Source organism: Scophthalmus maximus, chromosome 3 (assembly GCF_022379125.1).
Source record: "Scophthalmus maximus strain ysfricsl-2021 chromosome 3, ASM2237912v1, whole genome shotgun sequence".
Classification (NCBI taxonomy): domain Eukaryota; kingdom Metazoa; phylum Chordata; class Actinopteri; order Pleuronectiformes; family Scophthalmidae; genus Scophthalmus; species Scophthalmus maximus.
In genome coordinates, this window is record NC_061517.1 from 7093639 (window position 1) to 7163727 (window position 70089).

General features: G+C 42.4%; 6 protein-coding genes across 11 annotated transcripts in view; 5 read left to right on the forward strand and 1 right to left on the reverse strand.

The window, feature by feature from the left end:
- LOC118316226 (peptidase inhibitor 16-like) overlaps window positions 1–271 on the forward strand; it is a 14270-nt gene extending 13999 nt beyond the window's left edge. Inside the window, exon 6 of the mRNA XM_035643813.2 lies at window positions 1–271. This exon is cut by the window's left edge and continues 1302 nt beyond it. The gene's annotated coding sequence lies outside the window, so the exon portion shown is untranslated.
- A 3620-nt stretch (window positions 272–3891) lies between these two features.
- LOC118316223 lies at window positions 3892–16578 on the forward strand. Of its 2 annotated transcripts, none has more exons than XM_035643808.2 (6): window positions 3892–5111; window positions 10928–11177; window positions 11754–11940; window positions 12029–12124; window positions 12376–12877; window positions 13120–16578. In XM_035643808.2, the coding sequence occupies exons 2-6, from the start codon at window positions 11137–11139 to the stop codon at window positions 14067–14069; spliced, it is 1776 nt and encodes a 591-aa protein (XP_035499701.1). In that variant the 5' UTR covers window positions 3892–5111; window positions 10928–11136; the 3' UTR covers window positions 14070–16578. The 2 variants fall into 2 exon arrangements, with proteins under 2 accessions (XP_035499701.1, XP_035499700.1); XM_035643807.2 differs by having other exon boundaries at window positions 10945–11177.
- Window positions 16579–19128: 2550 nt separating this feature from the next.
- snx21 (sorting nexin family member 21) lies at window positions 19129–27676 on the reverse strand. The gene is made up of 6 exons (XM_035643809.2): window positions 27449–27676; window positions 24920–25261; window positions 24514–24710; window positions 23987–24128; window positions 23638–23803; window positions 19129–22324 (listed from the first exon to the last, which is right to left on the reverse strand). Exons 2-6 carry the CDS (start codon window positions 25224–25226, stop codon window positions 21841–21843), a joined length of 1296 nt encoding a protein of 431 aa, XP_035499702.1. The 5' UTR covers window positions 25227–25261; window positions 27449–27676; the 3' UTR covers window positions 19129–21840.
- A 1491-nt stretch (window positions 27677–29167) lies between these two features.
- On the forward strand, window positions 29168–42024 carry LOC118316228 (deoxyribonuclease gamma). 3 transcript variants are annotated; one of them, XM_035643816.2, is made up of 10 exons: window positions 29168–29324; window positions 34033–34204; window positions 34677–34765; window positions 35734–35745; window positions 38564–38650; window positions 39046–39146; window positions 39350–39462; window positions 39724–39881; window positions 40163–40259; window positions 40882–42024. In XM_035643816.2, exons 2-10 carry the CDS (start codon window positions 34040–34042, stop codon window positions 41002–41004), a joined length of 945 nt encoding a protein of 314 aa, XP_035499709.1. In that variant the 5' UTR covers window positions 29168–29324; window positions 34033–34039; the 3' UTR covers window positions 41005–42024. The 3 variants fall into 3 exon arrangements, with proteins under 3 accessions (XP_035499709.1, XP_035499711.1, XP_035499710.1); XM_035643817.2 differs by lacking the exon at window positions 29168–29324 and adding an exon at window positions 33298–33433; XM_035643818.2 differs by lacking the exon at window positions 35734–35745.
- A 1342-nt stretch (window positions 42025–43366) lies between these two features.
- On the forward strand, window positions 43367–54480 carry hm13 (histocompatibility (minor) 13). Of its 3 annotated transcripts, XM_035643814.2 has the most exons (12): window positions 43367–43753; window positions 44930–44965; window positions 47213–47311; window positions 47423–47505; window positions 47637–47725; window positions 48576–48661; window positions 48793–48918; window positions 49145–49202; window positions 49438–49558; window positions 49682–49784; window positions 49926–50011; window positions 51603–54480. In XM_035643814.2, exons 1-12 carry the CDS (start codon window positions 43526–43528, stop codon window positions 51673–51675), a joined length of 1188 nt encoding a protein of 395 aa, XP_035499707.1. In that variant the 5' UTR covers window positions 43367–43525; the 3' UTR covers window positions 51676–54480. The 3 variants fall into 3 exon arrangements, with proteins under 3 accessions (XP_035499707.1, XP_035499708.1, XP_047186629.1); XM_035643815.2 differs by lacking the exon at window positions 44930–44965; XM_047330673.1 differs by lacking the exons at window positions 44930–44965; window positions 51603–54480 and adding an exon at window positions 50893–51236.
- Window positions 54481–55410: 930 nt separating this feature from the next.
- Window positions 55411–60287, forward strand: LOC118317261 (MRG/MORF4L binding protein). Its single transcript, XM_035645813.2, has 5 exons — window positions 55411–55641; window positions 57819–57940; window positions 58152–58233; window positions 58563–58637; window positions 59108–60287. The coding sequence occupies exons 1-5, from the start codon at window positions 55500–55502 to the stop codon at window positions 59356–59358; spliced, it is 672 nt and encodes a 223-aa protein (XP_035501706.1). The 5' UTR covers window positions 55411–55499; the 3' UTR covers window positions 59359–60287.
- Window positions 60288–70089: the final 9802 nt, after the last annotated feature.

Here is a 70089-nt window from a genome sequence, read left to right on the forward strand (position 1 = left end):
AAATGCAGGAGAAATGATCGCTGAAAAGTCTCTGTGTTTTCAAACCGACGACCCTGCTTCTTCTTTGATATATAGATATATCTACTGTACAACGTATATTCTCTCAGACTAGAAGCACAACTGGACAGAGTCTTTTAATAATTGACATATCTGTGTTTCACTGTCTTAGTCAGCAGGAAATCCCCATAACTTCAGTTGCTAGATAAGAAGGCTGTAAATGTCTGTATATAAGATTAATGATAAAATAAAGCATAATTCTTCTTTTTGACAATTTATTGTACGTGTGACTTTTTTTTCTCACCTGTTTGTCTCAATTTTTTTTCTTTGTATCTGTGACTGTGGCTCATCTCTCTGAGGCAGCGGGGCGTCACTATATATATATATATATATATATATATATATGTGTGTGTTTTCTGCGTTAGTGTTAGTCATTTGTCTCTTATTCTAACCAACACACAAACCTGTTCTTCTTCTTTTGATAAAAGGGTAAATGTCTTTTCAAGAATAAACAAAAAGCTCAGTTTCTCAAGGCGAAACGTCGATTCACTTGTGTTAGTGCTTCTGGGATAAAAGACGTAATCACCTCAAAGCCACAATCATTTTCTTTCATACATCGTCATTCACAATCTCAAGTTAATTATCTCATAGCTTCATATGATCGCAGGTTAATTATCTTGTCATGAATAGATTCATCTTGTTTTAAATAACGGGATGAATATCACATTTTTCAAGTGGTATTTTATTCTTTATCTCATTATCTGACGAAAACAACTTATTCTTTCTCTCCAGATGTTCTTATTACAAGGAAACTAGTTTCTTATCTTCAGATGAAAGAATTGGAGAAATCGAACAGATGTACACGGCAGCCACGGCGATGAACTATTTTCTCAGATTATCTCTAGATTATGAGTTAATAATAACAGAATTGTTATTCATGATAACAGGTTATGTCAGATTTATTTTTATGAAAAAAAAACCCAAACATGACGTTAGGTTAAGTGTCTAAACCGGCAGAGATACACTTCTGTGAAGCTGCTCGTGAGGTTTTCTCTTCAAAAGAGGTGAATGTGAGTGACGTGATAAAATTATCTCAAAATACAAAATTTATTGATCTTGTTATTGGAAAAAAAACAACTAAATCCAGTTGACCCATTATTACTGTTGACCCTGTGATCTGTAATCAACTCATCATCTCTGAAAACAGGATGGAAATTATTATTGCAGGAACTTTTAGATTCCACATAGTCTCATCATACACACCAATGTCACTACATTTGTTATATATTAACGCTGTAGATGTTGGTGCTTTCACGTTCACTAAGGGAAGGTAGCTGAGGAGAAGGAGGGGAAAAAGAGAAGAGAAGATTTTAAGTTTAAAGAGGGATGAAAGTAAAAAAAGGAGAAAATGTCAAACTGGACGCGAGAGAGGAGGGGGAGACACACCGGAGGAGAGAGAGAGAGAGAGAGAGAGACACCGGAGGAGAGGGAGAGAGAACAGTTGAAATATTCATTGCTAACTGCTCTTAACGCTCTCGGGCTATTTCTGGTGCTACACTTGCAAGGACACTGCAAAACTGCATTATGGGAGAGAGAGAACGAGAGAGAGAACGAGAGAGAGAGAGAGAGACAGAGAGAGAGAGAGTGTGTATGTGTGCATGTGTGCGTGCGCGCGTGTCTCTTCCCTGCAGCTGAATTTCTCTTCTTGTATTAAAATGACCTTGTCTGGTTGTATTTCACTCTTGTTTCTCTATTTGTCTGAATTGTGTTGCCGTGTGTTTCTGATGAAAAAAAAAAAGACAGTTTCTTTTCCCTCCAGCTGTTTTCAAGAGTGGGAAAACTTGTTGCTATGAAGGTTGGGAGAGTTGGGACAATGGCGACAGATGAAAACATCCTCACGCGTGGACCAATGAGGAGACGACAACACCCCCTAAATTAAGGCCAAATTGTCGACAACGCCCCCCAGTGGCTGGCTGAAACATAGGTCAGTAACCCCACCTCCTCCTTATCAGCAGAGGGGACACGGACCAAACTAAAAGAAAGTACATGTTCATTTTTTTTTTCCAAAGATGGTTTCTGTCATTTTAGGTAGTTCTCATCACACTGATGTAAGTTCAAGTGTTCCTGTTTCCTATAACTTTGGTTTTAAAGTTAATTGTTGCTGTAAGAACTGTGATGAGATGTCATTGATTGACAGGTGAAACTGACTCACGACTGGTCGGGTGGGTGCACGGACGGGACCTCGATACAGCTGCTCCACCCCACGATGGCGGCGCGTCTTTCATTCAGAATATAATAAACTTATGCAGCTTCAAGTTTGAAATTGTGTGTAAATTTAGATGTATCATATTTACAGGCATGTCTGTCAATATATTAACGTGTGTTTGCCATATTTTAGCTTTTTCTAGGGTGTGTTTGTGTGTATTCAGGTCTCCATGGACTCATGGAGCTTCTTTAATCCGTATTAATTTGACTTATATAACTCAATCTTCCTCGCACTCTTCTGTAATCAATCTCATTCTTCTCTCAGGAGAACAACTCGCCACCCAGAACAATTATCACAACCGTTCTCCACTCTGACAATTGAATGCCGCCTGGAAAATCCCACATTGCTTCAGTGGGTTTTTGAATTTCATCTAAATTATATTGAATGTAACGTGGATGATTTTACTCCTTGAAATACATAAATGTATCTTTTGAATAACTATTATTTTTTCTTTTTAAACCAATTTTTTAATATTTGTTTTATCTTGTTTCTACTCTGTAGCACTTTGCTTTTAGCGATGAAAAGTAATCTATAAATTAACTTTATTATTATTATTATTATTATATTTTTCAAGCAGACATTCCACTTAAATCTGTCTCATCTTTTAAATTTGTATCTGTCTCTTGGACTACAGGTCCAAAACAAAAAAACAGTGATATCTGAATTATATTTATTGTTTCTAATTGTTTAAAGAGTTCAAACCTGCAGCCGTTTAAACCTCAAACAAACAACTTTGAAAAGAAGTGATGATGAAGACAAATAGTCTTTAGTTTCATATGAGAAAACTTTGTCCGTTATTATAATAGTCATTTACACCACAGGGCTGAAGTGCACCACTGCCCCAGTCTTAACAGAACTGTTCATGTTTTATTTCAGGTGATCGTTAATCTTTCATAATCTTTCAATCTTTAATGGCTCCTTGCACTCTAAACACAAGCTGCATATATTACGTGTTTCTGAGTTATGTAACATTACATCATTTTTTTTTTCTTTTGGCAAGAAATATATTTGAATCAGCGAAGGTGTCCTGCCAGAGAAAGGCATTAGGACGTCAGGTGGAGACGTATACGACTTTTATCAGGAGACTGGGGTTTGAATCCAACTTTACTTTTTGAATTTGTTAACGCATTATTTTCAGTTTTTTGATGTAGCAGAATATTTGACATTTATTACTTAAATCTTGTCCCGATGTCATTTCCCCAAATAATCTCCCACCAATAACACAATTAGATGTTATTCAGAATTTTATACTTTTTTTCTCTGCCAAGGAGCTGATGTTTTCACCCCTGTCCGTTTGTTTCTGTCTGCAGGATTCAGCAAAAACTACAAGATGGATTTCCAACTTGGTGGAAAGATCGGACATCGGTCAAAAACGAACCCATTGAATTTTGCCATTGATCTGAACAAAGAAATCACTTTCTTTCACTTTCCTTTTATTGTGTCATTTTCACAGATTTCGAGGAAATAATTCACGGATGACATATTTAGGGGACTGATCTATGAGTGTGTACAATTTGGTTCGACTTGATTGAATTATTAGGGGGCTGTTGGGCCTTGACGGAGTTATGTGCTCTACTGAGTGACATTCAGATATAATTGAATTGTGTGTGTGTGTGTGTGTGTGTTTTCTACTTTATAACTGCTTCACTGGGAGTAAAGGAAGTCAGTCCGCTTAATTGACTGTATAAAAATGTAAATACAGTCGTCACAGGAGCAACAGTAAAATGAGTGTGTGCTCAAAGTTACAGTACACACAAAATATACAATATACAATATATATGAATAACATAAAAAGCCAAATCACAAAGTAACACATAAAAAACTGAGAACACACACACACACATCAACACGCAGGCACACAGGCACGCACACACACAAGCACAGAATAACATCAGCATCAGTCATGGCTGGGGGCAAAGACACGGGTGAAGCGCAGGAGGAGGAAGGCATTTTGAAACAGATGGTGAGAGAAAAAGGCAGCACGGTAAAAAAGAAAAGAAAAAGAGATGGACCGAAGGCATAAGAAGGTTCAGGTCAAAAGAGAGGGAGAGGTGAAGGAGAGAAAAACCACTGAATGGATGGTTAATACTGACGGCTGATCTCAGCCAATCGGAGCAGCCGCCTCCCCTCCTCCTTGCATCCAGCCTCTGTGATTGGCTGGCGAGAGCAAAGATGCAGAGGGAGAGAGAAAGTGAGAGACTGACAGCAGGATGAAGACAGAGGAAGAAGAAGAAGAAGAAGAAACTGTCAGATGTGAACAGCTCTGTTCTTCACATCCCTCCCTCTCTATCTCTCTCTCTCAGTCTTTCAGTGGTGCCTCTGTCTCGCTCGCCCCTCTCAGAGCTGCCAGTGCTGCTCGTTCGCCCGTGCTGCTTTGTGATTCCGAGGAGAGAGAGGTTTAATGCAATGGATCTGCTGCCCACCGACTGCTGCTGTTTACACCGCTGCATCATGGGAGCCGTAGTTTCCCCGACAGCACAGGAGGACAGCTGATTGGCCGGGGACTGTGGGTTATCAGAGTTTGGAGATGTGAGCTGGCGGCCGGACGAGGCTCAACAAACTCTCTTTCTCTCTTTTCTCTCCTTCCTCCTAATCTCTTGCTCTTTTTAACCCTTATCCTCTCCTCTCTTCCTCCCACTTTCTTTTTCTTCTGTAGTTTCTTTCATCTAATCTCTACGTCTTTCTTCCTCTCCCTCATCCTTCTCTCTCTTTCAGTTCAGTTCACATCACTCTCAACATTACCCTCTTTTTACCCTTCATCCCTCTATTCCGCTCCCCCCCTCTCTCCTCCTGACTTCTATCCGTCCGAGGAAAAGTCAGAATGGGTTGTCGTTTCACTAGGATCAAGGTGAGTGACCTTCTGCAGGGCATGAGAGAGAGAGAGAGAGAGAGAGAGAGAGAGAGAGAGAGAGAGACTTGGGAGAGAGACAAAGGATGAGAGTTACAGAGACAGAGAGAAAAAGGGGAGAGGACGGGGCAGATAATGAGATGTGATGGATGCTGAGGTGACCTGCTCATTCACATGCCTCTCATAACACACACACACACACACACACACAGACACACACACAAACACACACACACACACACACACACACCTAACCTAGATGGTACCAGTGAACTCAGACAATGGCTGAGGGAGAAGATGACTGAAGGCTAAAGGCTATTTACTGTGTGTGTGTGTGTGTGTGTGAGTGTGTGTGTGTGTGTGTGTGTGTGGAGAATGAGGAAGCAGAAAGTGAAGAACCTAGAGAAAGTATAAGAGGAAAATTTGAGGTTCTCTAACTTCAAACTAATCACATTTATTCAGATCATTTTATAATATTATTTACTATATTCATATCTGTCCCCGAAAGGTTACAGAGCAGTGAAGAGAGCGAATCTACTGGTTCCTCGAGTATTTCCTCCACTGTTACGTTATTCATTTCCACGCGGATTTCGCGCCAAAAGTGTCGAATCATCTGGATTTCTATTTTGTCTGCGTCAGTGGCGAAGTTACTCAAACACTTCAATGCAGACGGATCAGTTTAAACTCGAGGCTTCAGAACAGCAGTTCACAAACCGATGGCTGACGTCACCTCTGGGTCTGCCACTTGTTGTTTGGCAAGCTAAGTTAGCTAAGGTCGCTAAGTCCCAGCTGGTGATCAGGGACATGCTTCGTCTAACGTAAGCCACGATTTTTTGTTTTAATAAAGTACGGTTTAATACATGACATTAACATTTTGATTCATCGACTGAAGGAGACAAGTGACTCTTCTTGTTCTGAGTCTGTTTCCTGTTCCAACATGTCTGCCTGAATTACTCCTGTTCAGGTAAAACAAGCAGATGTTTGAGTGGTCAACGAGAGAGGGGGTGGAGATGGAGGCGGGGTTTGAAAATCAAATGTACTAAAATGAATAATGGCGCGAGCCAGCACGTTCAACACCAAACCCCTGAACCCAGCTCACCTGAATGTAGCACCGCCAAACAGGGTTTCTTTTCATGACTTTTCATCAACTCTGCGTTTTCATTTGTCCATTACTTTGGTTTATGACCAAGTACCTGCAAAAACAAATGACAGTCCCATCAGCCTCATTTGTACTTGGTTGTTTCGTAAGTATTTTGCAGTAGTTTGCGTGCTGAAGTGATAAACTAAGACGCAGAACATGGTAAACAATCAACATTTTGCTTAAACTCCTGACCCATGGAGGAGATTACAATGTGTCTCATGACCGGTCTTCACTTCACAAAGGTGAACGAAGGTCAGCATCAATGTGAACGTCACCTGGGGTTTTCAAAACCATCCGACATAAAGATTCTTGCTCTGCTCCCAACTCCATTCATTTATCCACATTTTGCAGAAAATAGTTGAGCAGTTTTGGTAAAGTTTACTGTTCACCTGTAAAACTGCTGCTGCTTCAACACAGAAAGATTCGTAAGATGAGCTGAGGAAGAATGTTTTAAGGGAATCGTCATAACCTCATTTATTTCATTTCAGTTTTTTTGTGTTGTGTGTGAGAGTGTTATTCCTAAAAAACAATCATATGAGCCACCATTTTGTAAACCCTCAAACATGTGTGGTTCTAATAAACATGTTGGAGATGTCTCTGCAGAGCTGCAATTGATACCAATCTATTAATTTGATTTGACAATGGAACATTTTCAATCTTTGTAAAACTCAAACCATCTGAGTGTGACTTCCATCCGTGACTAATCTGGAGAAGGATAGCCGAGCTCTCGTTCCAGGCCAAGGACAAACTTGTTTTTTTGTGCTCTATTCCTTCGTCTGAATAAACAGCATGCGAACCCATTTACGGAGCGTGCTCTTGCTTTGCTTGCACAAATTAGTCTGTCTTGGAAAGTGTTTGTTTGTCTTTGCACTCTGGCTTATTTTCTCTCTGCTTGCTGTAGCATGAGGCCGCATCTCCGTAATTGCCGTCCGAGGATATCTGAGGTTTCCTCCCTTGCGACGATCGGTGACGTTGCTCGTAGCTTTGCCGCATTTTCATTAAGCGCCACGTCGTGGCTGCACAGTTCGCTGATCAAAAAGGCTCGGTCGGCTGCTGCGGGACGCGAACTTGAGACACTCGGAGCTGAACAATCTGCACTGGGACACCGCGGCTTCCCAGCTACACGTGTCAGCAGAGGTTCTGTCCTCGGTGCATTGATGCTACGGGCACCGTCGGATGACTGCGCGTACAGTACAGGACATCGGTGGACCTCTGACAAAAACCAACACGGACAGGCCGCGACAGAAAGAGGAGGGGGAATACTAATTTGATCTGATGGCCGCTGAGGCAGGACATGAAATACAGTGTTCACAAACAGCCACTGAACACATCAGTGTACATACAGTAAAACATAAGACACGGCAGAGACACAGAGGGGGAGTATAACACAACCGGATTGCACAATTTTGCCTAGATACTGACTGTTCCACTTTTTGACATCTGCCATGGAGGTTATGTTTTCACCCCTGTCCGTTATATTTGGTTTGTGTGTCAGCATGATTACACAAAAAGTACAGAACCGATTTCTATAGGACGGTGGAAGGATAAGAAGTGGGCCAAGGAAGAACCCATTGAATTTTGGTGTGGATCTGAACAAAGATCCAGGAACTTTGTTTCAATCACTTATATATGTATATATATATATATATATATATATATATATATATATATATATATATATACACGCACACACACGTACATATACACATACATATATTGCAAACCAGTGTTCAAACAGAATCTCTGTCAGACTCGGATGAAAATCTTCTGTCGTGCCTGCCGAAGCCGAACGAGAATATTTGATCTATCAGTTCTGACAGTACTGCCGGGGAAAAGGGAGATCGTAGAAGACCACACTTGATTTGTTTCTGATACGAGGATGACTGGATATAATGCTTACATGGAAAAAAAACCTGTGATGACTAAAATGGTGGCAACATTTCTGTGTTGTGGTGAATTATTCGGGGGTTTTGTTTGGATTATAGTGAATGGATGTATGATTTTTTTTTAAAAATCATTGCAACTTTGTTCAGTCTGCATTAACTTCTTATTATAAACCAGATCCTGGATGGGGAATTTTCCTTCTCTCTCAGGCTTTTGGACACAAAACAATACATAACAAACAAAGCATCCTGCAGCTTTTAATCATCACTGCACCAGAATATCTCAGGGTTTTGACTCTTGTGAGAAAAAGTGACTCACTTTCCACTTCACCCAAATCATACAGCTCATGCAATCGACAGCACTTTCCCACTGAATCTTTCTGAGTCCGTCAGCCTCAACAGCAAGAGGAGGAATAAACTGCTCAGCTGAGGATCTTTGTCTTATAGATAAGCAGAGCATGAATTATATGTTTGAGTCAGAGTCATGCTTTTGTTTAATAAGGGAATATGTCCTGATATTTTCCAACGTTTTTCTTCAATCTTTTTTTTATTTCTGTAGATATACAGCACGTCAACCCATCAAATCAGCCTCCTCAAAAAGCCATTTCAGTAAAGACTCCAGTCTCCTTCTCTGCCTCATTCTTGTGTCAATATCAGCAGGAGGTTTAGGTTTTGGTTGGAACACATTTGCCGTTATGCAAGTTTGTATGAGTTGCCTCCTAAAACACTTTGTTGGATCCGGTTCTCTGATACACTTTAATGCAGCTCGCTGAATCTGACACTCCTATTTCGTTCCTGCGCGCTGACCGTGATTTTGTGCTGAGAACGAGGACGAGTGTTGCATTTTACACAGTTTTGCACTTTGAGACTCAGTGAGTCAAAGCTTCGTAGGAAGAAAAAAAAAACTGTGAGAGAAAAAGAGAGAGAGGGATAGAGACAGATAGATGGAGAGAGAGAGAGAGAGAGATCAGTTTGTGTTACTGTCAAAGTGCAGTAGAGCGTAACACACTTCTCCAGGGTACAGCACATCACTCTCACTCTCTGACTTCTGCATGCGTGTGTCTGTGTTCCCATGTACTGTATGTATTTGTGTGTATGTTTCTGCACGTTTGACTTTGTATGAAGCAGGTTTTCCACATGTATGAACTTTGATTCATTTATGTATATGTGCACATCTTTGTGTGCGTGTGTGTGTGTGTGTGTGTGTGTGTGTGTGTGTGTGTGTGTGTGTGTGTGTGTGCGCGCGCCTCAGGCCTTGCACCGAGAGTGTAAAGACTGCAGTGCTGGCCCAGGGGTTACGGAAGGGCCGCCTATCCTGACCTACATCGTGTGCAGTTGAGACCGAGTCTCTTAAACTTTCCTTCGTCTCAACTTCCACGTGTGACGTTCTCACACAGACCGCAAACTGAACCACAGTTTTGTCATCACTAGGAGTCAGCGGACATAATGACAGAATGTCCTCCGGGGCCGGAGCTGTCCTTTTATGTCCCGAGCTAACAGAGCGCTGACACACTTACATTTGATATTTGAGGGCCCTCGGCTCATTCTTTGAGAGATAATCCACAATGAGCCGTGTAGTTGGCAAAAAAAACAGTAACCTAATAATAAGTTTAATTCTAAAAGGATAGATTCTGTTGTATCTGATGCATAATGTTGATTATATAATTTAAAGTTTTTTTAGTGGTCAAACGTATGGAACTAAAAATAATTCAAGGTACAAACTGTCACCTTTCCACATAATAAAAAAAATGTATATCAGCTGATATTTCAGTAATTGAAACCTTCCAAAACCAAATCAGTTGGGTTCTAGTTTTTGTCCAGTTTGAAATTTTAACAATACACTTTTTAGATCTTACTTTTATTTTAATTCAACTATTTTTACCAGATGAAGGATTTTGGACCTGAACTTATCTGAGAAACAAGCTAAGCAAACATTATTGGCAGCTATTAAAAAAAAGGAAAAATAAATATTAATAATTTTCTAAAAATCCAATCGAAGAAGAAATCAGCCAGTTATGTCTGTTTTTGTTTTGTAATTCTGTACTTTAAGATAACATTTTGGTTTTTTTTACCAGAAATATGACACAAACAGGATACGTCCAGGTTTGACAGCTTATGACAGCTGAGCCAAAAAGTCTAAAAAATGTTACAATAAGTTTCTTCTTCAGTTACTGTGTGTTATGCTACAACATCTTCATTTGGCTACTATTTGTCAGATCTAAATCGGTAAATAGCAGCGCTGTATTGAATGTGTGTGAATGGGTGGAGACTTGTCCTGAAAAGCGCCTCGAATGGTCAGTAAGACCAGAAAAGCGCTGTATAAATAGAGTCCATTCAGAATTTAACCATCTACAGCACAATAAGAGGAAATAATCAGATGCTTTTTTCGCCGGAACAGAAATCTGCAGACTCTTCTTTCCTGAAATTATACTAAATGGCTCAGTTTAAAAAATATATATTTTTATATGAAAACAGTGTGAATCATATACCATGTTATGCAACACAACTGTAGTCAGGCACGCCACAAAGTTAGATCAAAAAGTACTGACTGACCTTGTTTTAGAGGCCAAACTCCCACTTTGGCACTGTGCATTCATACCACCTCTATCCTTCATCAATGCTACAAATAACACTTGAATGTTACACAGTGGGAGCAGGATAGTACAGAGTCTCTCAGATCTTTTAAACCAACCTTTTCTCAAAAGCTTGAGTTGTTAAAAAAACATAAAAAAATATATCTTTAGTTTTTTCCCCATGTGCTGTGCGAGTGCAGTCTAAACTCTGATATTCAGTTTTTCTCTCTCATCAGGCCAAGCCTCGTGAACCTCCTCATCACAGACACAGAGAGGAGCTGCACTATGTGGACGAGTATGGCCAGCCAATCACTGTGCAGGTAGATGGGCGAAGGGGACGTGGTCACAGGAGGCGGCGATCCCAATGTGCAATTGAATGTGGCGCTCCGACAGAAAGACACTGGGAGGCCCTGAGAGCCCTGGGACTGATGGAGGGAGAGGACGGTCAGAGAGATGGCTACAGCGTAGGGTAGGTACTGTCTGGAGGCTGAGCGATGGGGGGGGGGGTTGGGGTCAGGAGTTTGCTGTAAGAGGTATCTAATTAGCTTCAGGCGAGGACAGAACGATGTGGCTGCAGCTGTCCTGGGTCAAAGAGGGAACTGAGTGCAAACTGCTGTAATGGGGATGTTGGACAAGGGCAGAGGGTAGAAGTTTAGAACATGGGTAAGCATTTTGGGACAGACGTAAAAGTCTGGGAATGGGCCAATGTGTATGGAAGTGAAAAGTACTTGGGGGACAAGTTTAGCTTTACAAGGTCAGATGATGATGTTGAGTCTTTTGGCGTGCTCATACATTTTCTTGAGTGGAAGGTTGTTCTGCTGAGACAGCTGTCAGTGCATACATGGGCATCATTATGCATGTAGCTGGAGATCATACATATTCATCAAGAAATTTACATAATACAGATCCTACCATTCCCGTTCAATCACATCTGAACCACAGACAGATCTACATGGTATGAAGACCGGTGTTCTCGGTGCAATCTCTGCCTTACAAATCACCGCCTCATAAAACATAACACAACCTGATTGCTTCCTCTACACAGACCCTACTATGGTCACATGACCATGTCACCTGACCTATACCCAGCCAATAGTCAAATGATGATGTCGCCTGATGTCTATCCTCCAAATGGCTACCTGGGCAGATCCTCAAACGACCAGCACCCGGGTAACAACTACCTGCCGAGCGTCTCTTACAGCTTAGATCACCTGGACAGACTCGACTACCAGGTGATTTGTTATGTGGTGTACCTTTTCTATTCTATATCCTTCTAAGATAATCGGTCACTTCAATTGTGACCTTTTGTTTCCATTCTAGGGACTGGAGATGTTGCCCTACCAGCCCAACTCAGAGAGCTGTCTGATTGGTTGCTACAACACTGAAGAGATGGAGCACAAGGATTTCCCCAGACAGGTCACTAATTTTAGTTTTGTACATCACAACTATTTCACTTCTCAGTAACTTCTCTGAGCTCCTCTTTCAGTTCCTCGGTCCTCCCGTAGCTGCACTTCTTTCTCGCTAACAATTACGCTTTTTACATATGTAGTGTTTCAACATTTTTGTGGTTGATTTAGCATTAATACTGATTTAGTGCATTCTAGTACTTGTCAAATTCTGTACTTTACCATGAAATGTATTCATATTCTCTCTTACTTTCTCTTCAGTCTGACTATCATCCTCATTGGCGGTCTGATCGTCCTCTAGGATATCTACCTCTAAGTGAGCTTGACAGTGGGCTGGGTTGTGGCCCCGACAGCCCGCTTCACCGAGTGGCGCTCTCAGAGGCCGAGACGGACGCCATGTCATCGCTGCCAGGCCACACCGCCTCCTCCCAAGGCTCCTCCTCTTCCTCCGAGTCCCTGATCTCCTCTGAACCAAGTGACTCGGGCTTCCACAGCGTCAGCACCGGTGATCACAGACGGCTGCACAAAATTCACGGAACTCATCGGCAATCTCAACATCTCCGCTCAGGCCACTCCCCTCGAGAGCAGAGAGGACGCTGGGATCTGGAGTCCATCCCTGAAACAACCCTTATGACTCACCCTGGACCCCCCCAGGCGTCCCGCTGCACTGTGGGTAACAGCACGACCACAACAGTTCACTTCCACAGAGCTGAGAGGAGTCCAACTTTACCTCGCCACCGATCGCCACCCTCCCCCTCCATCGGTGAGTAAAGCTCCACAAATCATTTTCCCCAAACCAATCCATCTGATGCCACATTTCACAGACTCTGAAGACTCATCTGGAACTTCAAGTGCATCAGTAATGTTCCAATAAACAGGGTCAATTAAAATATCTCCAGGTCTTCTGGACTTGTTTACCCTGGCACCGAGGCCTGGCTACAGGCAGATTTATAGTTTTAAAGATGTGATGTTACACTGGCCCTGATTTGTTTTTTCTATCTGTAGGTTGTCGTACTGAGCCCTGCCAGCGAAGAGCGCTATGGCTGGAGCAGCAGCAGAGAGGAGGTGGCACGATAGAAGGTCCAGGACGGAGTCGAACGATACAAGATTTGAGTGAAGGACAGCGCCGCCGCAGGGCCAGTCACCCCAACATGGCAGATCCAAACACTATTGAAAACAAACTCCAGAACAGCCAGTCAGGTGCAGCCACCAACACTGTTGGACCGAGGAGCAGGGCCAGTTATCCCAGTAACTGTCACCCCACCAGTCACCTTAGCATAGACAGAACCAGTCTAACCAATCATCAGAACACGTTGAGGAACAGCCAGGGCTCCATTCGCAGCAGAGAGGAGGACACTCTCTCTAAGAGTCCTGGATCGGGCTCCAGTGGAGCCTCAGACTGGCGTGGCTTTCAGACTCTTGGGAATCGTACCGGCAACCTTAAAGGGCCTCCTGTTCCTTTTTACAGCACGCTGGGTGCCCCACAACGGAGCCCACACTCTCCACCCTCTCCCCGCTCAAGGCTGTCCAATCAGAAGTCGGTCAGGAATCAGCTGCTCAGAGCCCGAGCTTACCGTTTGGCCAGGGAGCGCAGCGAGGTTACAACGGACGAGGAGGTGCGAGGAGACAGGGAGAGAGACAGGGAGGAGGAAGGAGAGGATGGCCGATTGGCGGGGCGATACTGGAGCCGGACAGAGAGGAGACGCCACGCGGCGCTGTCTAGGCAACACAGAGAGAGGAGAGGAGGATTGGGGGAGGAGCAGTCCGGGGGAGTTCAGGGGTCACTGTCGTCTCAGACGGTGCTGGAGCTGAGCCACATGAAGCAGAACCGGCTGAGGAACAGCAAGATGCTCGACGATTGGACAACAGTGGAGGAGCTGCTGACTCATGGAACACGAGTGGAGAGCGACAGTCAGCTTTGCCCCAGCCCCCTGTTATCGGTTACTACAGTCTGATTGGAGAACCTCACGCACCCCAATCCGACCGGTTGCTGATTGATTGGGACCTCCGATCTATCAGGTCCAGATTCACAAAAGGTTTGTGTGGTTAACTTGTAAACTCATTGTCAAGAATCTTTCTATGTCAGGCCGTGGTAGCAGGTAATGCTGTGTTCATTTCATATCAATTAACCACTAATTGTGAGCAACCAATTGGGGAAAAAACAATTAATGTCAGTTTCTGGCTTGAATTTCCAAGTGGGAGATGTGGGGAATTAAATCACAAAACTATAATTCAATTGGACTCCCACTGCAATCTTAGTGAGTCTGGATCTGAGTTGTGTTATTTAGGAAGTTCTGACGTATTTGCTGATGTGCCGGAGGCTGGAAGCTTCTCCTCAAATGGGTGTAAAACAAGAGAACTGGAGGAACCGGCAGAGATAAGACCGGGGCTCAGGAGGAAAATGACCAACAGTCTATCCCCCAGAAAAGGCAAAAATGACAATCTTTGACCCAAACTGAAGTTTAAACCAACGGTACTATCTGACAAGTATCTCTTATCCAACGTTTACCATAGAAATATGTTACTGTATGTGTGTAAGACACAGGACTCTTAAGTAGCTGCATGGGCTTCAAACTCTGCAGTGCTACCCGACTCATTGGATGGATTGGTCGAATTTCTTCACAACCCAGACTGACCGGGACTGGTTTGAAATATCACACCACTGGTTATGTTGCCTTCGTTTCTGTCTCTGTGCCATGAATATGTAGGAATCCTCCATGTTGCCGTTCACCACACTTTCTTTTTTTCTTTTTTTTAAATGGCCACTTCCACCGGCTTCTCCTTTACCATATTGATCTCCTTGCACTCACTCAAACTTGGAGTGTAAATAAGTCTGACTCTATAGAGAGGGCTAACAAGTCTCAATGCAGCACTGTGTGCAACCAGGTTTCTATTTTAGATGACATCTGTTTGGATTTGTTCTGCATTCAATTAGTTTAGCTGTCAGATGATGATATGCAGTAATATCTATTCAGCAAATGTTGTGCCATATGCCATGAATCACAAATAGGGATATATTATATTCAAAAGAATAGTTTGACATTTCAGGAAATACACTTATTTACTGTCTTGCTGAGACTAGTCAGATGAGAAGATTTAGAGCTCAACCCTATGAAGCTTTAAACATGAAGCTTAGAGTTAGCTTAGCTTTGCATTAAAAGGCCCTTTTAATTAAAAAAGCTAACTAGCTTCATATTTAACAGACATATGTGAGAGTGGCATCGATGTTCTCATCTAACTCTCACAGGAGCAAACAATCATTTAATTTTGCCTATTGTCAAACAATTCCTTTAACATGTTTCAGCCTCTGACGTCAGTAAGCGTATGGCCATCTCACGAGTACGCAGAGCATGAACTATTCTTGGTACATATCACTGTGTTGAGTGTTAAATTACTAAATGAGCTGTCGGCTGCAAGCTGCATGTTGTACTTTTCATTTTCAAATGACTCAGACTTTTATCCAGCCTGTCAGGTTTTCAGTAATCACATTCAGGTTAGTTTTTTCTTTCGCCCAAGATATTAGATGAGATTTTAGATCTGCCTTGATTCTGTGTGGGAAGACTGGAGGATTACTGGTTCACAGCTGCAGGAGTACATTAATCCCATAACTGTAAATGGGATTAGACTCGTGGCAAAAAAAAAGATCGATATCCCTGTCATGTCCTCACACAGACTGCTACAGGCCAGTACTGTGTGATTTACAGGCACCTTTAAGAGGAAGTGGTGGAAGATGGATTTGAAAATGTTAATCAGGTTTAAATGTTCTTATGTAATAATGTGTCATACAATGAAAACTGTTCAATGCAATTTTGTTAAATATGAGAAAATGACGATTTATTTTCATATTCTGTCGGGTTTTGGAAGAAGTGAAATCCTAAAGACAGGATCAAAATTCTTTTTTGATCCTGTCTTCAGGATTATTTTTTTCTTTAATTTGTTTCTTTTTCTAAAGTGTGTGTGTATGAGTGCGCGCGTGAGTGTGTCTTGAATGGCATATCATTAGTTAACTTTGAGATTGATACTAACTTGTTAGTAGTGTTTAGCCAAAGACTGTATGACTTTGGTTTGTGTGAAGCTTAGAACAATTTACCACCGTATGATGTCAAAGGATATTTTATAATCACAGTAGTTTTATATATTCTCTGTTATTTTTGCCTTGAGTAGATTATTTTCTGCTTTTCATCAACATCTTGCTAAGCTAGTGTACGTAGATGTTAGTGTACAACCAACTGTTAGCATAAACAGATTAATACAGTATAAACCCAGCATGTTAACTCATGATTAACACAGATGACTGTAAATAAAGATGGACGTTATGACAGATCGCCAAAGTGAAGCAAAATTATCTGGATCGCCCCCTGGTGGCTGGCTGCAGTACATGTCCTAAACCCTGCTCCCTCCATGTTAGCAGATTGTACATGGACCAAACAAAAAAAAAGGACATGTTAAATAAATGTTTCCAAAGATGGTTTCTGTCACTTTAAGAAGTTTTCATCACACTGATGCATGTTCACGTGTTCATGTTTCTGATAAGTTTGGTTTTAATTAGTTATTTGATTTCTATAAACGTCATGATTGACAGCTGAAACTGATGTGTGGTGTGTGGGCCCCCAACGATCACTACTAATCACGCTCTGGCTCCCAGTGACATCGCCAGCACAAGAGATAGATCCAAGATATTTTGGTTCAACAGGATGATATATAGACGCGCCGTCCATCTTTATGTGCAGTCATCGATTTTCACAGAACAAGCATGTCCAGGTTTTTCCCAAAGAATTGTCAAAGTCAGCGTCTATGTATTTTTTCCACAGACTGGAATTTCAATCATTTGTTAGTGCTCAAGTTGAATATGCCAAATTAGAGTGAGTAATTTGATTTATAAGTTGTTGCTAACTATCGTTGCCTTTCAGAACCTCTGTGGTTGTTCTCTGTGCGGTCAAATTTCATATTCCTCAGAAAATCTTGCTATTTTGATCTGAGATTCTTTCTTCAGAATTCAATGATTTTTTTTTTTTAAAGGACAACTCTTGTGATGTTCAATATTTTTCTTCCTGTCAACAATTCCCATGTGCAGAACTGACCAGCAAGTGTAATGACAAGAGTCATTATGTGTGCATCAAAGCCGAGATACATTCCTCTGAGCCATAGAGCTTCACTGATTTCAAAATACTATTAAAATCACACCAGTGAACCGCAGTGTGTCACATGTTCCTTTATCACCATGAGCACACACTGTACTTTATTTAGACTCGGTCACGCCCACACACCCTCCTGCCGCCGCAAATACTCACTACAGCACTAAATGTGGATTTGCTGAAAATAGTAATAAGAAACCTTCAGTAGGAGCCAATGGGCTTAGGGTCAGAGAGACACAGACATTTACATTCTATACTAGATAGTGCAGCTGCGGAAGAGTATAGCTGCCAGCCATGAGGATAAAAACATGAAGAGGAAGATTTTTTTTTTTGCATTTTGCATTTTGCGAATGTCAAAATTTGAAGAATAAAGTCAACATGTTGAGAGTGAATTTTAAGGTTAAAGTCAGACTTTTAAGACCATGTCCAACGATTAACGTTAGCGCATATGACCCTCTACAAAATGCTTTGTGTAGATGAATGGGTGAAATTAGTTTTAGTAACAATGGAAGTTCTTTCTCTTTTAGCCATAAACAGTGTGATGATAATGATGAAGATGAAGAAAAGATAAGAAGTTTAGGGGCCAGTTTCCTTTTTTAAAATTTGTGTTAATAAATATACATTCAATAATGTCTTTTCTTGTGTTTCATGATAAAGTTGCCACGAATATTGACTGACATCACTCTTGATCAACACTTCCACCAACAGCCATGTTGGTGCTTCAGTCCTGCTCTGTGACCGTTGCTATAGCAACTGGTGTTTCTACGGCAGCTGATGTCTCGGTTCCTGGCCTTGTCACCATGGCGATGTTACGTGGAGGACAATGGGACCTATTTACAGCCAACACTCGTCAGCCGTGGAGCAGCAGCAGCACCAGCGACATTAAAACCCACCTGGACGGACTCTGAGCACACATCTGTCTCCCCGCTCCCTCATCACCTTCACCGTCCTGTGGGTCCAGAGCCAATCAGTCATCATCACATGACCACTACAGTCAGTCTAACCAGTAGAAAACAAAAGATGAGACTGATTCTAGAATCTATTATCATGCTGCGATTAAAACAGTGAACTGCTGAGTCTCGTCCTTCTACATCTCACCTGAGGAATCTGAAAACAAACTGCGTCATCACTCAGACATGGACTGAAGCAGGGCGGCCTCTGCTGGTGACCACGAGACCGTACCACTGCTGGACCCAAATACAGAAAATCTGCAACTGCAGAAGAAAAAATATTTTTAGCGAAAAGAGTGATTCTAAACCCACAGTGACCAAGTTCATTATAAGTGACGAGCAACATTTCTCAGTTGAAATGAGTCTCAGTTACAAAAATCATTTCACAATTAAATATTTTTTTTAAACAAGATTAAGGAAACAAACTACAGCTGTTAATCTTCCTCAGACATAAATGTGGCTTAACATTAATTTCACACTTTTCAGAATTAATCCTGCAGTTTCTCGTAGCTCCTGTTCACCCATGAAATTAACTGTGAATTTGTGTTCACCTAAATTTTGTTATATTCTCCATCAAACACATTTCAATGCCTGCAGGATATTATTCAAAGATTCTTCGACAGACGCATTATATATTGTAGTCAAGTCGCAAGCTCCCTGGCTTCTTCAAAATGATTTCTCATAACGTCTCTGAACGGTTGCACTCCCACAAGACTAAATTAAATCTGTTGCTCAAGATACTTTAAAAAGTTCTGTGAAGGAATTACATAAGTGTTTGTTTTTTCTTCAGCAATTCTTTTGGTAGAGCAGAAAGTGAATCCTGGCCTGCTCTGTGGAATTCTGGAATTCCTCTCTGCTCTTCACGAGATGTTTACCAGAAATTAAATAAAATGTGAAATTTTCTGACATGAAGAAACAAAGGACAGAGCTGCAATTTGTAACAAATTTATTCCATAAAATATACTCAAATATATACCTGCAGACATACAGTAGCTCTATGAAGCAGCAATGCTACAAATAAATCCACATTTAAAAACATATTTTACAGGAGGAAGAGAAATCTGATCTGAAATCGCAGGTGGACGTGGGGAAAGTGGAGTCGGGAGAACCTTGTGTTTGTGTTACTTACAGTTTCAAAAATAAATAATTAAATCTGTGAAGTGAACATATAAACCTTTAGTGAAGTGAAGAAGAAAAATGAAAAACAACTCAAAACAGACCTGGAGTCAACAAACGCAGCATTATGAAGAAATAACACCTGAAAACAAGTCAAATATCTCAAGTCTGTAAAAACTGTGATATTGGAAGTATGTAAAAAGCCTCCCCCCCCCGCATTTTATTTAATCATTCAACAGCTTTCTTTGTTTCGAAAGTAAACAGTTGAGACAGACTGAGAAAGAAAGAAACTCAATAAAAAAGGTCCCAGATGAAATCGAAATACCTCCACTTCTACATTTCATTAACTGTAAACTTTAATTCAATAAAACACCCAAATTGATAGAAATCTAAATCGGTCTGGACCAGATTGTCTCTGGGTTAAAGCCCAAGGCCAGGATCACAATGTGACTTCAGTCTGTCCGACTCGCTTTGGGCTATTATGATCATATACTTTGAATAAAGATGATCAATGACCTTCACTGCGACAAACAGTGGCGACCCTGGATGACATCACAGAGCTGGTTTACTCTGTGTTTACTTATTCAGGTACGAGCGTGTTCACGTGAAGGAGGCAGAGTTGATCGTTACGAGCCTCACCATCAGAACCAGAGTGAAGAACTTGGCCTTATATAAAAGATCATTGCACTACGACATAAAGTGATGTTCAACAAAAAGAAATGTATTAAATGTAAACAATATGATCACATGATTAGAACAGAACAAAAAGCCAAATATGCTAAATAAGTGCAGGAGCTTTTTTTGTGTCTTTATTGCTGTGTGACTTTTTGGGGGATTTTTTTTTCTAATCTGATGAACAAACTATCTGAAATGATGTGATGCAGATAAAACAGATGTCAGACCGTTTCCTCTGCCAAAGCACAGAAGGAGAAAGCAGATGAGGTCAGTCTGACTTCAACGTTAGTTGAGAATCATGAGAAATGTTTAACGGTCCGATTTTATACAATATGCAGCTACAATAATGTGACGTGTACATATGAAAATTGGCGAATATGGCGAGTCCCCTAAAATCACACCACTTGAAACCAAAATCTGTTCATACGTATGGTTCTTGCATGAGGCCCAATATTTCTATTACTCATGACTTTTGTTTGCAGCATCTCCAACAGTCTGTCGCTGAATGCAGCATGAACGAGCTGAAAAACTCAAGTTCCTGCTTCCTGAATGTTATTAAACCTGGAGAGATGATATGAGCAGCTTCCATTCATCCATCACCAGGATGTGTGTGTGTATATATATATATATATATATATATATATATATATATATTCAATGTACCGGTCAGGTTAATTTCCCCTGTGTGATAATGTCTCGTCCCTTTTTAATCACCTGTTTTACACCAACAGTGGAAAAAACCTCGCTCTCGACTCTTTGTGTGTTTGATCATTTCATCTAAAGAGAGAAAAATTATCATATTTTCCACATTTTTCGCTCAGTTAAAATCAGTTATTCACATCTATTTTTGTCCCTTTATCCAATCATCCACTCCAGGTCACCATAACCACCAAAACCACTGGTCTCCATAGTAACAGAATCCACGTAAAAAAAAAACACACGTTCCTCAGTGAGACAGCATGTGTGGGGTCAGCTGACTGAGGAGGAAGAGAAGCGATGCGAGCTGATGAAAGTTATTAAATGATTTAATGCCTCAGTGACTGTTGAACTTTACAAACTGGCAACAGGTTTCTTTTAAAAAAAAATTATCATAATTTATTTTTATTTTTAAGAAAAGTGCAATAAAATGATTTTGTTCCTAAAATCTAAATTAAAATCTTAATGACAAAGTGAGATTTCTAGTAAATAATCCTGACTGCTCGGTAGTGAACAGCAGCTCAGCCAGAAATGTTAAAGACCAGACGCCAAGATGATGAAATGTCTGTCTCATCGACGCCTCGGCCAAATGAAGTCTCCATGTCAAGGCTGTTTCCGTTACGATGTCTGTGCACATATGTAATGTATGATAAATGGTTTAAAGACATAACTCTAAGATCAAACATTCACATCATTTCTGAAATTGGTTGGGTTTCCTTCCTCTGCTTCCTACAATTGTCTGTTTGTCCTTAGATTAATGAGAAAGGTTCTTTTAAACCAAAAAGCAGCGTTTGAATGATTCCGTTTTAACGGCCAAGATGATTCGATGGCACCTTTTCCATTTTATTTTTGAAGAATATTTTTTCCCTTTATAGATTTATGTTGCTTCTCACAACCAAGACTCTTTACTGAACTGGATAAGGCTTAAACATTTGACTGATTGATACGATCAGATGTTTATTTTGTTTGGAAGAATAAATAATAATATTTCAGTCAAAATATTTTGATAATTTCCCCCCCACACTTTTTCTCCTCTATTTTATTTTCTCCTAGATAATATTTTCTTGTTAATGCTTGTTTGTTGTTGTTGTTGATGTGTCATGATACATTACTGTATCGTAGTGATTGTACTCTGCGGTGTGTAAGGCGTCGTTCTACCCCTCCCCCTCGCTCTCCTGCAGGTTGTGTTTTACCAGAAACTCTTTCAAGGTTGGCTGATTGTCTAGCCCCGCCCACTGCTCCTCCAGCTGCTGAAGAAGCTCCTCCCACTGCCGTTTGTCTCTTCCTGTCTGCCACGACAGCCGAACCACCGTCCGCAGCAACTGCAAAAGGAGGGGGTGGGGCCTGTCAATACGTGGGCAGGGTGCACCAGTCTGTGGGAGGGGCTTCTCCTCGGCGTCATTTTGAGTCTCAGCGGGGGTCAGAACGCGGAGGGCGAGGTCGCAGTGATCCCGGGCCTCCTCCAGCTGGTCCACTTCTTGGAAACAGCACGACAGCCCCACAAGAGTGAAGAACCAATGGGAGGAAGACGGGAGCGTGGCCTGAGCCTGGTTGTCGTAGTAAATAGCCCAGCCCAGTTTTTGTTGCAGTCTCTTGGCGTTGAGCAGCGGACCCAGGGCCTCCTGGTAACGTCCCACCCTCAACAAAACAAGACAAACTCAACTATGAAGCATCTGAGCTACAAGTCTGATAACATCAGTATTTATCAAAAACATTCAGAGGTGAAGAAAAGAACTGAAGAGCGCAAGGAAAAACAAACCCAAACAGCTGCCAGACAACTGTTTTAAGAAATTATCTTCCAGGAAATTTGCATCTGAAACTATAATATTTTAAATCTAAAATACTTTTTTTATAGTACTGCCTGTTGATGAATTTCTCTCCTCTCAGAGAGACTGTGAAGATGAGTGTTTGGTTCACTATGCAAGGTCATCTTTGGCATAACGGGACAGTCGGTGGTTAGCTGAAGGCCGTCTCCGGGCGTCATAGTCTAAGAATTTGGTTTATTGTTGAGAGACATCTTATGAGACGCACTGAGGAAAACATAGAACATACTCAGACGGAGACAGAGGGTTTCTATGGAGCCATTTCCAATTTCCATTGTCAAGATTCTGAGAGACTGCGGGCATAGGGCAAGTTTTCTGGACACGATGCACTGACCACTTGTTGGTCTGTGTAACAAACCAGAAATCTCCTCAATGTTGGGCTCTTTGTAAAAAACACTTCTGCTTAAGACAGCCACGGTCTCCGTCTTCCTGAGTCAGCGTCACCTTCTTACATTTTTTCCCATTACACTGCCTTTCCTTTTAATGTCAAATTAAAGTCAGTATTTCATTATAACCAGCTGTTTGCTCATTGGCTCAGGAGGCGTTCAGGCGCTTCTAACCAATCCAGGACCACGAGTTCCTCCTGTATGATTTCATCTTTACCTCAGCCTGGAACACATCTGTGGGATTTTACTGATATTACCCGTCTTTTCAAAGTGCTGCTTATTCATTCAGTGCATTACTGACATTGCCTGCCCTACTCCCTTCGATTCACAATGAAGCCACGGAAGCCACGGGTGGAGGGAGAAGGGCTGAGTTCATCTTAATCTCAAAAATCTTTTAACATTTAAATTGGTTTCATTTTCAGCAATGGAGATTATGATTTCATGATCTGCATTGTTTTGTTATCTTGGCTATACAGATTGATTGAATTTAAGGGCACTGTTGGGCCTTTGGGGTATAAACTCTACTGGGTGACATTCTAGTTTTAAATATTATATAATCATATTACCTCCTCTACTCATACGCCTTCCAAGAGAATAATTCAAGTAGCTTTACAGAAGTTCACATGTAAACATGTTGTTCATTTTCACATTTCAGAACATCAGTATTGATATTGGTCAGGCTCTACCTGTCCCGAGTTTAAGGTAACACGTTTAAGGTGACAGGTGTCAGTGTGTTCAATACCTGAGGAGCAGCTGTCCAGTCTGCAGGTCGGACAGGTAGAAGAACTGTCGGACACACAGCGCCCCCCGCAGGGTGCAGAGTGAACACAGGTGAGACAGGTATTGTTCAAAGGCTCGGCTGCGCCTGGCGATCGTCTCCGCTGTGAAGTTCCTCCGCAACTTCTTTCCTGCAGCCATTACAACAGGTAGTGAGGTTTCAGCGTTTTAGCAGTGATCCCCGAAGACTGCAGGAAACAGGAAACAGCCCCCACTTCAACCCCACCACATCACCGGTGTGCCTCTCTAAATATTCAGGGCTTTAACAGTAACAACATCAGTGGCATAGAAAGCGTAATGTAACCCCTACTTACGCGGGAAACAGACGCGCTCCATCTGGTCTCCATGGTTACGGCGCAGCGTGACATGAAGGCGCTGGAAATCAGAATATCGTCGGGTGATTATGGCCGGCGTCTTATCGCTGCCACCAGACTGGATCACATGGATGGTGTATAGCTGGAGAGACAGTAACAGGTTTGGGATCTTTTAAATGAAGTAGAATTTATTCAGGATGTCCACAACCTTTCATGTGATTATCACAAGTGGCTGCTCTCTAAGGAACCCTCATTTTGTGATTGTGAAGAACTGACACCAAACCTGACACACAAATGTTTAAAATCACTGAAATATTATCTGCCTTCAAACCCTCTAACAGCTGTTGGAGATATCTGTGAAGAGCATGTAACATGAAATAACAACAAACTTCTGAGCTAAAACTGAAAAGTAGAAAATAATCTTTTAACAAAGATGAAGTGCTTCTGTGAAAAGCACCATCAGCTACATGACCTGCTCCGCTCTGTGTCAAGTGACCTCCTGACCTCCGCTGTTTGTCTGAACTCACCACGTATTTTGAGGAGCCGTCCTGCACCACGCTGGCGTCGGTGACCTCAAACATCAAGCTGTCCGTCAGCCGCCTACCAGAGGGGATGGGACTTTCTCCTCTGAGTGCACGCAGGTTCCTCCAGCTCTCCTGAAGCTGTCGCGTCAGCAGGGAGGAGGGGGGGGGGCCCGCCGAGGACACGGCGACAGGACTGGCGTCTACAAGACAGGTGAACAGACGAGTCAGCAAATTAACCCTCATTCCATTTAGTGCTTTTTAAAATACATATACTTCAGAAGCATCTTTTCCTTAAAAGTCAGAGTAGGATTCAATAAGAGGAATCATAAAAAATCCAATTGTTAGAACTGAGCAGATTATTTTCAATTATAGACAGATGAAAATATTGCATGAGCAGAATCCCCCTCACCCGTGCTGCTGAACCCCTCCTCCATCGACTCTCCCAGGAAGTCAGAGTCACTGTCCAGCTCCGACCCCTCGCCCTCTCCGCCGCCGCCATCCTCCACTTCCCCTCCTCCTCCTCCTCCGCTGTCAAAGCATAGCGTCCCCCCGAGCCGATCGGTCACGCACTCCTCCTCCTCCGCCAGTTCCGCCTCCAACTGGTCCTCAACAAACTCCTCCACTTCCTGCGTGCCTCCTGCTTCCTGCTCGGGACCTGCCCCATGACCATCTTTGAACAGCGACCGTTTCAGGCGATCCAGCAGCCGGGATGCCATGACGCTCCCTGGCCAGAGCAGGGTGTCGGCAGCGGCTGGAAAAGCATCACGCAAAAAGAGACACATTGTTTATACAAACTTATTTTTTTGGTAAATCAATATTGATAAGGTTATTAATCATCTCGCAGTCGATTGGTTTAGTTTAAAACTGAAGATTCACAGCGGGATGTTGGCTCAATCACCTGACATGTCAACACAGACAGAACCACTAATCTTGAAGCCCAGCCCAGGTCGCCGGCCACATACAGAGACAGACAACCATTAACTCTCACATTCACACCTACGGTCAATTTAGAGTCTCCAATTAACCTAACCCCATTCTGCATGTCTTTGGACTGTGGGAGGAGGCCGGAGAACCCGGAGAGAACCCAAGCACACATGGGGAGAACATGCAAACTCCACACAGAAAGGCCCTGGTTGGTTTGAACCGGGATTCAAACCAAGAACCTTCTTTCTGTGTGGCGAAAGTGCTAACCACTACACCACCGTGCAGCACCGACCTAAAACTAACATGTTGAAATGATATCTTTCGGAAAGCTTCAGCGGGATGATTTCAACAAATAAATTAGAAACTGTTCTGGTAATTTCATTGATTTTCAAGCAACAATCCTAACATTGCTTCTCAAATATAAATATTTATAATACTTAATATCTTCATGTAGAAAACAAGCAGTTTCTCTATGTCAGTCTTTGTACTGGGAAATTGTAATGAGCACTTTTTTCCACTATGTTTTTTTATGGACTAAATTATTGAGAAAAAATCTACAATCTAACACAAAGCAACAGAATCCAGGCCAGTGGAAACCGAGTTGGTCACGTTTCAACTCCACACACTGTTCTACATCTGAAACAGTCTGAGGGCCGCAGGCTAAGCGGGCTCCGGTTACAGGGCCGATGTCCTAGCCTCCGAATGGAAATCGTGTTGCACAGACATCAATAATAGAGCAGCTTGCTAAAGTCAGCCTGCAGCCAGGAAAACCAAACGCACAGCGCAGACTTCGGCCTGCTCCGCCTCATCGAGATTGTACAGTCACAGACATCCAGTGGTTACGAAGATCAACATCTGAGACAAAACACAATCTGAACTAGTCGATGATGAACTTGTGACTTGTTCCAGCCAACTGACTGGAACAGTGGTTTTAAAAAAACTACAGAGCACTTCTTTATAAACTTCCTGAGTAACAGGTGTTTTTTATTTATTTTGAATTAGGTCAAGGTCGCACTTAACAAGGTGCCAGGACTCCTTGGACATCCTCATGTAAATATTGAGACTTTTAAATACTCTGCTCCACACAAGTGACACAATCTGCAGATACATGCCAAATTTCAATAAAATCCATGATGATGCTTTAAAAAAGAATGATGATTAGACATGGAACCACCCTCTGGTGTGTTCATGTGCTTTTGGAATGTGGAAAAAAAAAACACGGACGCTACAAAAAAGATCTATCCTGTGTCACTGATTGTATTTCACAGTGTTTAAAACCGTCATAGCTTTGATATATGAAACAGATGAACTCGCGCCATTGATCACAAGCTTCTAACATTCTCTCCTGTCCATTTTTCCATGAATAAGATCAACGACTCCAGAGTTGTGGAACCAACATTTCCAACTTTTAAGAGATGTGTTGACGTGAATTTTCCCCAGTCGGGAACTCGTTTTTCAGATTATTCCAACATCTGTTGAACGTAGCACCGGTTGCAAAAAAAATATATATATATAAAAAAGGCTCAAAAGCCGAGAATCGAACCGAGGATTAGAATAAGTGATACTTCAGATCCCGGTTCACTTCTGCATGGAGGTGATGTGGAGCGAACACGTGTTACAGGTGTAAAGTTAGACGACCAGCTGAGGTTTTCATCTTAAATCACGGAGTCGTTGACATTAAACGTCACCGACAACAACGTGTAACTTGGGGCAACTTGTGGGCAACTCTGCCCACGCTGGACGCGAACACTGTCGGCGCCCGTGAATTCTAAAGTGAAACTTCCCCACACACTCGCAGTTTATCACCGGGAGGCGGAGCGGGTCGCTGTTCCCGCGGACCCCTCGCGGAGAAGGGGCGAAGCGGCTGCTGCTAGTGGCTAGAACGCGCCACCGCTTTAGCTTTAGCGCACATCGCCGCAAAGTTAGCGAACAAGCTAACAACTTTGTCGACACTCGGCGGGTCGATGGTGTTCGGCGATTTCATTCAGCTTTGGGGCGGGGTTGAGTAACTCACCCGGGGGCTTGAAGCTGACAGAGTTGCCCCCCCCCCCCCCACCACCACCCCCTTCCAGCTCCTGTCAAGTCATCTTCCGCCGCGCGGGGGTTGGAAGAGTTATGAAGCTCCGGGGACCTGAGGGCTGCTGGACCGTCCTGCTGCCGGGAGTTCCTGGGGTCCACCGCCGCCACGCACAGCTGACGGACTGTATCCTCATTCCTGACTGTGTCCCTCCGCTGCAGCCTGCAGGAGGAGGAGGGGGAGGAGGCTCCGGGTCGGACCCACGCGCCATATACGGCGGTGCACCGCTGCACCTAGAACAGAAGAGGGCGACACGTGTCCGGACATGACCGAGCCGGGCACTGGCCCCGGGCTCCAGCACAAGCAGGTTAATTAAAGGGATAGTTCAGTGATTTTTGAAGTGGGCTTGTATGAGTTACGCATGCGTAGTTAATGTCACTTTATGGAGATGGTGATCAGCAACAGTGGGACTGAGGATTACGCTGCTTCCACTTCTCCGCCAAACTCCGCTAAATGACATCACTGATCACCATCTCCACAAGGTGACATATTAACTATGCATAAGTAACTCATACAACCCCACTTCAAAATCACTGAACTATCCCATTGATGTAAGTGTGCACCCAGGAGAGTGTTGTTTGTTTGCAATGGAAAAAAGTGCACACGACCCCTGCAGCAATCACACATATTTTTTTCTTCTTCTGTTAATTGCAATATAAAGTGATTTTTTTAAATGCAGAACTTTTAAAATTATCGTTTTGCTTAACTGTGATGATTAAAATAAGCATGGTGGCATTTTTGTGATTAAACTAAATACAACTCTTATGCACTATCATGAAAAAATTATGTCACCTGCTAATAGTGTGTGATTATGAAATCTTGTATTGTAGAACATGTTCAAACAGGAGTTTATTTGCGGTAAGAAATCATCCAGCAGAGACACCTTGTCCTGTTTTACAACTTCTACCAACAAACACAACAAAAACATGACATCACATGAAAACACACCTTACTCCCAGAATTTATTAAAAATGATTATTAATATTAGTATTAATAATAATAATAATAATAATAATAATAATAATAATAATCTAAAATGAGCGCTTGAAGCTTATTCTGCTTATTTGATAAAAGTGTATGCACGTACAAACTGTTATCCATCATGGATAACCCAGACCATCCTCTCCACCTCACACTGGGCAGACAGCGGAGCTGTCATAAGGACCCGCTACAGGAAATCTTTCCTGCCACAAGCCATAAGATTTTACAACACCTCACCTCTGTCTGACAGATAGACTCTGGACTCTGTTTAATCAAAATCAAAACATAAATCCCGGCACATTTTTCACCTTCATGTTACCATGTTCCTCTGCACACAACTGGTAAATGATTGTACTACTGCACTATTTCCACTATTAATATTCATGTAAATTCTTTATATTTATTATTCTTATTCTATAGTTTTGCAATTCGTATATTTTTTCATTTTTTGTGTATATATTGTATATATTTTGTGTGATGTGTGAAACGTGCTGCTGTCACACTGGAATTTCCCAGCTTAGGATAAATAAGATATAAGATAAATCTATCTACCTACCTACCTATCTATCTATCTATCTATCTATCTATCCATCCATCTATCCATCCATATATCTCTCCATCCGTCTATCTATCTACAACCGCAGGGGCTGCAGTGGGCGTGGCCAACCTGGGAGCACCATGAAGGTGAAGCGGAGTGGGCGGGGCGTAGATCGACGGGAGCGGGGCAGAAGTCCTCCACCCTGTGATCGCAGCGGCAGAAGCAGGAGACTAGACACTCAGCAGAGTTTGAAGATTGAGAGACAGTCGGTCAATCATCAGCTCATCTGGACAGGTAAGAAAACCAACAGGACCAGGACCAGGACCAGGAGCGGAACAGGTCCTGGTCCTGGTCACTTCATGTGGTCTGTGCTTCGAAATGTTTGAGGAAGTGGTTTGACGCCCGAGTGTGTCAGTCAGCGTGTGGCCCGGATTAAGGCGTGTATCCGTGTTTGTGTGTGTGTGACAGTGTTGGTTTGAAAACCTTCATTCCCTTTTAAACTCTCTGTCCCCCCAAGTCTCGTAACTCACTCGATCCCTCGGCGACAGTGTCACAAATTGACTCTATGGAAAGTCCTTTTTCCAAACCCTCGTTAAAACGACTGCATGTTTACCCCAGGTGAAATCTGCAATCTCAAAACGCATGTTTTCTTTTAATGAGTGGAAGTATTCAAGATGTTGTTCAAATCGGTCCGCAGTTCTTTCAATATTCACCCTTTGTATCTTTGGTAACGTCGAGAGTTTTAGAAACTTCCTTTTAAAGTGTAAATTCTCAGTTATTCCAAAGTTTCGCAGAAACTAATACTAAAATGTGTGAGGCTGAAAATAAACATCTAGAACCTGTCATGTCATGCCCCAGTGCAGCTTTAACCAATGTTTTAGATAATAGAATAAGTATAATAGAACTCCTGTGATTTGTGAAGTTTGAAGGTTAACGTCGTTGGTCAAAGATTAACTTGTTGCAATATGTGAATATGACACATTCAGGTCACCGGTGGACTTATGAAATAGTTTGAAGTGTAACACGAGCATCATTTGTCGAGCTCTTAACTTGCAGTGACCCTGCTCTTTGTGAGCATGCTGCTTCTCAATGTGATGTGTTTCCCACTAAAACAGGATGTTGTGATGGGACACGCGGTAAAAAAAAAGTGATGTTAACTTTGGGAGAAATCGCAAATTGTGAATTAGTGTGACCTTCGATATGCTCCGGGGCAGTTTGTAGCTGAGTGTGAAGCAGCTGGGATGAGGATGAGGATAAAGGGGCTGTAAAACGGGGGTAGACCCAGAACATTGTACATCTGGGAATCTGTGAACGCCTTGAGATTCCCCCAGAAGGAGCTGGACAATGTTGCTGCCGGGGAGATGTTGTTGAGTCTTACATTACAAAACTGTAGAAATCTATATGTGTTAATCAAGGTAACCGTGCGTTTCATTTGGTCGACGGTCAGTGGCATCCAGGCCTTTCACAATAACAACTGGATGTTGGACGATATATTGTCGCAGAAAATATTGCCATAAATGATATTATAAACTTAAGAAAAATATTTGGGTACTGGATCACGTGAGCTTGCAGTTCCTGTAGGCGGCTTACTGGTTGTTTTGCACGTGCGAGTCACTGCACATCCCTGCCTGGAACTCAGGGGAAGAGAAAATATATATATCACGATGCATCATGTTCTTTTATGACTCATTTTTGCTCTTAAAGTGAAATAAAAATTACAAATAAGTTAGTCAATAGTTAAGCACAATTTAATCATAAGGTGTAGAGAAACATCTTGCTCGTGGGGGATCGGAGGGGACACCCGACCTCCCACACGGAGCAGATGAGAGGACAGAAGCAGCGCGACTGGCTGGAATGTTGTTTACATTCATTCTCATGTCAACAAACCCGCGTGTAAACAAAATGGCTGTTACAGAGGTCAATGACAATGACCGAGTTCATGTATTGTACGATAATTTGATCATGTAATTATTGTGACGGGACAGAAGATTCAAAATTGACTTTTTAATCCAGTATGAAGTCACATTTTTTGCGACACACTATTTCTTTTAGATCTTGGTGGTTTTAACCCGGATGAAGGATTTAAGTCGTCAGGTATCTGGATCTGAATTCATCAGAGGAAAAAGCTCGTCCGCTACGCTCGTCTACTGCCAAACAGCTCGCTACTCCCTCACTGTGTGGGGTGGGCCCGCCGCCACCGCTCAACTAAATGCACTTATTGTAAGTCGCTTTGGACAAAAGCATCAGCTAAATGAATGTAATGCAATTAGAAGCTGACTGCGATTAAGACGACAACTCCCATTGTCCCACGCTGCTGCATCACATCACCAAACTGTCTTTTCTTATTGTTTTGTTTGAGACGCCCCGTCTAACAGAAAAAAAGGCTCCAGGGTTTAAACCATCAGCTCTTTGGTCACAACTAAAGGCTGCATCTAACTTTGATTTTGTTATTTACTAACCAACCAGTTATTTTCTGGATTAATCATTGTCATAAAGAACATGATAACATACTGAAAATGATAATGGAGAAAGTCTGTCATGTTTGTCATTTGTTTTTGAAAACGACTAAAACTATTCATCGATTATCAAACTGTTAAGCCACAATGGCTGTTTTTTCTTCTTTCTTTTCAATAACAGGACACTGTTTTAAAGGCTGTTTGAATAGTCAGGAATGTAATTCCTAGAAGTTAACTGAGGTGTAACGACAGGTGACAAGACCAGCTTGGTAAAATTATATCTCCTGTGTTACCACAACACCGATCTTCAAAAATCAAATGCGGCTCAAAGAAACACTGCCACAAGCTACGGCCTTGAAAACGAGTCGCATCAGTCCCTCTGAACAAACAGCCTCTAACAGATGTGATTTCAAGGTTCTGGCAAAGACTGGCCGTCATATTCTGTTGTGGTTTAGCTGTGTCGTGTGCAGAAGTCAGACTGTTGTGTGGAGGGAGTGTTGAAGATTTGAAGAGAGAGGTCGCCCAACCGGTCCCACGTCTGCCTCCGGGCCTGGGAGGGGCCGAAAGAGACCGACACACATACTGTATCTGAATCACTGCTGGACTGGCAACCACCTGTCTGTGCGGCAACTAACCACCTGACCACCACGTGAATCATTTACAGTCTATGTCGGTGTCAGCCCAGTAGAAGCTTCCTCTTTTGGCTCTTCACCTGTCGGCATGTTACTGCACATGACTGCAGTGTGCATGTCACACCGCCTGCACGGCTGCAGCGCTCTGGTCTGTTGTTTGTGGTTAGTTTAAAAAATGACCCCAAAAAAGCTCTAATTCTGAGAAAAGATGCACAGGGAGTCACAGCCCAGTGGGGGCTTTAACCCTCAGGTTTAAGATTTTTCTCCACTTTTACATTATTTCATTGATTCCCCTTTAGCGATACTTGAATATAACATGATGCCAAAGTGATTCATGTCAAAGTTTCCAGTACAATCTCAGCTTTATGTCTACTGAGGCTCCTTTTGTCCTAGAGCAAAGTGTTAAGAGATAAGTTGGCCTAAATGCTGAAAGGTTGAAGTCAGATTTTTTCTTTAATTCTTCAAATCTCCTGTAAAAACAAACCTTGTTTGCACGATTTTTTGGTGCTTGAAATGGATTCACCAAAGTCGTAGGCTGCTGAATAGTTGAATATATGAATTAGATGGTAGATGAATGTTGTGACCTTGTTTTGGGAGTTTCTGTCTCTACTTTCACCGTATGTTGGAGGAACTGAGTTAAAAATGGGACTCAAAAAAATGAAAACGCATCTTCACCAAACATTCTCCAACCAGCTTGACTTCATCAGGTTTGTGTCTGTGGTTGCTTGTGGTTTCGTAGTCCATCAGTCATGAGACCACCGGAACACACAAGTATAGAAAAACATGACCAGTATAAATGTCAAGGATGCAGACGCATTTTTTTAAACACCGCTCCGTGATTCCCTTAAACAGCTGTGGAGGAAATGGTGCATTTGTTGGGGACTATTTTCAGCAGCGGACCAATCCACCTTTGGTGCTCTAGTGAGTGCTTGTGGCAGCAGGACGGGGTGTGTGTGTGAGAGTCAAAATAAAATGGTGTGTGTTCAAAAAGAGGAATTAGACTCATCGGGCTGTGGTATTCACACACTGGTCTTGTTAGCAGGAGCCTTTCAGTCACATCGGACTTTTTTCGGCACTCTGCTGTGCTTGTGTGTCGTCCTCATGTGGACATGTTGAGGTTTCAGTCCATGTTAGCAGTTCTCAGACGGCGGACGTGGATTTGTGGGTCATAGTTAACAGGTTCTCAGTCTCTGCTGCTCACCGCTCTGCGAGCAGGTCTGAACACACTCACCCTCCGCCGTCAGACCTGTCCGACCACTCCACCTGTGGCACATCAGTCAGCTATCTCTCCTCCAAAATTGCAGGAATCGCTACTGTAAGTGATAGTTAATGTTCAGCAACAGTCACAGAACAAGACTAATAAAGTTAATATTTAAAATCGGGCAGCAGATTTCCTGCCGTGAGACTCGGTCACGTCTTTCCTTCCCTGCATGCTGTGTTTGACTTCCTTCCTCTGTCGGCTGGAGTCGTGTTGCTCCTGTGGCGTTTCTTGAAAGGATCTCTCTCTGTGTCTGAACCTGAAGAAGAGATTCAATCAGTCCGTTCTTTCCGGTTACTTCTCCACCTCGCTGCCTGTTCCCGTTTGTGTCGCTGAGCAACAACCCAAAGATTTGTCATGTGTTGGTTTTATTTCACAATGTGGTCCGTCCATCTGAGGGATAAAAAAAAGCAGGATTTTCATGACTGAGTGGAGATATAGTCCTAAAGCTTTCAGCCCTTGACCACCAAAATAAAGGTGCCAGAGTCTTGCGAATGTAATCCTATTGCACAAGCTTTTGTCAATTAGTTGCTATTTATTTATTTTTTAACCTTTGATTCAAACTCGGCGTGAAGCTTTTTTCGGCGTTTGGAATCAGAATCCCTACGTTATTTTGTTCTTTTAATGACACTGTGTGTCTTTTGTCCTCTCCACAGTTCAATAATGAGTTGGCACTCATCTCATCTCCCCATCCTCGTCCTCGTCTCTTTCCTCACCCTCTTGGTCGGGAGAGAAACGGTGTCAGGATTCAGGATCTGCTCCTACAACGTGCACAAGTTCGACTTCCAGAAAGCTTTAAAATACAGACTGGTACACACTTTGACACGGGTAGGACGCACACACACACACACACACACACACACACACACACACACACACACTCTCGCACACACACAGACACACTCGCACAGTCACACACACTCTCGCACAGTCACAGTAGTGTATTTTCTGTTTCTATGATGAAGTTGTACAGGAACTGTGAGGGATGATCTACATCAGCTGCAAATATCAGATCTCATGGAGCTGGATTTGGTAACGTGTTACAATACAGTCCACGATTAGCTTGGTAACTACATTCAATTTATTGGTTACTCTTAAAAATATGACCAGCTCCAACTGATACCTAGAACTTGGATAAAGTGTTACTCTGGTTTTCATCTAAAACAAACAAAAGCAATGGCTGCGTGGAAGGGAAATAAAATCAAATCTGAGGACAAACATTTTTGTTGTGAATGTGCTAAGAACCAGTGATCAAGTGCTCTAAGTCTGTCTTCCTTTCTTTCTGTCTGCGTGTGTACAGATTGTGTATCGCTGTGATATCTGCCTCCTGCAGAACGTGGTAGATCCTGACAGACGAGCCATCAACTCCCTGCTGTCGTCCCTCAACAGGTAAAGTGAGAACTTGTGAAGCTGGTCACTCACACTAACCTCTGCTCCTCGCAGCAGTTCAGTGGTGAGTCCGTGGGAAGGATATCGTTGTTAATAACTGTTTGTATAAAGTTTATATGAAGTCGCATTGAATTATTATGCATTAATGAAACAATTTTAAAGGGTCAATTATTCGACAATTATTTTATTTATTATTAAAAAACTTGTCATTTACAATTAATGTCAAAACTAAGGCCTTGGCAACAAGGGTTCATAGCTGATAGTTTATAAGTAATTTTTTTGAATTTTGTATTATTCTTCATCAATACCTAGTCAATAGTTCTGGTTATTAAAGAGAAAACAAAAACTCTCACACTGCTTTTACATATTTCTGCCCAAATTTGCATTTTTCTATCAGTATGTTTGCTGGATGTTATTGATTTATACAATTTTGATGAGCCCAAAAAATGGTGAATCATTTATATCACGCTTTTCTAGAAACAACCACTCAAAGAGGTTTACACTCAACCACATTAACCCATTCATTCACATTCATACAGTGGTCAGTGGTTTGTGTGTCCCATGGACTAAAAGCCAGATGTTAGTCCACCGACCTTCAAATTAGTGCACTTCCTGTTCTACTTTCTGAGCTAACGCTGCCTCTTTTTAAGTCTTGGATCTCTTTAAACCAATGATAAATCAGCGTTCATCGCAGGGCTCCATCATATCTTAAGTGAACATTTTTCATACCTGTCAGTATTTATCAGACTAACCAGTGTTTTTTAAGAGAATGGGTGAACGTACAAAATGTTTTTGTGGTGTCCCATGTTTTTTCTTCTTTCTTCACAATTTTGATGTTGACATAACTTCACCCTCGAAACAGAAGGATTTATAAATGAACAGACACAGTAACACTTAACACCGCTGTAACCAGATCTTGTGTACATTAATACGATATGGTGATCATTGTGTCTGTCTGCCTCCAACAGGGAATCTGCCAGGTACAGTGGATTCTATGTAGAACATTATCTAATCATTATTAATCATCCCAATCACTTTTATTTACCCGCTTTACTAATCCTGATACCTAACAGGTAACACTTTAATTTGGGTAGCTAGTCTTCTACTGACCAAAGCATCTCACACTGACATAAGCACCCAATGAGAGACGAAGGATCCGCGTTACAAATCAATAACAGAGATACTGAATATGACTAGCCTAGCTTAGCACAAAAAAAGGGAAACTGTTATTCCAGCTCTACATTGTATCTGATTTACATGAAAGTTTTTTTCTTGAACAGGTGTAGAAGTAGAAATGTAAAAAGGAGACATATTGGTTTTAGCAGAAGTGAGTGGTGATGAACAACCTGTAGGCACCGCTCCATTCTACCTGTACTGTCAGCTAAACCTTGGACCATGTTTTTTTTTTCGCAGTTTTTCTGCCAGTCTTTGTGCTAAACAAGGCAGAATAAGCTGCCGTCGGTCTCGAGGCTGAAACTAGAGGATCGTCTTTTGGAACTGGCCTTGTTGAGAGTCAGCTGTGCAGATGCACCAAAATAAAGTGTTACACCCTATTATACCCGAGGGTATTTGTTTGGTCTTAATAATAACGCATTATTAAGACTGAATGAGCATGACATTTCACTAACGCACATTTCCGTTAATGCATTTGGCAAAAATGTTATAGGCCTACTGTAAAATCTGTGTGGTCCGATGTTGTTCATCGGTTCAGCAGAACATCGTTGCACCCATGCCAAACAAACATTTTTTTTTTTCACATCATATAATGGCAGTGACCATTAGTTAGCAACCGCGAGGAGAAGCTTGGACTCTCAAGCTCATCTTTCGCTCAAAGATCGGCAATGTTACATTTCACTAAAGTTGATCACTAATTATTTTGTCCAGCAGAGCTGAGCTGCTGTTTGCTGCGATCCATCATTTATTTTTTAGTGTGAAATGTTGTTTTAAATGCTGCTGTGATTTAACCTTTACACTTGCAACAGTGGATTAAGACTATTCAATATATATACATATGGTAGTATACCAAGTACTAAGCCCTGTGGGACACCAAATCCACCCCGCAAACGTTGAATTGTTGTGATCAACACACTGGTCAGTCTGGAATCTGATGCAGTATTTTTTTCCAAGTAAAATCTAGCAAAATAGATCAGAAATAAACGGCGATTAATGTTCAATACCTTGATGAATGCAGTTTGAATAGTGTTAACCTGGACTTAAATGGATCAGAAAGATTATTACTGAACAGACAGGTTAAGAGCTGATCAAAAACACTTAAGTTAAGAAATGGTTAGGAGATTAAAGGTGACCTATAATTAATAGAGGTTCGTGGATAAAGTCTGACTTTTGAGAAGAGGTGTGATATAAAGGTTTTATGCTGTTTATCGATAATAACTGATTTTATCTTCCTGGGCTACTCTTATGTACTTTTACTGGAGTACAGTTTTTAATGCAAGTAATCCCCTAATCAGATAAATATTACTGATAGGCCTCCACCTTTTACATTGCCAAATTTAACCTCAATGAAATTACTTGAAAAAGGTTTTCCTTTGCCCAGCAGGCAGCAGCTTTTCTCTGGTGATGTCTCAAATTGTCGCTGGATAATTAAATTACATTCTGTGGTGGTTGCTGTCCGGTCTGCTCATAATTAGTTATAGTCTTGTGCAGCGCTGCTCTTGCATACAAATGCATGTCTGTTATTGGTCTCACTGGGAATATTCTCCACTTTACATGGGAAGAAAACATGATACCTTGAATATTATTTGTGAATTGTCTGATTTGTGCATGTGTTGATCTGTGGGAATCTTTCTGTAAAACCGATCCTTTTCAGGGGCTATATTGGGAGAATACTGTGGGCTGGTATAGTGGTGGAAGACCAAAAAATTCATATTTTAGTAAAAGTACATAAGTTTTATCAGTGTAATGTACTTAATTTATGAAGAGCCTGACATATATGGATTTTGGGGGCTGATACAGATAGAGGGACGTAAAAATTTCCGTATATTAAAAAGAATAATAAATTGGCAATGATTCAAAGATGTCATAATCAAACACATGTGACAGAGACATGTAATTGAGCCTTGATATTGTACAGTTTAACCATAAAGTTTATTAAAATAAAACACAAATACAACCAAATAAATAGAACCTGACTTGAGGAAATCAATTGTTTTTTAATACATAAAAACACAAATGCACATCTTTTCACCCTTTTTTTTTATCCTGTAAAATGAGTATTCATATCTGAAAACATAAATGTTGATACTGTCTGTGAAAGGCTTGAATCAGCCAATTTTTATCGGCCAACCCTAACCCTATACATTCATAGTTCACCGTTTATTTCTTGAGTATAAAAAAATTAATATATATATATACTGTAAATGAATGCCTTGATTCAGGAAATTTCTTCCACTGGTGGCGTGAATATTTGCGAGGACAGCTCATCACTTTTTTCAAACCCCACATTCTGATTAAAAATGAATAAAGTGGGAGTGAAAAACACACTTATTACCGCTTGTAAACCTTTGCTGAGTTGAGCATAAACAAGGATCTTAAGCCAAAGTTCTCCACTGACGCTGTTCAGATCAGACTCTAGTTTCATCCAGATAGTGAATGTGTTGAATTGTGAGTGTGAACGGAGAGCTCCTGAAGACCTCAGTGATAATTACATAATAATAAGTTTAAATCAATCATACTAAACTAATCAAACTTTCTCCACACTTGCACAGTGTGATGTTTTGCTGCATTATCTCCTGTGTCTCTGCTGTATTTTTAGTAACATTTTTCTCTTTGTGTGTTGAGGTATGATGGCTACAATTACAAGTCAGTGTCCAGTAAAGGTCTGGGAAATTCTCCGGATGATATGCAGCAGTATGTTTTCATCTACAGGTGAGTCACGGCGTGGGTGATCCATCATGGTGACCAGACAGTCAAGGAATAGACGTTTAATAATACAGCACACAATGGTTTCTGCTTCCCATCCATTCTTACATGTAGACAAGGTGATAGACACCGTTTAAAACAACCGGACTTAAACAAAGTGCAGCTCACATTTTAGTTAAATGAACAACACGAGCATCATGTGAAGCTTCTGCCTGTTGCTTCTGCTTTCACTCACGTTTCTCCCACATCGACTTCACGGGAGGAAGTGGAGACACGTGGTCCATTTTTTATATACAGTCTTTAACCCGGATCGTCTTCAGTTCAGACTGTGACATATAACCTGTTAAATATTCACCATGTTGACCCGTCTTTCTTTTGAACCTCTCGTCTTGTCCAAACAGGACACAGACGGTGAATGTGACGGACCGTTATCAGTACGAGAGCAAACCGCGAACCTTCGTCAGAGAACCGTTTGCCGTTCAGTTCCAAAGCGAGAATACCGGTCAGTGGACACAAAACACGTCGCTGTTCTCAAAGAATTTATCTTTACATCTAAACCAGCTCATTGACCAGCAGTTACAGAAACACAGAGTGTCATGACATCTGATATAAAGTGATTCATCTCTACCAAATTCCTCCCCTTATTCTTCCTCCCTCATGTTCTTGTTTACCTTCCTTTTTTCTTCCCTCCTTCCTGTCCTGCAGCAATCAAGAAGTTTGCCTTGGTTGCTCTCCATACGGAGCCCACACAGGCCGTCCAGGAGATTGACCAGCTGTATGACGTCTTTGAGAAAGTCAGCAAGAAGTGGAACAACGCGGTGAGGATACGGGATTCCACTGAGTAGCTGTGGAAAACAAATTACAAATTTCCTTGCAGGAAAGTTTCGGACTGTGTGTGTGTGTGTGTGTGTGTGTGTGTGTGTGTGTGTGTGTGTGTGTGTGTGTGTGTGTGTGTGTGTGTGTGTGTGTGTGTGTGTGTGTGTGTGTGTGTGTGTGTGTGTGTGTGTGTGTGTGTGTGTGTGTGTGTGTGTGTGTGTGTGTGTGTGTGTGTGTGTGTGTGTGTGTGTGTGTGTGTGCAGAATGTGATGTTCCTGGGAGATTTCCACGCCGGCTGCGGCTACATGACCCGAAGCGACAAGAAAAATATCAGACTGTTCACCAACTCAAAGTTCTCCTGGCTGATCGGAGACAAAGTGGACACCACCGTCAATACAGGAACCAACTGTCCTTTTGAAAGGTGTGTGTGTGTGCATGTGTTTGTGTAAAGTAAGAAACATTTAGAAGAAAAAGAAAATGTTTCTGGAAGTTGTAGCTTAATAATTTGAGCAGGTGTCAGGTTTAATCTGTGTGTGTGTGTGTGTGTGTGTGTGTGTGTGTGTGTGTGTGTGTGTGTGTGTGTGTGTGTGTGTGTGTGTGTGTGTGTGTGTGTGTGTGTGTGTGTGTGTGTGTGTGTGTGTGTGTGTGTGTGTGTGTGTGTGTGTGTGTGTGTGTGTGTGTGTGTTTTTTCTTCTCTGTCAGGATCGTGGTGCATGGGAAAGCTTTCCTGAAGGAGATTACTCCTTTCTCCGCGAAGGTCTACAACTTTGGCAAGGAGCTCAAACTGAGCAGGACAAAGGTACGTTTGTCTTTCGGATTTCTTACACAAAGGATTCTTTTTATTTCATTATTTTCAAACGATAGGTTTGTATATTGTAGGGGTGAAAACAATACCCGGTCTCCAGCTATGCTTGTGCGCAGGGTTCATTTGGACGACATTGTGGCTCCCAAAAGTAGAGCCAAATCCCCTGGATCGCCCCCTGGTGGCAGGCTACAGTACAGGTCATGAGCCTTCGTGTTGGAACATTGACCAAACTAAAAAATCAGAGTACACGTCATATAAATTCCAAAGATGGTTTCTGTCATTGTAGGTAGATCTTATCAAACTGATGCTTGTTCAGGTTTTAATGTTTCTGATGAATTGGGTTTTAATTAGTTATTTGATGATAAAAAAAAATGTGAGGGACTTACAGCAGTTCCACTGCAATCACTACTATATATTTCACTACTGTATATTTTAGCTTCAGTTTTGTAGAAAGGGAGGAAGTGGTGATGCGTCGTCCATCTTTGTATAGTCATTGATAGTCTTTATTTTTAGTTTATGATCTGATTCTTTTACGGTCGTGGAGGCTTGCCCTCATACTTTGTCTTCTTTCATTTTACACTGCAAACTGTTTGACTCTGTTGCTTCTCTCCACCAGGTGATGGAGGTGAGCGAAAACTACCCTGTGGAGGTGATGCTAAAGAGCCCCGCCCTTCTCCTTCAGGCCACGCCCATCACAATCCTCCTCATCTTCTCCGCGGTCGTCCACTGCCTCCTGTGATCGTCTGCTCTGAAGCGAGAATCACCGGGGTTCATATGGCTAAAGTAACTCTGACTGAGATGAAAACCAGCCACACGAACAGGAAACATATGATCTGTTTTCATACGATGACTGTTTAATCATCTCATTATCTGGTTGAGATAAATTGTGTTTTTGGGGCGTTGGTATTTATTTTACAATCCCAGTTTTTTTACCTCGATCTCTCCGGATTTTATTATCACACATAATGAACACTTATCATAGCACTGACTGTTGCATGCCCATTCAACACACTCTCTGCTCCTCTGTCACTTCTGCGTAATAGGAAAAAACTATATTTTTTTCATGCTCTTGTCAATTTTGAGATTTTTCTTCCATGTCGACTGTGAGTCAGTAAAGTGGACCTTAATATGATTTGTCCATTTGCTGTTTACAACGTTGCTCGACACCCGGGTTGGAATAAAACTCAGAATTCTCCTTTTAACTTCTGTGACGGAAAAACAGTTGATGAATCATTTTTAATCATTGAGGGAGATCAGAGTCAAGCAGTTGTTTTGGGCTGCGGTTGAATAGTTAACTTTGCTTAGGAAGGTTCTTAACTGACTGATGTGACCTGGCATAACCTGGTTGAAGCTTCTTTCCTTCAACAGCTCTAATAATGACTGCTACTCACCTTCCTAAGAAAAAAAACTCTTCAATCGCAGCCCTGATGTAATTTCTCAATCATCATCTTGTGCGTCTGTCGGTCGTCTGTTCGACTCTGTACAGAAACTGATGTAAATATTTGGAAAATTAATTTTTATCGTTATTATTATATTCAGTAACGGTTTTTATGTTAAAGTTATTGCATGTGGCCTGTATTTTTTGTTTTTTTTACAAAAATAAAAGCTTTTAAAATCAAAGAAACCAAATACGCACAAAAACAGAAAGTACTATGAGTAAAAGAGACAAAGGTTTAAAATCCAGTTGTGAAATGAATTAAGAGTGTTTGAAATAAGCAAAAATATCACACGATTAAAAATATCACGTTTAAAAACCAAACGTGCCTCAAAACATGTTTCATTCAAAAAACTTACTATTCAAGGTGAATTAAACTGAAACTATCGATGAAAGATTATTGAATTATATTTTGAATTAAGGAACTTTTGTACTTGGGGCGGGACTTTTAATTATAATGGAGTATTTCTACTCCGTAATTCAATTTTTTTCTAATCTTCCCGTCCTCACGGTGGCGCTACTGCAGCTCTGCAGGTGGACAGAAACCCGTCAGCGAGGAAGAGGCGCCACTTCCTCGCAGCAGAGATCGTCTATTATTACGAAGATGGGTCACGACTTGCATCCGTGTTTCCTGATTCCTTGCTACTTTACAGACAATAAATCATCTGCTTTTACTCTTGATAAATAAGTTGGCTGATTACTAGCTTAGTTTTCACCATCTTAAGTTACTGCGTAAAATGAATAACAAGTGAAAATGAAATGTGAAGAGATATGTGCTATGGTACGGAAGAGTAATGGTAAAAAATTATAAATTCATCTGCACAAGGCATTTTGTAGAGGGAGTCATATATGCTAACGTTAGCAGTTTAATATAATCTTAAAAGTTAAACTTTAATCTTGATATTTTCCGTGATTTAACTCGACCTTACTCAGTATATATATATTTAAGGTGTTTATATTGTGTATAGATATGTATACTAGCAATATTGATAATGCGTATAGAGAGAACATTATTCCACTTTTGCATATAATTTTTTTTTGTAAATACATGGGTGAGTTTGCACATTATATTTATACAACAAACACATTTTTGCTTTTATTCAGAATAAATCAAATCTATCATTTGTACAAAACAAACATTTCTGGTACATATTAGATGTTTAATATCAACAGGAAATTCGACAAGGCCTAAAACTATTTTAACAATCAGTGAAGCCATCTTTTTTGTGTGCAATGGCTTAAGGTTCTTTCATGTAAGTTTACTGCTTTTCCTGGTAGCACATTAAAAATACATCTTTGGGACATTTTAGGACGGTTGGTTGGACAAAAGAAGACATTTAGTGACATGATTCACTATCTTCGGATGTTTTGTTAACAAAACGATTAAAATAATATACGTTTATATCAAACAATTATGAAAATATTTTGTTTCCACTCCTGTTTCCATGTGAAAAACTGATGTTCAATCAAAAATACATCCATATACATAATGCTGTATTCTAAACATTACGTTCATACAGTTATGGGGACTGTATGAATGGAAACAATAGAGGTAGTTTTACATTAAAGGTTTTAATTTAATGAATGGTGTATGATATAATATAACGTCTGCGGTCCTCGAAAACAGCAGCAGAGTGAACCCTCTTCTCTTCCGCCCCATCTCTGCTCACTGTTTTAGGAAACGTGGCCTTAAGCAGACTCCAACTGCAGCGGCGGTTGTGTGGATGAATGAGAAACACGCAGCTTCCAGCCGCCACCTCCTTCCGTCTCTACGTCTCCTCCGCAGCCCCAGCTCTGCGCCTGAAGTCCGTCTCTAAAAAGAACCATGTCTGAGGCAGAACCAGTCCCGGCCTCGGCCCCGGAGGCCGCCGCCGCCGCTGTCCTGGAAGCCCTGAACGCCACGGACTCCAACGGCACCGAGGCGCTCAACGTTACGGCCAAATTCGTGGCCACCGCGGAAGGCACGGCGCTCGCATATGGCAGCCTGGTGTTCATGGCGCTCCTGCCCATCTTCTTCGGGGCCCTGCGCTCCGTCACCTGCTCCAAATCGAAGGTAACCTACGGCGGTGCCCCCCCCCCCCCAATGGACCTCGGTGTTGAGGTTTCACCTCAGCCCAGCTGCCGTTACCTTCCGCCGGCTAGCGAGCTCGGCTAACGGCTAGCTAACGATTTGCCCGGTGAATCTGTACGAGTCAGAAATGTCTTTATAACACTGACACACACACACACACACACACACACTGTCGTTAAATATTCCCTCTTAGTTGTTAAATATATTAACAAACGTACATAAATACTGATCAGTATTCAGTTCAGATATGAACCAGACGGGTCGTCAGGGCTGTTTCCATTATTTGAAGTTGCTAATTAGCTTTGACAAGTCTCCACCTGTTGCGCACCTTTTGGCCTGTGGTGCGTTCACGGTCGCGCTCTGTGTTGATTTGTCGCGCTCACACTTGTTGGTTGTGGTTTTGTCCGGCGACGGTCACTTGAGCTGTTTGTTTACACTCGTGATCCCGCTGTTTACCTGCCGACGAGACTCTCACCTGCCGGAGGTGATAACCGGAGGTGACGTGGTGCCGAGCACGCGAGCGTCAGGTGTGTTGGCGTGTACGTGAGCGCGAGAGAGCGACACGTGTACGAGATCCATTTATTTGCACTCCTGTCCTCCTGTTTTTTTTTTTTTTGGTGGTGGGGTTTGCAGACATGCGCAGCTGTTCACTTTAGGTAACGGTGGAAAAAAGAGAAGAACAAAAAAACCCTCCCACATCCTCTGCAGCAGCAGCAGCAGCAGCAGCAGCTCAGTGAGGTGAAGGGGACAAACTGTTCAGATCAGACTGGGACGGGAGAAAAAAGTGATCTGAGGCTTTGGTGAAGTGTATGTTCATCACCCACATGGGTGACGTCATGTGGGCGATGAACAGGGTACTCTGTGACGTCATCTCCTGAACTCTGCTGCATGTCTTCCTTTCTCTCTCTCTCTCTCTCTCTCTCTCTCTCTCTCTCTCCTCCATCAGCCATCTTACTTTATAATAAGGTAAAATATCCATAGGAACCATGAACCTTTAAACAGTTTGTCCTTGAAGTTCCGCATTGATGATGTGGGGTATTTTGCGGGTCCTGCTCCCAGTCGTCCTCTTTGCTGCCGATCTGATCCTCCCTTTCTCTCCCTGTCTGTCTGTGCACATCTGTCTGTCCACCCATTCTCTCTCTGTCGGTCTGTCCATAGGAGCTCGGAGAAAATGATTGCCATTCTGGGTTCAGAGTGAGTATGAGAGCGTCCGAGAGCACCACATGCTGCACGCAGTTTGTTTACAGCACTGACACGGCGGTGAATGTGTTAACACCGGGGCTTTGGTCATGGAGATGAGTGAGGAGGTGTTCGTCCAGTGCTTTGCTCAAGGACACGCTGTCAGGGCACATGACAATTTTTACCTTTTTCCTGAAGATCTGCAGCCTGAAGGCATGGTCGACTTTTAGATGAATTTTGTTCATGCAATAGTTCAGCTGAAACAGAAACGCATAACGTTTACAGGGTTTCTGCAGGTCCGGAAGAAGTCTTCAAAATCCAATCATCTTAATTTAAGGCTTTACACTGTTTCAAATACAATTTTGACGGGGGTTTTAAAGAAAACTTATGAGAGTTCAGAAATTGCAGACCCGTTTTAAAAAGTCAAACAGTAAACACCGGCCATCATCTCATAATATTCTGTGTTCACATCGGGAGCGTCACCAACGTCCGGCCCCAGTTCGACCGACTATTCACCAACAACGTTCACTCCTGCGGCTCTGGCGAGCAACCTCCACTCAGCACGTAGATTCACACCAACATTAAAAGTGGAGACACTCTGGACTTTACACCCAGTAACTAAACATCAGTCAATAAAAACGAGGAGGGAAAAGTTGGCTGAACTTAAAAACACTGAGGAGGAGAGTGTAACCCAAGTCTCACAATAATGCTGCGTTGTTCCAGTGTGTATCCACACACACACACACACACGCACACACGCACGCGACTGCACTTCGTTCTGTGTAATCATGTTCAGTTGAATGTTCATGTTTAATGTGTGACCCCCATTTTCCTCCATATCCTTCACACTGTTTCACCAGTAGACGGGAGATGGATCTTACACCAGATTAATAATGGAAACCTGCAGAAACCCTGATGTAACTAAACTGTAGACAACAGCTCAACTCACCAAGTAGATATAATTTCATTTAAAAGTACTGTAATTGTTGAATTATTTCAACTACCTGAGAAACAGACTCTTATGTAAGTCAACTGCTTTATCACTCACCTTTATGTGCAGCCACAGGGATCCTCTTCCTCCTCTTTCTCCTCTTCCTCCTTCTCTTTCCCATCATGTTGCCTCCTCTCCCTTTCTTTTCCATCCTTAACTCCTTTCCTCTCCCTCTCTGTCCTGTCCCACTTTCTCTCTCGTGGGAGTAGATGGGGGAGAATATAGAAGGAGGTGACTCTCTGGCTTCTCTCTCAGGGACGTGTGTCAATCTGCTGCAGTCACTTCATGTCTGTCGGTGGTAACAGCAGCAGTTCAGATTTGGGTGTAGTGTCAGTGGGTAGGTTGGCGTCGTCTTTATATCCCTGAATGAATATATATATATATATATATATATATATATATATGCATATGCATGCAGCAGAGACCAATAGTTGTTGGGATCTGTGGGGTAGATTAATCCCTCCAGCTCAAGATCAGAAATGGAATTATGTTCTTTGAGCCGGGTGTGTGTGAGGTGTTTTGGTTTCGTGACAGAAACTTGATGTTTGTTGGCAGCTTGTCCAGCTTATTATTCATCAGGGCCTGTGTGTTAGCAAGGATGACTGAGGAGAGGGCGATGCTGAACACACCTCGCCACAATCAAGTCGCTGTACATTGCACACACTCATAGATAAATATACCAGATTTTGTTCATCAGGATCCAGAATTATTCTAGAGGAAATCATTGAAAATGTCAAAAAGATATCTGCATGTTAAAGAAAGTGATAAAAAAGAGCTCTTTCTTGGACCATATTCCATCCTTTCACCAAGTTTGTTAAAATTAGTTAAGTATTTTTTGCGTCATCCTGCCGACAGAGAAACATACAAACAAACCGACGGGTGAAAATATTGGTATTGAATTTTTCTTTTGTGAACATTAGAGCATGTTAACATTCTCAAGTGGTAACCCAAATTAAAAGTATGAACCTGAATATGAGCATAATGTCACATTTAAGTTTCAACTGGTGAACCTGCAGAGTCTCTGTAATAAACACAATTATTTTTTAACAACTAGTATTACAGTAAATGTTACAGATCTTCATGAAGTTCTTGACTCTTCACTAATCACATGAAGCTTAAGCTGCTGGTGGAAGTTTCATGTTCTTGTGAACTAAATTAGTTTCTGTTTCGAAAGTGTTTTTCTTATTTAAACAAACTTGAAATGTGTTTTGTGTTAACCTCTTCTGCTTTTTAAAAACTGCATTTATCTTCCTTCTCTGTTACTCTCCCAGAATGCAGCGGATATGCCAGAAACCATCACCAGTCGCGACGCGGCGAGGTTTCCCATCATCGCCAGCTGCACCCTGTTTGGACTCTACCTATTTTTCAAGGTAACTCGGGGTTTCCTCGGAATGTTACGAACTTCCACTCTTTATGTGGCGTCTGGATACCTTTCTCCGCCTCGCACACTTTTACATTTTTGGACATGTTCTTCGATGCAGGTATTTTCTCAAGAGTACATCAACCTGCTGCTGTCCGTCTACTTCTTCGCGCTGGGCGTCCTGGCTATGTCTCACACTATGAGGTGAAGAGACACACACAGTTGCACCACATGTGCGTTGTGAAATATTAAGAGTTTGAATAAAACAAGCCCTTTGGCTTGTGTTGTGTTTGTTGGCAATGATTCTTACTTTCTCCCCCGTTTGTGTCTCGCAGTCCTCTGATGTCCAGAATCTTTCCAGATTCGTTCCCAAACAAACAGTTTCAGCTGCTCTTCACTCAGGGCTCCGGAGAGTCCAAAGAAGGTGAGACGAAGTTTTTCTAGATTTCCAAATCAAGCTAAATGAAACTGTGATCCACCTGATCGTCATTATTGTCATCTTCTTAGCACAGCAGAGGTCTTCTATAACATGTTCTCATTGGGTTAAACACATGTTTTAGACCTTCTTTAAAAACAGTTAACACAAATCTCACACAAGGAGAACTTTATTGATTCAACTGCTAAATGTCTAAATTTCTGGACTGGAACTGTACAATACACTGTATTCCAACAGGGAATCTCAAGTGTTACCAAAGAGTGGACAAGCATGTGTTTAAGCAGTCGAGAAAAACTGTAAAACATCGCAGTTCCTCAAAAACCTCTCCTTTGCTCGTGACCCTCCTTGTGTTAAAGATTTATTTTCTCTTCTTTTTACCTTTAGTCGTCGCCTGGTTTATTTCCCATCTAGCAGACTGGACATCACTGATCTAGAGGAATCTCTTCCTGCTGATAGTTTCAGTCTTATTTGTCCAGATTTTGAGATAGTTTGAAGCTTTCCACTGCAGAACTGAACGTGTCACATCAAATTGGCAGAGTTTTATCATGTGATGAGAGGAGAGTCAACTGACAGGGAGGTGGATTAATGACGCTACAGTGAAAAGCAGAAAAGTCTATCTTGACAACTTCAGATTGAATTTGATGCCAAAAGGGAACCTAAAAACATGAATGAATTAAGCAATCTCTGTGTGATGAAGGTGGCAGAATCTGGAGGCAACACTACACACAAACCTTTAGAGGGAAGCTGCAGAGAGAAATCTAACAGTATAGTTGTTTATATGATATTTCAATCTGACCAAGAAAATTCAAACTCATTTCTCTCTCTGTTCCCTCTGCAGAAATAGTCAACTATGAGTTTGACACCAAGAACCTGGTGTGTCTGGTCATCAGCAGCGTGGTTGGAGTCTGGTACCTGCTTAAAAAGGTAACGTCTGAGAGGTCAAAGGTTAGAGATAGGGATGAGTGTCCCATCACAGAAGGAAAACCACTATCTGGAGAGTGACATCACAGCACTGTGTGGCCAATAACCTGTCTGTGTTTTGTGTGACGTCACAGCACTGGATAGCCAATAACCTCTTTGGCCTTGCCTTCGCCCTGAATGGCGTGGAGCTGCTCCACCTGAACAACGTCAGTACCGGCTGCATCCTGCTGGGAGGGCTGTTCGTCTACGACGTGTTCTGGGTGAGATGATTTATAATTACTCATCAATTAAAAACTCTACATGTCACTACATGAACTTAAGTAACATTGTTCTTGTGTCGCTGTGGAAAAAAACAGATTTGAACACAAACTTGTTTGTGACTGTTATTATTAATAAAGTTGTTTTTTTTTCGTTGGATTACCTTCAGAGGTCAGACTCTCAGAAACTGAGATGTTAGCTGAGAATTTAAACAACGTTTCTCTCCAGGTGTTTGGTACCAACGTCATGGTGACGGTTGCCAGGTCCTTTGAAGCACCAATCAAACGTGAGTATGTGAGACTGATGTTTTGTACAAGTTGTAATGTTTTTACCTCCTCTGTAAATTCACACATTTCTAAGGAAGAGTTTCAGGGCCATGAGAAAAAAATTAAATTAAAGAATTAATTATTTTATTTTCCCATTTTGCATTTGGAGAGTAAAGTTGAAGTGTCGATAATAAGTAGTATTTCGTGAAACAATGGTGTGGTTTCACTGCCCCTCCTTCTTCCCTCCCCCTCCAGTGGTGTTTCCTCAGGACCTGTTGGAGAAAGGTCTTGATGCCAGTAACTTTGCCATGCTTGGTCTTGGTGACATCGTCATCCCAGGTATCTTCATCGCCCTGTTGCTGCGCTTCGACGTCAGGTAACTTCGCCTGTTCTCTTCTTCTTCTGGCCATAATGTGAAGTGCAACCAGATGTCAGTGTCCGTCTTTACTTTACTGAGTTGTTTCGTAAAGTTTTAGTAAGACTGTCCCTCTGCCTGCAGCTTAAAGAAGAACAGCAGGACGTATTTCTACTCCAGCTTCCTGGCCTACATCTTTGGACTGGGCCTCACCATCTTCGTCATGCACACCTTCAAACACGCACAGGTATGATCTGCTCTGATCCCTGCAGCCAATCAATATCCACGACAGCTCCCTCCGTAGCTCTGTTTTTACAGGACACACGTCTCAAACATCTCTTAACGTCTGTTTCACGGGTCTTTGACCTGCTCACCTGTCTGTCTGCAGCCCGCTCTGCTGTACCTGGTCCCCGCCTGTATCGGCTTCCCCGTCCTCGTAGCATTGCTCAAGGGAGAGCTCACAGAGATGTTCAGGTGAGTAACCATGGCAACATCCCGTTAGTCATGTTAGTCATCTCATTAATGATTTTTTTGTGGTTTGGTTTGTATGCACACAGGTTATTTTTGGCAATTTTTAAAATGAGAAGCATATAATAAAGTGATTTAGATGAAATGTCCTGATTTTGAGCTCAGATTTTTTTTTCCACCTTGACAGAAGCGAATGTCACATGATTCATCAGAAAGTTGGAAACAATGCTTTCTGTTTGTACACTTTCTATCCTCTTTCTTTTAAGCGAACATGCTTTTCTACATGTAACTACAACGTCAGGTGCAGGACATGCAAACAAAGAAAAGGGGGAGACCGTTCCAAAATAGTTTCAGCCTATAAGATCGATTGAATATCCGTCCAATGAAAATTAGCAACTGCAGCGACCTTATAAGACAAAACATCTTTTTTCGTGTAGTAAACAAGCTCGATAAATGTTGCATCATCACAGTTTGGGTAGTTTTGGGTAGTTCGTAACGTTCAGTTTGTGGACTTCCTTGTCCATCTGTCTCCTCCTCTTCGACGTCTTCGATTGACAGACACTTGCGTTCCCTTTCAACACCTCCATCACTTCTCCTTCTCTTCCTACTTCCTCTTCTTTTCCTGGTTTTCTCCCGTTGCTCCGTCATCACCTTCTCCCACTCCTTTCCTCCGTCCCCCACTTCTCTCCCTGATTTCAGCAGCGGAGCTGTCATAGTTTTTAACTTTAGAACTTAAGATTAAAAACTTAACACATTTTCTTTCTCTCTTGTCTTTTCATCCTCTCTTTCTCTTTCATCACCTTTCTTTTCCATATCAACCTTGTTTTAAACTTTCTCCTCACCCGTACATTCTTTCCCCCACCCCACCTGCCTGCCCCTGTGGTTAGCTATGAGTCGTCAGAGGAGGTTCTCCCTGGCTCTCCCAGACTCACTTCCTACCCAACCGTCAGCGGCTCGCCTGCCAGCCTTGCTAGCTCCATGGATGCCGTCTCTGCGGCGACAGGCTCCTCCCCCCGCCGCCGCCGGTTACAGCCAACCTCCATGTAGAGGTCACCCCCCCTCTCTCTTTACTCTCCCCTTCCAGTCTCACCTGGGCAGGTAAAGAGCCCATCAACCAGATTAGTGTCGTCATCATCCGTCCATCTCTCAGTCTGGTCATCTGTCGCTCTGTCACCAGGAAAACTTAATCAGTTTATAAAGTTTGACCTTGTTGATACAAACACAATTTTCTTGTTATTAATAAATACTTTAAAATGTCTAATAGTGTCGAAAACGTTTTATTTTAAAGTTTCGTGTGAAATATGTCCATAAAATTTTTGGGAGTCGAGGCCGACCAACCTGGACTCCTTCACCTTTTTTTTTTTCAGATATTAGGGAGTGAAAAAATTCTAATATGATATACAATTTTAAAAAATTGTCAATGATTCCTAAAATGTCATTATCAAACCCCTATGACCCTTATGAAATTGAGGCTTGAACATTAATGGTCAAGGTGGGTGAGACAGAAAAACTTTTCAATAGATTTTATCATTAATGGAAAAAAGTCAATCATCTTTGCTGATTGATGAGGTTAATCACACTAACCCTCCTCTTCCAGGTACGAGGAGACCCCACCTGAGGAGGAAGGTGCTAAAGAGGAGTCGTCAGAATCAGAGAAGAAAGACCAATAGCCTCCATCACTGTCTGCCCCGCCCCGCACCCACCGTCATCCAGCCTGCTGCCGCCCGCCACCACATTTCACTGAAGCCCCTCCCCCCTCCTGCCTCTCTAGCTTCCTGGGGAGATGGAGCTCATGTCGCCAACGTGTTTGTCCTTTAAAAGCCATGGGAGCGGCCGCTGGTCTCCGTGGTAACGGCTGCTGTCGTGCGACCGGTGGTGGTGTTTCTAATTAAAGGTTGTCACGTAACAACAGCAGAGAGTCGGTGCCTGCCATGACTCCTCTCTGTCTCAGCATCATCAGATCTGTGTGTGATCTCGTGTGTTTGCAGCCTGTCGGCTCAGATAGACCAGGAAACATGCAGAGCGCTTGGTTTTGTCTTTTCACAGCCTCAAAAGAAGAAGAAGAAAAAAAGATCACACTTCTTTTTTTTTTTTCCCCCGGGTGTATTTGTTGCTGTGCTGCTCTTCACTATGCCTTCTACTTTCTCACATCTGTGTTTTCTGTTGTTATAGTTTTTCTCAGTTAAACTTTTTTGCGTCAAAGGCCAGAATTTTAAGATGAAAAATCCAGTTTAGTTTTAATTGTATTCAGTTTTTTCTCCATTTGTCAAAGCCATGGTGTATTTATATGGACATGTGTAAATACTGAGCGTACGCGTGAATCAGCTGCTTTACCAGGAAATAAATTTCACCTCTGATCAGGCCTGAGGTGCTAATATGGCGTCGTGCTGTGATCATGTTTAGTTGTTTGCTGCAGCAGCTGCAGGTCTCATTGTCATTGACAAGCTGCTTCTGTTGTTGTGCTCTTTATTATTATTTTTTAAGTCAGTAAGTTCAGAAGTAATGGGTTCTTTATTGGCTCAAGTCCCATCCTTCCAGGTTTCGTGGAAATCTGTTTAGTGTTTTTTGCGTAATCCTGCTGATGTACAAACAGATGAGGGTAAAAAAGCATGACCTCCTTGTCAGAGGTAAAAAAGCTGCTTCCTGTAGTTTTTATCAGGGAGGGATTAGGGATTATTTTTTAAGCAGCAGTTTAATCCACATGTGGGATGGGATTTGACGACATTAAGAAAAATAGAATAAAACATTTAGCCTTTAGGAGTAAAAAGAAAAATACTGCAGAGATTTTATCCATCACATGGATCATTGTGTCCATCTTCATTCCATTTTATGAGATAACATAGAGCACACTGAATGGAAACATTCAAATGTTGTTCGTTTGTCCAGACTGAGTAACAATGTGCCTGTCAGACGGTTCAGAGCGGTGAACTCCTTGTGGATAATTTGAAGTTAAAATGGACAACAGCTGTTTCCTCAAGCTCAACTTCTTCATGACTTCTGGTTATTCAGAGTCTGAAAGTTTAACGGGTTTAGTCTTAACGTTCAGGCCTGTGGGAGGAGGAGGCAGACTGAACCTCCTCGTTTTCTGATGAAGCAAGGGGAGGGGCCCTGTAGCCTCCTCATCGTTCTCTGTGTGAGAGGGACGCGGGAGGTTAAGGGAATCTCTCAACAGCATCCTCAGACTGACGTATCTGATCTGGATTTGAACAAGCTTGTTTTTTTTTTCATAAGCAACTATTAAAATGACTGCTGCTTTTCTACTTGATTGATCTGAAAAGTTATATTTCATCCAAACATTCCCTGGTTAGAGCTTTTCCACAGTGAGGCCTTTCTGTTTTTATGTAATTGCAAGGAAATTATTTTGTGTTCTTGAACAAAATGAGATATTAATTATGCCAAACAATTTGTCATCAGATTAAAATTAATCAACAATAAAAATATTCATCAACTGCTGCCCCAAAATTAAGGAGGCCTTAAGTTTTCCTAGCAAAGACACCATCTCCCTTTTTGTTTTTCTCCTTATGTCAGGAAGACGTCTATTCAAAGATGAGTTTTGCATGACAATATTTTAGTATTAATACGTAACAGAAAGCAGCTTCTGTTCACTGTCGACACATTAAACTGTAAATCAGATGGATGACTCATCTCTACTTCACTTTTGGGAGCTGAAACTCATTGTAGTGACTTGATAAATTAACTGCCGGTGCCGACAGTCTGCATTTTTTTTTTTTTATCAGTTCGGCTAAGTCTCCTTCACACTTCTAATGTCTTGTATGACTGAGTTCTAAGAGGTAAGCTACATTTTTATGAAAAAGTCTGAATTCTTAGAGAAATGTCAGAATTTATAGTTAAAATTCAGCAATTTACTATCACACCTTAAGCTGGGTGATCCACAAAAGACGGATCCAAACAACAAAGGTCAAAATTGAAGCAATTAAGCTGAAATTAGTTTTAGTCCCTAGTAATTAAAAAGGGGAATTGGTGATATTTTCCTTATGATTAGTTTAACACGGAACTCAGAATTTGTACTGTTTATCAGTTGGACTGTTGCTATTTATTGGCATTTGGAAAGAGTCTCCTTCTGTATGTCGTGCCACAGAAACCATTTAGAAATCTTTGATGAAATACAGCACGATGTCCTGGACATGAGTGTTATCACTTTGTAGTCTATTTACCTTTCTTTTTTTTTTACAGTACAAATCTACAAGTTTTTGGTGCTTGAGAAAGACTGACTGGATGTATTCAGCCTCACTTAGGAGTTTTGTATTGTTATGTATAAAAAACAAGCAAAAGGATCATTGTCATTTACAACTCAGTGGAGTTCAGTATCGCCTCGTGTTAAGTATAATGTACCTGAATTTTTTTCTTTTCTTTCTCTCTCATTGTTTTTGTGTAGGAGGTTGTTTGATGGCCCAGACTGTATTTTATTTGCAATAAACGTTTTGGTGTTTTGATCACCATATAGAGAAGCATAATTCTGACTCTTTCTCCTTTGACTGCCACATCAGGTTTTATTTATTTTTAAATACACGATTATTATGGAATAACTTATACAACTAGAATGTCACTCAGTAGAGCTCATAACTCTTTCAAGGCCCAACAATATAACTACATTTAAATCCACTATATCCAGATTTTTTTTCATGGATTTGCATCAAGTTGCACAAACTCGGTATAAGATATCAGACGACTAAATATTCCTGATTTTTTCCCCATCAACATCCATGAAATCAGTGAAAACTGAAAAACACCCTCCTATCTCCCAATGATAATGAAAGTAATGAAAAAAATTGCAGGATCAGCACCTTTGTCTGGATCCAGGGCAAAATCTTATGGGTTCTTTCTTGGACCCTTCCACCAGATCTCATGAAAATCCGTTCAGTAGTTTTTGCTTAATCCTGCTGACAAACAAAATATTAAAAAAAAAATAATCAAGCGTCCGACAAGGACTTTACATAAATAGTAGAAAACGTTGAGGTTTTCAGTTAACTTTTTTGTTTGATAGTGTGTTGCTTGATTTGAAACATGCAACATTTTATATCATGCATGTTTTCAGAAGGATACTTGAATTTTATGTCTTAAACAAAGGCTTTAGACACAGGTTTAGACAAACAGAGGAGTTGGAATTGACCCATGAGGAGCTCCACGTTTAAATACATCCACAATTTCTCCATTTGTCCATTAAGAATTGGAGAAATGACAAAAGCAAGCATGACTTGTTTCAGTGGGATTTTGGGGATGCAATTTAGCTAAGAATCCTCTAAATGTAAATGTGTTTTTCAAGTTTCTAATATTGACAATATCTTATTTACTTATTTTAGTTTAAAATTTGTGTAATTTTCCGGGCATAATTCAGCGCATGATACTTTTATTTTGAAAAAATAAACAACAGCCGGAAACGGCTTTCGTAGTTCCGGCTGCCGGCGCAGACGGAACAAAGTGTCCGGTTCCGTGCGGAGCTCCTCTTCGGTCCGTGTGAAGCTCTCAGCAGAAGATGGGGGAGGCGGACGTGACACTGACTCAGACCGACGAGAAGCCTCCCGACTCGGCGCTGGTTCCCGGGGAGGACTCGGTGGTGTGGAGCCACGAGGTGGAGGTCTGCCTGTTCCACGCGATGATCGGACACAAACCCGTCGGTAAGAGCCACGGCTAACGTTAGCATCGTTAGCCGCCGCTGGAGCCGCTAGCGTGCGCCAGGTCTGCCGGTGTTTCACATCCCGAGGACCGGGGTCAGTCTCCGAGGTCCTCCCGGTCGGTGCTGCAGGGTGACGGCTCGTCTCAGTGGTCTTCAACAGGTCAGGGCGATCTGGGTCCAACTGACCACTAACGGTGGCCAGACCTCCCCCATCCTGCCCCCCTGTTACTGACGACCACTGCAACAGTGGAGCAGAAGTTAAGTGTCGTTCACAACAAGGTTGATTCTCTCCGAGTGAAGTCAGGAATAATTCACAGAGAATGTTCTTGTCTCAGTAGAGAATTAAAAGCATGGGCCAGATTCTGGTATTTGTTGTGATGCCCCCGTGTCTCTGAACCAGGTTCACCTGCTCAGTCTTTCAGGTGTGTTTCCGTCTCGTGGGACTCCATGATGCTGAGACCAGGTCTCTGTGGGGACAAGGTTTCTGCAGGGACCTGGTCTCTGTTGGGGGACCTGGTCTCTGTGGGGACCAGGTCGCTGTTGGGGGACCTGGTCTCTGTGGGGACTGCGGGGACCTGGTCTCTGTGGGGACCAGGTTTTGTTGGGGGACCAGGTCGCTGTTGGGGGACCAGGTCGCTGTTGGGGGACCTGGTCTCTGCGGGGACCTGGTCTCTGTGGGGACTGCAGGGACCTGGTCTCTGTTGGGACCTGGTCTCTGTGGGGACTGCAGGGACCTTGTCTCTGCGGGGACCTGGTCTCTGTGGGGACCAGGTCTCTGTTGGGGGACCTGATCTCTGTGGTGACTGCGGGGACCAGGTCTCTGTGGGGACAAGGTTTCTGAGGGGACTGCTCTGTCCAGGACCACCTACTCAGCCAATGAGTAGTATTTTTTACATTTTTCACTGTAAAAGTAACAAAAGCTTTGGTGGAACTTATGAGGGAGGTTAACATCAGATATCATCTACATCCATTTTAGCAGATGGAACATTGGACAAAATTTTAAAAAAAAATCAAAGTGCACGTTAATTAAATGTTTCCAAAGTTGGTTTCTGTCGTTTTAGGGAGTTCTTCTCATCACACTGAAGAAGGTTCAAATGTTAATGTTTCTGATAAGTTTATTTAGTTATTTGATGCCATAAAAATGGGATGAGACATCATGATTGACAGCTGCGGGACCTTGATACTGCAGATTGTCATCCATCTTTAAAAACAGTCATTGATCGTCTTTTAATAGTCACTAATCTTCCTCATACAAACCTGTCTGTCAGAGTCAGACCAGCTGAAAACGACATGATTTTTGTGAACGGAAATTATACATATCTTTATTTGCATATTTTTGAGAACTGAAGCCAGAGCTGAACATGTGAACAGATCTCTCAGAATGGATGTTAATGCCAAGTGTGAACAGGGACCGGGTCCTGCTCGTTTCTGGAGATGGTTCTTCATGACTCTTTTGTGATGGACTCGTCTTCCTGCTGCAGGATGAATCTGGGACCAATCTGACTTTTCCTCCGTGTCGCCACCTGATCGTCATCGATCGTCGTATGCTTTTGGTGATTAATTGTTCAGACCATAGACGACTATATCAAAAATGGACATGGTCCGGAAAATGAAACCAATGTGGAAGTGCCCTGAAACCTGTATTGTCTGGAATGACCAGCAGATGGCGACTCCACTGCTTTAAAAAATAAGTCGTTTCTATGGATGTCTATGAGAAAACACCATGATGTTTATTTTGTAAATTGCGGTCTGATTTAGAGTAAAATGGAAGATGAAGCACGATATGCATTGCAGCGTGGATACAGCGTGATTGACAGCTGGTACCGTCGTCACATCGGTTGCAGATGTAGGTGGGCGCACAGTAGACAAGCTCTTGGTCAGACCCACTCCCCGCCCCTACATATGGTTCCAAAAACTCTTTCCGATACTACGTGGATTCAGTTGGTTCATATTCACACTATTGTATATATATTTACTCTTAATTGCATTATCACAAACCAGAGGAGACACATCACCACTGTTAAATCTGTCTGTTATTCTGTGCCGTCAGTAAAAGAAAAGGTCAAGACAAACATCAATGTCTTGAATACCACCTGATAAAAAACGTATACTGTAAACATGAACACTGCATGTAGTTTAAAACACTGTCTAACTGTCCGTCTCTGCGCCCGTGTCGAGGTGTGAACCGTCACTTCCACATGATCTGTATCCGAGACAAGTTCAGTCAGAACATCGGTCGCCAGGTCTCCTCCTCCGTCATCTGGGACCATCTGGGGACCATGTACGACATGCAGGCTCTGGTGAGGACTCAGTCGTACACGCTTCTGTGTCTGTGCACTGCATTTCTGAAGCCTTTGTTTAAGTGTGTGTGTGTGTGTGTGTGTGTGTGTGTGTGTGTGTGTGTGTGTGTGTGTGTGTGTGTGTGTGTGTGTGTGTGTGTGTGTGTGTGTGTGTGTGTGTGTGTGTGTGTGTGTGTGTGTGTGTGTGTGTGTGTGTGTGTGTGTGTTGCAGCACGAGTCTGAGATATTGCCATTTCCAAACAATGAGAAGAGTTTCTCTCTGCCTGATGACATCATCCAGGAAGTAAAAGAAGGTGAGATGTCGTGATGGGGGACAGGGCTGGGGTGTGGTCAAATTGGCTGAGGAAGTTTCCTAAATCTTGACGTGACCCAGAAGTATTTCCTCGCCAGCCATGATAAGAGATGTTTGGATTTTATAAATGCTAAGGAAAGCAGCTTCAATGTTTCCATTCCTATCTCCTTTAGCATAGCATTCCTATGGGAAAGGAAAGGAGAAATAGACGCCTCACAATTCATTGCGGCAGCGATATTTAACGTGTCTCGACTTTTCACAATGCATTGTGGGATACTATCTGTTTCATTTCCTGGTTTTCAGTCTTCATCTTTGTGTGTGTGTGTGTAGGTAAGCTCGGCTCAGAGGAGGAGACCAAAGAGGAGTTCAGGATGGAGAGAGAACCGCCAGCGACACACGAAGAAGGTACCAAACTTTTTCTTTTACTTAAAACTGTCAGTCAGTTTAAGAGCTCGACGTGAGTTATCGGGTGGCTGACAAAAATCGGCTGATATGAGTCATTCACACTCACAATGGTATCAACGTTTATGATTGCTGATATGAAAAACTTTTATTTTACAGAATAGACAACGCAGAAAACATGTGCATTTATGTTTATCTTAATTCAAGTTCTATATATTTGGTTGTAGCTGCAGTTTATTTTTATTTATCGTTATTTATGATAAAGTTTATGGCTAAACTGTAAAATATCAATTCCCCATTACATTCTTTGTCAAAAGGGTTTGATAATGACATTTTAGGTATCATTGACATTTACATTTTTTTAATATATCAGTCGATATTACTCCAATATCGGTGTCAGCATCGGCCCCAAAACATTAATATCGTTCAGGCTCTAATCCGTCACGTGTGTCACGTTTCCTCGCCCCCTTCAGGAAGTAACTCGTCGGTGAAGATGTCGGAGCGAACGAGCAGCAGCCGGGACAAGGAGAGAGAGCGAGACAAGGAGAAGGGAGGGAGTGAAGGCGGGGGAGGAGGAGGAGGCGGAAGTGGTGGTGGAGGAGGAGGTGGAGGAGGAGGAGGAGCCAAGGAGGCAGAGAAGAGGAAGAGGAGCCGAGCTGCCGAGAAACTGCTGTCGTCTTCCAACCCTGCGAGTCCGGGAGGAGTAAAGAGGAGACGCACCTGAGGGACGGACGAAGAGAGAGAGAGAGACAGAAGAGATGAGTGTGAGAGAGAGGAAGAGAGAGAGAGAGAGAGAGAGAGAGAGAGAGAGAGAGAGAGAGAGAGAGAGCGCGTGTGTAGGATGAAAAGTTAACAAGTGAGGAAGGGGCCGGCAAACCTGCAAGCTTTATGTCAGGTGACGATGTGCTGTCCGATCTGCGCGTCATGCCAACAGGAACCAGCCGGCGTGATGTTGTCATGTGGAGAGAAAAAAACATTTACGTGGCCTCTGATTGGCTGCGACCTGCCCGTCAATCAACATCTGCCGCTTTGCCTCGCAGCAGCTCTTCGTCATTTGATCAGAGTGGGCGGAAGTGACTCGTCTGGATGCCGCAGCCCTCCATTTTTTTAATTTAGTATTTTTATTATATTGTTGTGTTAGAGAAGGAAGACGGTGGGGGTCCCCCCCCCCCCTCCATGTTTTAAAATCAGACCTTTCTTTTTTTAGTTTCCGTTTGATTCGCTCAGTCTGACTCACTCGCAGCAATAACTGAACCTGGGAGACGCCAGGGCGTTGAAATATGAAATATATATCGCCTAAATGAAAACGGAAGCAATGTCAGCATCATCCTGACGGACAATAATTCTGTCACTTATTATTCAACCATAACTTTTAGGTTGCATATGAAAGTTCACAGTGTTTATACTCGGTAACATTTACATTTGTTGTATGTTTGGTTTTCCAACTTAGGCGAAACCTGCTGTCGACCCTCAGGTCGATTAAACGTTTGAAAGCATTAAAGACTTTAAATTATTTCTCCACAGGTGAACTTTACTCTCTTGCAACAACTACACATCAGGGCAGGGCAAAAATCAATGCAGCAGAAGTGTTGTTTACTTTTATTCCATACCATGACTGTACATAAAGATGGACGACGCGTCTGCACTTCCTCATGATGTTTCAGCTTGTTTTTTTTAGCATCAAATAACTATTTCAAACCAAACTCATCAGACATATGAACACTTGAACATACATCGGGGTGATAATAATTATCTAAAATGACGGAAACAATCTTTGGAAACATTTATTTAATGTGTACTTTGATTTTTTGTTTGTTCTATGGCCCATCTGCTAACATGGAGGGGTTGGGGTTTATGACATGTACTGCAGCTGCCCACCAGGGGGCAATCCAGATGATTTGGCTTCATTTTTGGGATGTCGTCCATCTTTATAGTTAGTCCATGGTTGAGACTTTTACATAAATGTACTTTTGGTACTGTCATGTCAACCATCTTTATTTGCAGTCTTTGGTCCATACATTCTTCTCTCTGGTCAGAACCTGGTGCCTACATTACCCAGAGTGCAGTTTGTGTGTGTTACGTTAATGGAGCCTGCAGCTTTAGTCAGTCGGCACACATTTTGAAACAACGAATGAAATTAGTCAACTGCCGTCGACAGACCTGTTCACGTAAGGACAGAACAACAAACATCAGACGTGTGTTTTAGATGCTGAGTAACAGAAAATTTACCGTTGAGTTTGTTAATTATTCTCACAAAAGGCCTCCACACATTGGCAGCCTTCTTGCAGACAATTCTTTATCGGTGCTCCTGTGTCCTTCACCATATCAAACTTGCCTTGTTTAAGATAAATGGTTGTAATTGGCACAACAGATCCTGAGCATGAATAAACAAGCTTTCTGATTGGTAACAGTGAAGAACTACAGTGAGTCACTGCAGCCTGTTTTCTGCCCCTAGGTTTTTGACTCTGGGAGGTTGTTGCTGTACCTGCAGACAAGACTCAGTTGCTGAAACGAGTCCTGTCACCTGCTGTTTGTAAAAGTATAAGAGCAGTTGTGATATCATCTGTTTTTATTCCCTGTTGATTTCTTCCTGGACGAACTAGAGCGTCACTAAAAGAGGAAGGTCAAATATCTGGTGACAGAAACTAAACGTCATCCCGAGTCTTTGATCAAAGGTTTAAATGCTGAACCAGAGCTCGTGTGTGAAGGAGCATCTTTCATGCAATTAGCTCAGAGCGCTTCACACACTGAAAACAATCAAATCAAAATTAACAAAAGGGATAACAGTCAAAATGAAAATGTGTGGTTAAAACTGAAACATTAGATTTTTAAAAATGGTTTTGCTTTCTGACATCCAGAGGCAGCATGTTCCTCAGTTCAGGGAGGTGAGAAGAGGAGGAGGAAGAGAACCTCAGCAGGACGGTGGTTCAAAATTTATAGACAAGCTGTGGAGGACGACATAAACAGGAAACAAGGTCTCTGGTGCAGCTCATTTAAATATTTGTAAAAATGTGTCTATTCAAATTATTCTCACATAACAGGTTGTGAGAGCTTTCATGTGAAAGAAGGAACATGAACATCATGCTGCCTTTAGATACAGCTTTTCTGACAGACGCTGCAAACTCAGTAAGTGAAAGCTCTGGTTCAGTTATTTATTTATATATACTATATATTATTATATACTGTAAAATACATCACTATTAATAGTTGAAAACGCTGGCTCAGGTATCGACGACAGTATAGAGCCGTTTCTCTTCATTCACAATTGAAGCTGCAGGACGTCCGTGCAACCACAAGCTGGCGCCAACCACCTGCTGATGGAGCTCAGCAGCTCGTTTTGAGATCAATTACTAATTTATCGGATCTATATTAAGTAATTTGCGTCTTTTCATATTACAGCTGAGAGGGAAGAAAACTACAAAACAAATGCAAAATGGAAGGAATTTCTACAACTTATCATATAAAATGAAACGTACACAGCCATAAATATTCATGTACGTATAAATTAATGACACAAATATACTACAAAAATATATAAGAGTAAAACATCATTAAGTTTGACTCTAGCTCCTCAGGTCGATGTTGAAGACTCTCTCATACTCATCTTTTATTGTTTTGAGAAAATAATTGGCAGAATATTGAAAGATTTCATGTATTTATCAAGTGACATTTTTTACCGATTTGTTTCTTTCCAAAAATGTGATGATAAATTACTGTCATTAGTTTATAAGAGCATCTTAAAATAATGGATTAATCGATAATAATAACTTTATTTATATGGCCCTATTGTTTCCCGTTTATTAAGTTGAAAAAAAAATCTCTCTCTCTGTCTGGATTCCTTTAAAAAAAACAACAAAGTGAAACAGCGCCCCCCCAATTATTCATTCAGGTAAATTGAGTTTGTCCGTGTGGTGAATAGGTAGTACTGCAGTGGGACAGTCCAGGTAAGAGACGACGCCAGGTGGGGTGATGATGCAATTTCAGGTGTCGTCAGTAACCAGTGACACGTCACCGGGCAACAATATGACGTGTGCACGTGCGTGCGCGCGTGCTGTGGGGGCGCCTGTTTTATGACACCAGAAGAAGAGAAGTTGTCACCCGGACGTTATTCGACACGTGGACACGGCGCAGTTCATCTTCACTGTGAGTGAAACACACTGACAAACTGTGTGTGTGTGTGTGTGTGTGTGTGTGTGTGTGTGTGTCTCGAGTGAAGCCTGGTGACCGTGTGAGTCTGTGCAGGAGGAAAACTTCGAGGTTCGCTGTAAAATGAGTCATAAGTTTAAACAAGCAACTAGAATATCAGCTTCATTTCGTTTGTCACATGAAGATCAGGAAGTGACCGACCATCAATTTGTTGTCAATTAGCAATAAAAAGCAGAAAGAAATTGATTAGTGCTGATTCAGGTGGCTGAAGTGTGTCGTGGTGACCTGATGCATTTCGATGGTGATGAAACACAAACCTTTAAATCATCTTTGTGAAGTTTCTGTATCCAACCCCCAGCTGATTCCGCATCACTTGACCTATCTACATACATATGTGTTTCTTTTTTATATCTTCTCTACATACGGAAGGAACAGTATACAGAACACACAACAATATTGGATATAAAAAATACACATTCAGGAGCTAAGCTGATAAAGTTTACCTGCTGAAATCCAGCATCACACAGGGGGGGCTCTTCAGGTGAGTTCTGGTCTGTTCTGGACTCTGGACTCTGGAGTCCTCAGCTCACGGAGGAGGTTCAGTTCGTTTGTGTCCAAATCCACGTTTTGTTAGTTGAACCATGTTGAAACAGTGTTGTTGTACTGAGTCTCTTCATGAATCATGGGAATGGTTTTTCAGTGACTACGTATACTCGTCCGACCCCCCCCCCCCCCCCCCCAAAAGAATCATCGGGGTCGCCCATGATAATTATCAGACATGTTTGGTATTCAGAATTTAAAATGATGGGATGATTACGTCAGTACTTTTCGAGCAGAACCAATGATGGAGACGAGTCGAGCAGCTGACAATTCCCGCCCTCAGCTGCTCGACATTATAGACCTTCTGAAATGGCGACTGTGAGACAAGCCACTGTACGAGTGGCTGAGTTGAAGGAAAGGCTTGTCAGAGTGTTCACTGCATATAACTATGTACACGTGACCTCGTCCCCTTACTCTTCTTCTCGACATCTCCTCTCTCCTAACTCGTTATACTCTCTACTCACCCCTCGTCTTTCCTTGTGTCCTTAATGATGCTGGATCTCGATCAATATTCGGGGGAGGAAGTGAGGGAGCAGTTAGCACGATGGAAAGCATCCCTTACAGGACAAAGAGTGGGTGTAGAAAAGGGAAGAAGGAAGAATGACACGAGGAAAACAAGGTATGGGGATGAGGAAGGAGACGAGGAGGACGCACCTGAGGAAAGAAGGATGAATGAGTTGATGAGGAACAAGGAGAGGGGATTAGGGAGGAAGGAGATGAGGATGGGATCAGGAAAGGAGAAAGGATGATGGCGAAGGAGGAAAAGAGGAAATGGAAAGGAAAGAAAAAAGTAAAGAAGGAGAAGCTTAGCGGGACGAGTGTCAATCCAGCCTGAGAGAGCTGTCAATCTGACTGAGAGGAAAACAGACGAACGAGTGTGAGAAAGAACGACAGAACTGCGGCTGCCGCATGAATATTCATGGAATGCTGAGAGTTCCCAGCAAACTGTGTGTGTGTGTGTGTGTGTGTGTGTGTGTGTGTGTGTGTGTGTGTGTGTGTGTGTGTGTGTGTGTGTGTGTGTGTGTGTGTGTGTGTGTGTGTGTGTGTGTGTGTGTGTGTGTGTGTGTGTGTGTGTGTGTGTGTGTGTGTGTGTTTTCACAGTGTGGCCGCGGCCATGTTTATTCATAAATCATCTCATGTTTATTCATACCGGATTATGTAAAGACTTAAGTAGGCGTATACACACACACACACACACACACACACACACACACACACACACACACACACACACACACACACACACACACACACACACACACAGGTCATGCTGGTCAACCGTTAAAGACGCACACTTCTTTGAGTGTACTGTGGTGTTTGTATGTGTCTCAGGCCCGTTTCACACCAAGTCATCACATGTGAACTGAGTTGAACTGAAATCCGAACATGTCTCCATGATAGACTGTATATAAAGACGATCAATGACATGTATATGAAGATGGACGACATGTCTCCACTTCCTCCTGTTGTAAAAAAAATGAAGCTGAAATATCTCTGATGCGGGCGCCGGCAGCTTGTGCTGGTGACGTCACCTGGAGCCCGAGTCTGTGCAGAGTTGGTATCGAGGTCCCGCCCATACGAGCGCTCGACCAATCGCAAGTCAATGTCAGCTGTCAATCATGACGTCTCAGTCCGTTTTTATAGCATCAAATCACTATTAGTACCACAAGCACTTGAACATACATAAGAGTGATAAGAACTATCAGAAGGGGCAGTAAGCATTTTTAGAGAAGGCTTGTTTCTCTCTTTGTTGTTGTGATTTTACTCCTCTGGCCGGGCCGTGAACCCGTGACGCCGGGTATGGGAGACTGCTGCGCTACCCATTAGGGCAAAACGGCAGAGTTGCAGCGCCACACGCTAGCACGTCTCTTAAAGTGTCGACGAGGGATGTTTACAAACTGCGCTCGCTGTGTTGTGAGGTGCGGTCTGCACCATTTGTGTTGTTTTTTGATTTACAGAGCCAGGGCTGAGCCGAAAACCTGGATTTTTTTTTCTAACAGCAGTTAGCAGACCGTGAGGATATATTCGCAAAACGTGTATTGCTTTAGAATCGCTCACTGGCCCGTGTTCTTTGATTTTGATTTGTATTTTGTTTGGTTCGTGTCCTGACTGACCTCTGACACTGTGGGGACTGTAAAAAAATATTTCAATGATATGCCTTTGCTTTATGGTATTAAAAAAAACGAAAGGAATGGAAAAAACTATGGGAACAAATACAAAATCTTATCTGAAACACTATATATCTTCCCACGTCTCCTCCTCCTCCTCCTCCTCCTCTCTCCTCCTACCTTTAACCCTTTCACCATCTCATCCTCCTCTCCGGCAGTATAGTGATGCTGTTTTAATCTTTGAAGTGGACGTGCAACCTTCCCAACCAATCAGAGACAAGAGAGATAAGAGCGAGAGAGACGCTGAGAGATGGGAATTGAGCGGAAACTGAAGGGGGGGGGGGTGAGAGTGAAGAAGAACGTAAAGGAATGGAAGATGAAAAGAGGAGCTGGGATGAGGAGGAGAACCTCCGCGTCCTCTGACGAGCTGGAGAGAGAACCTGAGTGTGATATAACGTCGAAAATCATAAATTATTTTCCGCATACGTCTCCTCAGGGACATTAACGGACTCACTTAGGTCTTCATATTCCAGTCAGGCCACTACTGAGCATTAGCAGCTCCTCGGCTCCATGAACCCTCTGTCCTCACCTGCTGTGTGGAGAGAGATGCATGACCTATGACCTCTAATAGCTGCTCATCATGAAAAACTGAATCCAGCTTCCTGAAGGCTTTTTGGATCCAGTTTGGACTTCACTCCGCACACTGGACCGGCCTTTCAGCATCGCAGAATGACATCACCGTTGGCCTCCATTTGTTAGCAGACATGCGAAGTGATGTCATGAATGCTTTGTGTCGATATGATGAGACTTTCTTCTTCTTCAGGTGTTGTGTTCGTGTCGCTGTGAAGCCTGAGACAGATTTAGACATTTCTCTGTCATGTCTGTCCAAAAGACACGCGCACGCACGCCAGACACACACACACACACACACACACACACACACACACACACACACACACACACACACACACACAGTGCTCATTAGCCATGTATGGTGTGTGTCTGGCAGAAGTCATTTGTTTGTCTTTAAGCAGCTAAACTCTCTTTTATCCTGCTGATAATAGAAAGATTAGCATCTCAAAGCCACAAAAGAGCTTTTAATCAAACCTCAGGCTCACACACACGCACACACACACACAGGGTTCCAGGCATCCTGTTGTGTAGTGTGCGATGATTACAAAGACAATTGTGTGTGTGTGTGTGTGTGTGTGTGTGTGTGTGCGTGTGTGCGTGTGCGTGTGTGCGTGTGCGTGTGCGCTCTAGCTGGTAGTTAACACAGTAATGAGTCAAACAGCTGATGGTGTGTATGAGGGTGTGTACCCTTTTCTAGCGGAGATGCTAATGAGCCACAGCAGCTTTAGGAATTGATGTTTCAATCTGCTCCCCTTTGACTCCGAACTGTTGATAAGTTAATATCTGGAATCAGACACCTTAAACGTGAACATCACACAGCTCTGATCCTTTAAAGAGTATATGTGAGCAGCCGGTCGTGAAAGTCTGAAACTTTAAATTGAATGTATAAATCAGATGATTAACTACTTCAGTTGAAACTTTATTCCATATTTTAGGTTTTGATTTGGATTAGATTTCAAAAATGAGATGTAGCAACAGTGAAGTCTCTTGTTGTTCAGTAGCCCCCCCTCCTTTTCTTTATGACATCCTGTCTGCATCACATTACTGTGCTTGATTGAATTTAAGGGGACTGTTGGTCCTTGGTGGCGGTATGAGCTTCACTTAGTGCCGGTTCTGGTTGTCCTAATTTTTGCGTGTGTCTCTTCCTGGACATTGCTGATCGTACTGTGCCTAAGAGCCACAAGGAACTGGAGTCAAATACCTTGTATGTGCAAACACACTTGGACAAAACAAAGCTCACTCTGACTTGTAGAAACTGTTTTGGTAACACACCCCACAGCGAGCCTCCCACAAGACCCACCAGTGGACACACACACACACACACACAGAGTGGATGAGAAACTCCCGGGACTCCTCCGAGTAACCCCGTGAGGATGAAGACCTGATGCAATGTTCCAGGCCGGTAATCGGATGAGCCGTATTCAATATGTGAAATATTCTCCCCTGCGAGAAACAAAGAGCAGCCAATTATTCCAGAGAGAGCTGAAGACTGAAAAACACAGAAAGAAAAAAACAAAACAATAAGACAGTGCTGCTTCCTTTTTAATGGATTCGTTTTTTTTTGTTTTTTTATTATTGAGGAGTGTGTTCTGTTCCGCACGACAACAAAAGTCATTTACATGAATAAAAAGCAGAGGAAACAACCTCACAGGCCCCCTGGTTAACACAAGTCACGGCTGACTGAGATTTCATGCTCAGAAATGTGTGTCTCTGTGAGACTAATTGGGACAAGACTAATAAAATCTACACACACATATACACACACACAGCTTGTGTGTTTGCTCTGACACCAATAGGCATTGATGCGGCTAAGGATTATACAAAGACTTTGCAGAGTTTGTCTCGTCTAGCTGAAGAGACAAAAAGGAGGCCCCGTGTGTGTGTGTGTGTGTGTGTGTGTGTGTGTGTGTGTGTGTGTGTGTGTGTGTGTGTGTGTGTGTGTGTGTGTGTGTGTGTGTGTGTGTGTGTGTGTGTGTGTGTGTGTGTGTGTGTGTGTGTGTGTGTGTGTGTGTGTGTGTGTGTGTGTGTGTGTGGACTCGAGACCTTTCAGACGGTAAACAACTCATTCATTATTCAAAGCGATCCTCTCTCTCTCTTTGCTAACCTTCCTCCCTCTCCTCCTCCTCCTCATCAGTTGTTTAATGTTGCTGTCGCTGTCATCTCGCTGCTTTTTAACTCACTGATCATTTGAAAAAGGTCACACAGGAAGTGGGGATGCATGTTTATGAGGGGGCTTCCTGACGCCGGGTTGCCTCGACCCGTCGGACTCTCCTCTGAGCTCTTTCCTCGCTCTCACTTCGGTCGTCGTGTTCAGCAGAGCCGGAGTCGCTTCGCAGTAAATTGGATTTCCCCGAACTCAGATGAGTTTGCGTTGTAATTGAGTTTGCTGATGAGACGTCTTTCCGTCAACCTCTCGTCTCGTTTGATTCAATTCATTGCACTTTATTTCAGAACATTACTCCATATAAGACAACTTCATAATAGAAATCAGATTAAAGGTAAATTAGCGATTTCCTGTATTTCGGAGATTTAACAGAGACTGAACATAAAGTTGTGGCTTTAAAGGGGCTTTATGTAAGTTTGCTATCGCTGCATAGCTAACGTCAGATATTTCAGTTGTGTTGGTATGGACGGGCACTATACTAAAATCAGAACATGTCAGAGTGGACACTGCCTCAGGCTCTTGGCGACATGTTTATTGACAGAAGAATCATGCACCTGGTTTATACTCTCAAGTTTTCACCCCTGTGTGTTGGTTGATTGCTGAATGGAATTCCACCAAACTTGGTGGAAGGATGGGACATGGGCCAAGAAAGAACCCATTCATTTTTGGTACGGATCTGGAACAGGAGGTGGATTCAGGAACTTTTGAATCACTTTCTTTTAACATTGTGAGAAGTGAAGAGAGTTTATAACATTTCCACAGATTTCCCAGGGAATAATTCATGGATCTAGATGCAAAAAAATATTGATTGATTTTAAGAGGACTGTTCTGTTGAGCTTCGGTGGAAGTATGCGCTCTACAGCGTGCCATTCTAGTTTCTAAAAGACACCATCCTTTTGTGGTGCGAGCAACTTTGAACCGTCTTGTTTGTCTTGTTTGGGGGCGGCTGTGGCTCAGAAGGTTGAGAGGTCGTCCACACACCGGAAGGTCGGTGGTCCGATCCCCTCTTCCCCCAATCAGCACGGCTGAGTGTCGTTAGACAAGACACTAAACCCTAAATTGCCTCTGACGTCTCTTCAGGTGGTGTTTGAGAGTGAAAGAAAAAGCGTAAAGACCAGAGAGGAGGCTCTGCTGTTTTCTCAACAAAGTGAACTTCATCCATTGAGATGCAGATGTGGAAAAGGAGATGTCTAAAGTCAAAAGGTTCAAAATGTTTCAACCAGCTCGCGGACTGAAATGTTTTGTTTGACCATGGAAACAATTGTCCGAGACTGAGGAAAGACGGGAAAAGATGACTGAGGATCAGTCTGCCTATTAACATATCTCCTGACTGACGTGGCAGTTTGAATATTCATGGGCCCCAACTGATGATTACAGTGTTCACAGATTGCTAAAGCTTTGCCGATCTTTACTTAAGTTTGACAGAAGCCTACAGCAGGAGGCATCGTCCGATTTCCCCACGTAAGACGTCTCCTCATTAATTCAACAGGTTGTAATTTACTCTTCTAACCTCAGAGGAAGCCATTAAGCAATCAAGACGCTCACTTGTCCCTAACTAGACCTCATCAGGAGGAAATTATGTTTTAATGAAACCAGCACACTACTGGGGGGGCAGCAGGTTGTATTTTAGAAATAGAAAAATCTGTTTGTGTCTCACACACAGTCCGGACTGGGATTAATAAGGATGTTCGCTCCACCGGTCGCCTGAAAAGTTGATCATTATCGATTGACATCCTTTAGATTAGATCTTGAGATTAGGCAGAATGTAGGGAAAAAATGCCCCTTGGTCAAACGTTACAACTTC

Coding starts and splice junctions, on each gene's coding strand:
- LOC118316223 (XM_035643807.2), top strand. CDS start 5,085: ATGGGTTGTCGTTTCACTAGGATCAAG. Junction 11,178..11,753: donor AGAGATGGCTACAGCGTAGG/GTAGGTACTGTC, acceptor TCCTCTACACAG/ACCCTACTATGGTCACATGA. Junction 12,125..12,375: donor ACAAGGATTTCCCCAGACAG/GTCACTAATTTT, acceptor CTTTCTCTTCAG/TCTGACTATCATCCTCATTG.
- snx21 (XM_035643809.2), bottom strand. CDS start 25,226: ATGGCATCCCGGCTGCTGGATCGCCTGAAACGGTCGCTGTTCAAAGAT. Junction 24,129..24,513: donor ACGGCTCCTCAAAATACGTG/GTGAGTTCAGAC, acceptor CTGTCTCTCCAG/CTATACACCATCCATGTGAT. Junction 22,325..23,637: donor ACTGGACAGCTGCTCCTCAG/GTATTGAACACA, acceptor TGTTTTGTTGAG/GGTGGGACGTTACCAGGAGG.
- LOC118316228 (XM_035643816.2), top strand. CDS start 34,040: ATGAGTTGGCACTCATCTCATCTCCCCATCCTCGTCCTCGTCTCTTTC. Junction 34,205..34,676: donor TGGTACACACTTTGACACGG/GTAGGACGCACA, acceptor GCGTGTGTACAG/ATTGTGTATCGCTGTGATAT. Junction 39,147..39,349: donor GTTCCAAAGCGAGAATACCG/GTCAGTGGACAC, acceptor CCTGTCCTGCAG/CAATCAAGAAGTTTGCCTTG.
- hm13 (XM_047330673.1), top strand. CDS start 43,526: ATGTCTGAGGCAGAACCAGTCCCGGCCTCGGCCCCGGAGGCCGCCGCC. Junction 47,312..47,422: donor GACTCTACCTATTTTTCAAG/GTAACTCGGGGT, acceptor TCTTCGATGCAG/GTATTTTCTCAAGAGTACAT. Junction 49,559..49,681: donor TTGCTGCGCTTCGACGTCAG/GTAACTTCGCCT, acceptor CTCTGCCTGCAG/CTTAAAGAAGAACAGCAGGA.
- LOC118317261 (XM_035645813.2), top strand. CDS start 55,500: ATGGGGGAGGCGGACGTGACACTGACTCAGACCGACGAGAAGCCTCCC. Junction 55,642..57,818: donor GATCGGACACAAACCCGTCG/GTAAGAGCCACG, acceptor GCCCGTGTCGAG/GTGTGAACCGTCACTTCCAC. Junction 57,941..58,151: donor TGTACGACATGCAGGCTCTG/GTGAGGACTCAG, acceptor TGTGTGTTGCAG/CACGAGTCTGAGATATTGCC.